Source organism: Peromyscus leucopus, chromosome 7, assembly GCF_004664715.2.
Source record: "Peromyscus leucopus breed LL Stock chromosome 7, UCI_PerLeu_2.1, whole genome shotgun sequence".
Classification (NCBI taxonomy): domain Eukaryota; kingdom Metazoa; phylum Chordata; class Mammalia; order Rodentia; family Cricetidae; genus Peromyscus; species Peromyscus leucopus.
The window spans coordinates 40,891,437-40,963,525 of record NC_051069.1 but is presented as its reverse complement, the minus strand read 5'-3'; the positions used below and the strand labels follow the sequence as shown (position 1 = coordinate 40,963,525).

Here is a 72,089-nt window from a genome sequence, read left to right as displayed (position 1 = left end):
GGGCATGCCATACTCAAGTTGAGCTTCTGCTTTTTCCTTCCCCGGGTTTCTTCAGCAGTACAAGTGCTAGGAAGCATCAACAGCATTTTCCAGTTAGTGGTTTCCAATATAATCCCAGCAATGAACTATATCACTACAAACACAGCTCCCCAAGTTCTTGGAGATCCTGGTGGCTTTGAGGTGACACCCAGGATTTGGGCAATTCAAATGCTTACCCAGACTGGGAAGTAACAGGCCTGCCTGTGAGGAGGGGCTGGGGAACTTTTGAAGGACAGTACTCTACAAGGATGGTGCTCTAGGAAGGGTGGGAACAAGAGAAGATGCTAGTGTTGCTTCATCCCTCCATCTGGCATCATTTGTAGGTGGACTTTCTGAGTCCCATGAGCCATTCCCAAAATAACCACACAGAGACTTATTATTAACTATAAGAGCTCAGGCAATAGCTTATGCTTGCTACTAACTAGCTCTTACAGCTTAAATGAACTCATATTTCTTTTCTACCCCTTGCAATGTGGTGGTACCTTCGTTCAGCACGGCATGTTCATCTCCTGCTTTATCTGTGTCCCACTAGTGACTTCTCAGACTCCACCCTTTTTCTTCCCAGCATCCTCCTAGTTTGGCTCTTCTGCCCAATCTCTTCCTGCCCAGCTATAGGTCAGTCAGCTCTTTATTAACCAATGAGAGTAATGCATATTTTCAGTGTACAGAGATTGTGCCACAGCAATCATCTATGAGGAACAAGGAAGAATTGTCATGACCATCATTTAGTCTCTTTTCAGATCAAGTTTTCTGGTGCTTATATTTCCATATCTGGACTTCCTAAAGAAGCTTATCTCTCTTGGAGAGCCACAGTTCCCTTAGAAAACAGTGCTGGGTATTGAATCCACAAATTTACAGTGATGTCTTCAACAGCAGCCAACACTGCCAGGCTCATTCTAACATTTTCCCCTTTTCTATTTGAATAAGATATTAAAATTTTACAACAGAATGTGTACCCACTTATTATTAAATAGAGTGAGTCATGCTAATAATGTTTGATATGGAGTATGGGAGAACTAATGGATGGGACAGAGAACCAACATTAAAGTCATCATCATTACTATAAGGGTGAAGGGTATCCCTTCCAGGCTTAGAATAGACAAAAGGGCAAAACCTCTTTGTTAGATTTTATGTAATAGTTCCCATCTTTAAAGACCCATTTTAGCTTACAGTGATCATATTTTTAAAGGTTTTATTTTTAACATACACATAAAACATAAAATGTATACCTACTAATAAGGTATCATATGGTTTTCCAGTACATATAAATCCACCCTTTGGCCTTTTAGGGCATATTGCTTATCAAAGTCTAACTACTGTGTAGTGTTTCTCACTCCTACTTCTGATGAACCTCCCTGTCTCTTCTCCTTCCTACTCTCCTGGACCTCAGATAATGACCACACAGCCAAACCACAGTACATCCTGACCCCCTCCAGCGAGAATGGCTACTGTCTCGAAGACAAATTGTAACATGTGTTGGTGGGAAGGAGGAGAAAAAAAGAATCCTTCATATTGTTTGCAGCAGTGTTTAATATAGCCACTATGGAAAACTGGGACATTCCTAAGAGAATTAAAAGTGGGCCACCAGAAAGCCTACTACTGGGTATACATACAAAGCAAACAAAGAGATGTCTGTAACCACCACCAAGATATGCTATCAGCCAAGATGTCCATCAAGCAATGAATGGACAAAGACAGAATGGTATATACATGCAGTGGAATACTATTGAGCCATTGTGGTAGTTTGAATGTAATTGACCCTCATAAGCTCAGAGGGCATTATTAGGAGGCATGATCATGATGGAGGAAGCTTGTCACAGTGGGGATAGACTTTAAAGTCTCCTATGCTCAAGCTATGCCCAGTGTCTCAGGTCACTTCCTGTTGCCTGTGGGTCAAGATGAAGGATGGTCAGCTCCTTCTCCAGCACCATATCTACCTGCACGCCACTAGGCATCATGTTGCACCATGATGATAAGGGACTAAACCTCTGAAAATGTAAGCCAGTCAAATTAAATGCTTTTCCTTTATAAAAATTTGCTGTGTTCACAGTGTCTCTTCATAGCAATAGAAACCCTAACTAAGACGTCATAAAAGCATCATATCCTATCATTTGCAACATGGATGGAACTGGAGATTATTATTAAGGAAACTAAGTCAGAGGCAATACTGTTTGACCACAGTGTTGCAGACAGTTATGTTTCTGGTTAATCTTCTACATTGCTCCCAGCATTGCTGCCACCCTCTCCCACATGCAGGTGCCCTCCTCACTTTTGTGTCCAAACCCTCTTCCCACTGTTCCCAGCATTCTATGCTATTCCTGCCCCATGTGGATGCTGTCTTTGTATAGCTCAGGCTCTGGCATCCCATATTTGTGTGTGTGTGTGTGTTGAGGGGGGTCATGGAGGTTTCCACAGGGACATTCTCTAGACTATCTTAGGCTGTATAGAGGTGTCTTAAACTCCTGTGACTTCTCTTGCGTGGATGATTTCACCTTGCTTGAGTTCTGACACCTCATTCTGGGCATCATTCCACACCTTAGGCATAGACAGATGACTGTCCTGCTCAGGTCCACTAATGCATGTAGGACTTACTTGTTTTGGAAGACAAGATGAAGAGAAGTAAGAAGGATGAGAGAATGAGCAAGCTTTTGAAGACAGGGATTGGTCTCCTCCTTCAGTAACTCCATGACTGATGGACTAATTTTTCAAATCATTTCGTTCCCAGAGAGAGTCAGTCTTTGAGAGGATAGAGGATTGGGGCATCACAATCAGTTGGTGAAGAACAGACTCTAGGTTTACTTTAGTCTGGCATTGACACCTTTAACTCTGTGTTCCCTCAGTGCTTATCTTATCTTTGCTTGTCTGATGTGGATGGTAACTATGCTCATCCCCAAGGACTGGTGTGAGGTTTAAATGAATGAGCACAAGGAATGCTCTCAGAAATGCTACTGCCAAGGAATCCCATGTCAAGGTGGAGTTAGGAAGCTGGTGTCAACTGCACCTCACAACTGGAAAAGCCCTGTCATTTACATTGGATCAGTTTTTCCTGCCAGTAAAGGAAGATGGCTGCATGTGAAGGGGCCATCTTCACTCTGTCTTGTGGTATTCTATCATGAGGCTTCCTGAAGAAGCCAGAGAGAGGGATAGCAGTTAGGGAATTGGAATTCAGACTTCACCCAAGAGTGTCTATGGATAGTTTCAGAGCAAGAGGACCACACAGACCATGGAGCCAAGAGCACTAGTATTTACTCAGTGCCCTACAGTTTGCAATCACTGTCTACCACTCCTCTTCAAATGTGGCTCTTTCAGCAGCCTAGAGAGAGAGACATCTTCCCAGAGGTGACCCTGAGACCAGAAAAAACTAAGTGATACAACACTTAGAAGCAGGAAGAGTTGCAGGTGAGGGACCCAGACAGGAACCACTGTCACGCTTGACCTTTGGATCTGTAGGATAGCTGCCCAGATTTCCTGAAAGAGACAAGTGTGACTACTTTCACAGAACTTTGAGAAATCCATGGAGAAAGACTAGGCATTGATGGAACTTAGCTGCTGAGGATGAAGGGCCAGTTGGGAACTAGGTTTAGTCTAGAAGGCCTTCTATTAGGGTGTTGTATAATTGGTTTGTGATTTCAAATGAAGTCATAGTAGTTGGCCCGGAGGAATGACGACACTGGATGGGGTCTTCCCTCCTGTCCTGACCACCCCCCCTCATTTCCTAGGAATCTGATAGTCTTTTCCCCATAAAACAAGGCAAAAGTCAGAAAGACACTTTGGGACGTTTGCCCTTTCTAGTTGAAGACCTGGAGAGAGATGCTGCCCCCCCCCCTCCATCATTCATCTGGTCCTGTCTTATTTTTCCAGCATGAGAGTTTCAGGCCAGAAGGAGGTGTGTGAGAGCAAGTGCACGCAGACTACCCAGGTGACCTGAAGAAAGAGGCAATGTTTTTGTGAAGCTCTGCCGAGGAGGAGCCTTCCTCACAGATGTATAGTCCTATTCATGCCCCGAACCTGGAGGCTGTGCTTGATTGCCAAGTGCCACTGACATACACCAGAGAGCACCAGGAGGGGCGTGTTACAGCAGGGGCGTGGATGGAGGCCAAATGCCTCGGGGTTCCAATGCAATAGATGATGGAAGACCAATTAATTTTTTTACAGTGGGAGAAATAGCTAAAAGATTAACAAGCATTAATTATTTATTGAATTGCTGCCTGTGCAAAAAAAAAAAAGGAGGAAAAATTGCTTTGTACAGAGGGATTAATCTCTTCGGTAATGTCAGTTCTGGGCTGCTATCTGCCTTTGCTTGGAGGTCATGTCCATCATCTCCAGGTAAAGGAGTGATGTCACTTAGCAAGCCCCTAATGACTTTCCAGCCTCTTCCAGGGTAATCAACAAGCTGATGAGAAATTTCACTGTTCTGTCTTTCAAGTTCTTCAGCTCCACCTCGGTCCCAAGCTTATAGTCATCCCAGGGGAGCTCAGGCAGCTAGCAAAGCCTGGGCATGCATGTGGGCTCAAAGCAGCGGAGAAAGCATGTGAGGGGCACCTCTCTGGACCTGTCAGTCAGAATTTATCCTGGGATAAGCTGTAAAGAAGTTGTTCCTGCTCTCATTCCCTCCCTCCCCAATTCACTGGTTCAGTACTTAAGGCCCTACCCCTCCAACGCTATTTCACGCGAGCTCACCCGGTCCACACTGGGCTCTATGAACATCTCTGTCTTTTGGAAGGAGCCACTGAGATGTGTGTAGCCTGACTGGTGTGCTGGGGTAGGACTTTGTCCTCTGGGGGTGTGAGGGTTACAGAAGAGGCGGTGGCAGAAAGATCCCCTCACAGGTGTCCCCATCTCCCCAGTAGGTATCAAATCCTTTCTCCATGGTGCCTCTTGAATGTACTCTCTCTACTCTAGATCCAACACAGGGTCCTCCTGAGCCCCCCCCCCCCCCCCCCGTCCCTCACTTGAGTTTTGCATACAGGCCCTTCTCAGCATCCTGCCTCCAGACCCCTCCTCTTAAATCCTTTCCCTATCACACTGCCAAAGAAATTCTTTTAGAAATACAGCCACAGGAGTCATGCGCTGCACTTAAAGGCCATCCGTCCACAGTCCTCATTCCGAGCCTCATCCTTGGGTGATATTCTAAACCAGGCAAGTCAGTCAGCCTGTCCTTCCACTCTCTCCTTCCCCCTGGCCAGCTCTTACACTGGCTCGAGCTATGAGAACACTGCCAGCCCCGGCCCGCCAGGGCATCCACTTTGCTCTTTCCCAGTGTGGACATTTTGTGCCTTTTCATATGCCGGACACTCTTTCTGGAGACCCCGCAAACCATCTCCTGGAGGAGTCTTCCCTGACCAGCGAAGACATAATTGTGGCTATTTTATCCCATGTTCTGATGAAGTGTCTCTACAAGTGGATTGCACTATTTAACCATAATTACTATATCTCACTAACTTGACTTTGAACCCCACATGGAAAGAGATGCCATTTTATTCAGTTTTATACCCCCAGCCCTCAAATGGAGCCTGAGATTCATTCATTTGCTCATCCACTACTTCCTTCTTGTTGGCTAGTCATTCTGAGTCTGGCCTCTTTTAACCACCAAGGGATACCACAGTGTCCCATGAGCCTCACACTCTGCTTTTTACTCGTGGAGGAGTAAACCAGGATTCAAGAGGGTGTGATGGGATCCTGGATGGCAGACAGCAGGCGAGGTGTGGGAGGGTGCAGGCAGAGGCAGGAGCTGGCACTGCTCTGCACACCTGCAGAGCTCTGAGCCAGGCCCATCGACAGCCTCGTGCACCCAGTCAGCAGAGGAAAGCACCCGCAGGCTCGTCAGGCTAGGGGCCCCTGTTGTTGGCCACGCCCGAGTCTCCTGAGGCAGAGAGGTATCGGTGCAGAGAGGCTGGGAGACCCGGGCTCTAGGTACGGCATTCTGAGAGTTCACAGGATCACAGACCCCATGACACTAGAAGAGTAATGTGTCTTTGGAGTTCTTCAAGGAGATAGTCTTGGAAAGTGAACTTGCCGTAACTATGGTGACAGTTGGGACAGTTGCTGGGATGTCTAGCAAATAGAACTCAACATAGTCCAGAAGCTGGAAGCTGGAGCAGGCTTCTAAGTCCAAGTTCAATTTTCCCACAGGGAATACATTCCAGTTCCAAACCCAACTGTCCCGCAGCAATATCTCTAACCACAAGGGGACCTGATTGACAGCGGCTTGGCCCTGCACTTCCAAGCACATGCATTGTCTTGGGGTTTTGAGCAGTCAAGACTGTCATGTAGGCTAAGGCTGGCCTTGAGGGTGAAGTGCTGGGTGCTGGGCAGACAGAAGTGAGTAGGGAGCACTCCAAGAGGGCTGGTGTCCTGTCAATGGAGCATCCACTACGTCCTATGGCCAGAACTTACTGAGCTGACATGGTTCGACCCTGGGTGACTCTGCTCTGAGGCCCCATCTCTCCCCAAGGGTTGTCTTGGGGGATGATTTTTTCCTTTTCTCTAAAGTTTGTACTACTATTTGTTATTAGTATCTCTTCACTGTTCAGGCCAGGCTGTGCGCTTTCTCTAAGACTCCTTTGAGAATTACCCATAGCAGCTCGCCCTTCTTGGCTACTGGGCGGCTATGAAGCCCATCTCTATGTCTGCTCTGTGTGTCAAGTTACAGGAGGGGAGCCCCCCACTAGTTAATTTTCACTTGACTCACGAGGGGCTGCAAGTCTTGGGTGAAGCCAACAGTACTCAACGCCATGTCTTCTGCCTCCTTGTTCAGTGTCCTTTATATGGTCTACGGTTGTCACCACTCAGGCATCCTGATGGAAGGAGTCACCAGATCATGGGGCTTTGTGACAGCAACACTGAGCAGGCAGCAGAAGATGCAATAGGCTTTTGCTGGGGGTAGGGGGAGGGCTGAGGAGGGCTGAGGGTCTGAAGATAGAAAGGTCCCTGGGGGGAAGGAAACCCAAGCTTCCCTCCATGCCAGGCAGCCTGTATCCTTGGGATGAGTGTGTGTTCCTTCTTTGGACGTGGTAATGGGTGGACAGGTTTCAAAAGGTTTCTCAGGCTATGGTTTGTGAGCCGTGAGAGTGTTGCTCATTTTTGTTGTGGGACGGCCTGGTTGACCCTGCAGGGTGGACAGCCCAGCTCCCTCTTCCTTAGCTAAGAGCGATGCCAGGAAACACAATGGTTCCTTTCTCTGCTGTCATATACCTGCTCCTGGCAGGAACTGGCTCCTGCTGAGCCCCAAGATGTTTCTAGAACTCCCTAAGCAGGGCGAGGGAAAACAAGCTACTCTCGACTCTTGCTATAGAGATCTGAGATACCAGGTTCTACGCTACTGCCCTGCAGAGACCTTCAGCACAGCTGCACCAGGTGTGGTCAGCCAGGCTCGGGTTGGGGAGGCCCAAAACCCTCCTACATGTCTAGGACATTATTCTCCTGATAATAGTGAAGAGTCTTAGTTCCAGTCCAGCCCCACCATGCCTCTGCCCTCTGAATGCTGCTGCTATTTATTATGGCAGCAAGGCAGTGGTTCTCTTTATTTACCAGCAAGTGAGAATCCTGGGCTTGTGGGGAAGTCCTTAAAGATTTCATGGGGCCCCAGAGTTCCCATTACATTAGGTATGTGGTCTTGGCAAGGTATTTGGCCTTGGAGAACCGTAATTCTCTCATCTGTGAAATGGGAAAGCTAACATTCCTCAAGGGATGTTGTGAACCCATAAGGAGAAAACACACTGAAGCCACTCAGAGCCACAGTGCTCACGGGAGCTGAAAGGCCACAGTGCCCAGCAAACGGAACAACAGGGACCAGGGCAGGGCCACCCAAGCCTTCGCTCTTTCCCTCTCCACCTGCTCATTCTTAGCATCTTCCTCCAGTCTCCTCAGCACATGCGCATTGTGTGTCCTAAATAGATGCCCCCTCTACACTGTGATCTTTATTTTACCCTTCACACTCTTAAAAACGTGTATGTTCCCGGCACAGGCCTTCATCTTGTCTGTTGTACCTCGGACGTTCATTTCTTAGAATAAACGTTAGTCGACTGCTCTGCAGAAGGAAACCTGGCATCATAGGAAGAATGTGAATTTCAGTCTTTTGTTTTTGTTCCAGATGAGTCATGCGACCTTAGGCCAGTCCCTTGCTGTCTCTGGGCTTCAATTTCCTAAAATAGCCAATGGAGACAACACCTGTGTGATACAGTGTTGTCAGGAGGGTGAAGAGCATGAGCAGTCATGGGCTCAAAACCCAAAGCACGGCCGTCAATAAGTTCAATTCTGCCCTGCCTGCTGGCTGCCGACCAGACAACCTCACGAAATATCGAGTGGCAGCGAGCTGACAGGGACTTGTGTGCTGCCCAGCAAAACAACCCACACGGTTTTCATCCCGGGGACCACCACGAATCCTGGCCTAGTGGTAGTTTCTTGATCGTTATGACTGAGTCGCCAAGTTCAGCCACAAAGGGAATGAGAGAGGAGGCATTCCAAGTCGTACAGCTAGGTCACCTGGATTTAGCCTGTGGGACAGAGAGGTTAATCTCGGATATGTGGTAAAATACTACATCCCTTCATGTAACGGAGGTCCTGGAGAGGGGTTTAGGTTTTAATTGTGTGACCGATCAATTTTAAAAGGAGACGTATCATTTGGTGTGCTTCTTGTTAAGTCTCCAGAGGGGAACTAGACAGGCAAGCAAAGCAAAGCATGCCCATTTTAAAGAAGTTCCTCCAGCTGGCCATGGCAATGTACACCTGTAATCCCAGCGCTCTAGAGGCTGAGGCAGGAGGATCAGAGTGCTTGAGGCCACACTGAGCTATATAGTGACTCACAGAAAACACAAAGAACCAAACAAAACTCAAACAAAGCCGCCCCCCCAAAAGAGGTGACTTTAATTATGAATTCAGCAAACACTGAGTCTCTCAATGCTGCAGATACAGCCATGAATGAACAGAATCCTTCTTTGCAGAGACAAGAAAGAAGAAAAGGTGGGTAAGCAGGAAACACCATAAGTAAGGGAATTAGAGATTGTTAACCAGCAGGAAATACTGACACAAGAAAGGGGGCATGGTGTGGGGCATCACTTGCTAAAGGGGAGGGCTGATGTCTTAGAAGCGTCATTTAGTCAAGATTTGAAGGAGGGGAGGGCCCGAGGATGCGGAGGTCTAGACCAATAGATGGATATATTAGTCAGGTTTCTGTTACAACCAAATTTAGAAGCTGAACATTTTAAAAGGTAAAGAGGTTTAGTTAGCTTACGTTCTGGAGGTTCAAAGGCAGGGTGACAGCCCCTCAGCTCTGGTGAAGGCCTCGGGGCTGATAGAGCTGCACAAGAGCGAGCCACTGCAGCCTAGAATCCTAAAACGTTGCTCTCTTAGGAACAATGTTCTGATGAGAATTAACTCAGGGACCTTTACGAACTATGTCAATCCCTGGTGAGTGAGGCCCCTCGCTACTTCTTGTCCACTCACTTCTTACAGGTGCTAACAGCTTCTAATATCATCACAGTAGGGACTAAGCTTTCAACACACAAAAGCCTGAAGGAAAAGCTTCATCCATGGCAATGGAGTCGCCTAACCCACTCAGTGAGCCATGCTCAGGGACTCCTTGCTGTCCCAGGGGTGAGGTGGAGGAGGCAGGAGGAGAAGGAAGGGAGGTCACCATGTTCTGGGGTAGAAGGCAGATCGTGTGGGTCTTTGGAAGCCACCCTAAGTACTTCATCTTTCCCTCTGGAAGGAAAGCGGACCCACTAATGGAGGAGGGATGTGATGTTCTAGGAGAATACATTCCAGTGTTGGCTCTGCCAGGCACTAGCTATGACACTTTGGGCAAATCAGTCCACCTCCTTGAGCTGACCTTGCCTCAGGGGCCAGATACGATGGCTGGCTCGGTTACTTCTAGACCCTGTGCAGGTAGATGGATTACTCTGTCTGCCATAAGAAGCACCACGTTCTCTGGTGACCATTTCATCTCCTCCCCTGCCCTTTCCTAGTGTGCTCCAGAGGCAAAGCGAGGTCCCCATGTATATCTGGAAGTGGGAGCCACGGTCACTGGGAGAGACAACAACTCCCCCAGGGAGCTGGGAGCAGCTCCTTCCAAGGAAATGAATTCTCCTGGCTGGGACCAGGGGCAGTGCAATTTCCCATGGCAGCGAGAGCCCAAGGCCTGCCCCCAGCACCCCTTCTGGGCGGGCAGGATTAGAATTGGGAGAGGGAACAAGCGACAGGCCTGGACTGGTCCCTTGTGGGAGGGAAGCAGGATGTGGCAGGCAATGCTTTTTGCACGGTGGAAAGGTAGGATGTGGGTGCAGCATCAGGGTGGCCACAAAAGGAAGGCTTGCAGTTCCAGAATTGAACCCATTTATCTGAAGGTGTCAGGACAGGCAATTCCGCTATGAAAGCAATTCCAGTGAGTGCCATACATAGTCTGTTCATTCTGGCATGTCTTGAAGGAGGGAGGAGCGGTTGGCACTTTCCCTGGAGACTCAGGACAGTGTAGATAAGAGAATGGGGCACTCGGAGTCTGTGCTCTATCTTGCCCAGCATGGGCAGGCCATTGCTTCCTTCAGTTTGGTGCACTGCCCAAACCATGATCTCCTCTCCTCCTTCAGCCAGCAAATGGGTCCTCATTAGTCAGGATTCTGGAGCTAGAAATGTTCCCACGCAATGCTGCTCTCCACTGCTGGAGCCAGAGTTCCTGAAACATAGATTGAGATTTCTGCAAGGGCTATTTTTATTTTATTAATAGTTACATGGAATAAAAGAGTGTGAATTAGTGAATTTTGACAAATATGAAGAGTGGGTGTCACACGACCAAGTCTGAGGGGCACGTCTAGGTGGGGGAGCTCCTGTCGAGGGAGGCAGTTACCACCAGAGCAAGACTTGGCGAATTCTACCTCCAGGAGTGGTTGCCTGTTGGTCTCTTGAATTCAATTCTCTCTCACCCTGGTGTCTTCCAGAAGCATCTTTCCTCATTAACAGTCTCACCTCTCTGCATGCCCTCTTGTCTGTCTTTCAGTTGGCATCATGTTTGGGGGATTTACCCAAGCTGTTACCTATACACAAGTTCTGTTTTTGTCATTGTGGTGGTGGAGGATCACTTCCTTTTAAAAATATGTTACTGTGGTTTTGTATATATCAATGTTAACTCTGTGTTCAGGATGTTAAGTGTACAGTTCTGGACTTAGAGATAATCATCACGTTACATGACCATTGTTACTCTCAATCCCCAAAGCTTTCATCACTCCAAAGGGAATCTCTCTACCCAGTAGGCAGTAATTCTCCTCTACCCAGCCTCTGGTTCCTCTAATCTATTTTCTGTCTCAATCTCCCATCATACACATTCATATGAGTAAAGTCGTAGAGTACTTGTTCTTCTGTGTCTGGCTTATTCCACTTATTTCCAGTTATTCCTGTCTTAGCACATGTCAGAGCTTCATTCCTCTCATGGCTGAATAATATTTCTCACTTTGTATATTACATATTTTATTTACCCAGTCACTTGGTAGACACTCAGATTGTTTCCAGCTTTTGGGTATTGTAAATAATGTTGCTATGGGCATTGGCATAAAACTATGTGTTTGGCAGGGAGCCTGTATGGGTCTGACCTAAGTGCTCTACATAGGTTATGGTTGTGTAGCTTGGTGTTCCTGTGGGACTCCTAACAGTGAAAGCAGGGGCTGTTTCTGACTCTTTTGCCTGCTTTTGGGACCCTTTTTTCCCTACTGGGTTGCCTCGTCCAGCCCTAATATGAGATGATGTACCTGGTTTTATTGTAACTTGATATGCCATGTTTGGTTGATATCCCTGGGAAGCCTGCCCTTTCTGAAGGGGAGGAGGAGGAGATCTTAGGTGTGTGTGTGTGTGTGTGTGGGGGGACTGGAAGGAGAAGAGGGAGGGGAAACTGTAGCTGGGATGTAACATATGACAGAAGAATAAATTAAAAACCAAAACAAAAAACCCTGTCTGTTTGAATCCCTGTTTTTGTTGTTATTGTTTGTTTGTTTTTAGTTATTTTGAACCCAGGAGTGGAATTGCCAATTCATATAGCAATCTTATGCTTAACTTTGAAGGAACTGACGTTCTGATTTCCAGAGTCTGTACCACTATCCCAGCAGCCATGCCCACGTTCTACTTTCTATCCTTGACAGCAGATCTTTTTTTCTGTTTTTTAAAAAGTAGAGTCATTCTAGCAGGTGTGACAGAAACTCATTGTGGTTTCCATTACATCATAATGACTAATGATGTTAAACATCTTTTCTTCATGTATCTTATTTGGGGCCTTTGTTTGTTCAAGTCATTTTCACATTTGTGAGATTTTGTTATTGAGTTGTGAGAGTTCTTTATATATTATGGACATTAATTCCTTATCACATAAGATTTACAACACAGATTTTTGGAGTGAAATGGTCATCCTTTCATTTATTAATGTCATTTGATGCACAAAAGGTTTTAACTTTGAGGGAGTCTATTTTTTCTTTTGTTGTCTCTGCTTTTAGTATCATACCTAAGATATTTTGCAAAATCCAGTGTTACAGAGTTTTCCTTTCAAGAGTTTTCTATATTTTAGCTTTTATAGTGAGATGCATCCATTTTGAGTTCATTTGTATGAGATGGCAGGCAAACCTCCAATTTTTTTTATTTTTGTTATGTCCAGTTTTCTTAGCATCATTTGTTGAAAAGAATTCCTTTTCTGCACTGAATGATCTTGACATTCTGTTGAAAAATCATTGTTTCTGGTTTTCTGTTGTTCTATATGTATAGCTTTATGCAAGCATCATATTCTTTTGTAGTTTTGTTGTTGTTGTTGTTAAAATCAGGAAAAACTAAACCCAAAACAGTTTTTTCAGATGTCTTTGGCGATTAGGGCTCTGTTGAGATCACCTATCAATTTATGTTTTTGTTTTTTGAGACAGGGACTTGCTAGGTAGCTCAGGCTAGCCTTGAACTGACTACATAATCCAGGAGAGCCTCAAACTTGTGATTTTTCCCCTGTCACCTTCCTAGTGCTGGGGTTTCAGATACAAATCATCACACCTGTGATTTTCTATTTTTGCAAACATGACATTAGGATAGTAATCACATTAACTCTGCATCATTCTGGGCAGAACGAACATTCTATTCTGTGAATACCGGATACATTAGTCAGACATTTTACTGCTTTACCAAAGTGCTCATCAGACGACTTAAGAGAGGAATTATTTATGCTCAGCTCATGGCATCAGAGAGCTCAGTCCATCATGGTGGGGAGGGCACAGCACTGCATAATATCTTACACCACAGCATCCAGGAAGCAGAGGGGGAGAAGGAGGGAGGGAGGGAGAGGGAGAGAGAGATGAGGGGGGAGGGAGGGGAGGGAAGGGGAGGGAGATGGGGAGATAGATAGATAGATGACAGACAGATAGATAGATAGATAGATGATAGGTAGATGGATAGTTTTTCCTTTCCTCTATCATTCCGCAGGCCTCCAGCCTATGGGGTAGTGATACCCACGTTCAGGCTGTGCCGTCCAGTCCTTCCTTCATTAATTCCCCCTGTAAACTCCTTCACTGACACAGAGATGTGCTTTCCTGACCTCTCAGGCACCTCTCAGTCCAGGCAGCCTGGCAAGGCAAACCTCTGCTCAGGATGGCTTCTGTTTGGTTGCCTCTCTAATTTTTCAGCAATGCTTCATAGATTCGTGGATAGACAGCAAGTCTTTCTCTTTTCTGGCTAGGGTTCTTCCCAAGAATTTTACTCTTGCAAATAGAATTTCCCCTTCTAATTTTGATTCAGATTGCACATAATGTTTAGAAATCAAATTTTGTTTTAAATTATTTTAGTTTTGACAATTTCATAGTGTATATAATGTTTCGGTCACCCCTTCATTATTCTCTCTCCTTTCCCTTCCACTGAACCCCTCCAAGCCTCCCCCCACAACTTTCATGCCTTCTTTAATTTGCTTTCCTGTGACCCACAGAGTCTAATTGTAGTTGCATACCATGGGTGAGAGGTTATTTACTGGATCCCTGGCAACTTCTCAGTGCCAATGCCACTGAAGCAAACGACATTCTCCTGCCCCCAGCAACTGTGGGGAGGGGTAGGGCCTCAGGAGGCCCTCCTCTGTCCATCATGGACTGGTGACGGCCCATCGTGTTCAGGTTACCACAGCTGCTGTGGGATCATAAGTGCAGCCATCATGTCACACCCATTTCACAGCATCCACCTCTTCCCAGGGCTCTCACATTCTGTCTGACTCCTCTTCCACAACATTCCCTAGAGACAGTGATAGAATGACCTCAGGGAGGACACTGCACAGTCACTTGTTCTGAGCACTGTCATCAGTTAGACGTCCCTTCATTAACCACTGTCCACCACACACAGAAGGTTCTTTGACCAAATCCGAGAGCAGAGCAGCGCCACTCTAAACGTATAAAATGTAAACATTTAGACGACAGTTTGGCTGGGCGGTGGTGGCGCACGCCTTTAATCCCAGCACTCGGGAGGCAGAGGCAGGTGGATCTCTGAGTTCGAGGCCAGCCTGGTCTACAGAGCAAGATCCAGGAAAGGCACAAAGCTACACAGAGAAACCTTGTCTCAAAAAACAAAACAAAACAAAACAAAACAAAAAAGAAGACAGTTTGACACCACGTCCATTTAGCAAAACAATAGCCCCATGCTCTCCTTAAACTTATTTTTGTGTTTTGATTTTTGTAGCCTGCAATTATGCTAAATTTATTAGCTTAGCTTTATCAGTTTTATTCTTTTTTTGGTTTGGATAGCTACAATTTTCTAAATACATGATCCTGTCAGCTGTGAAGAGGAAAACTGAAAATTGTCTTTTCCAGTTTACTTGCCTTTTTATTTATTTGTCTTGTCTAATTCTTCTGTCTAGAACTTTGAGAACTGTATAGAATAGAAAAGGCAAAATCTAACACCTTAGTTTTAATCCAGATCTTAGAAGAAAAATCTTGTTTCACCAGTGAGTACCGTGTTAACTGTAGGGTTTTCACATGTGTTCTGTATCATCTCGAAGTATGTTTCTAGTCCTAGTTTGTTGAATTTTTTGTTGTTGTTTTTCTGATAAGGGGACCTTGAGTTTTGTCAAATGCCTTTTCTGCATCACTCAAGATGATCACGTTTCCATCTCTCATTTAAAGTTTTATACCAATTGATTCTTACACATTGAGCATGTCTTATTCTGGGAAGGAACTCCCAGTTATGGTGTGTAATCCTAACATGAGAATGAATCTGCCACGAGAGTGTATTTGTTGAGAAATTTTACACCCATGTTATAAAGGACATTGGTAAAGATTTTTTTACATGAATTTTGGTAAGAGATATCAGTCTACAGTTTTCATTTATAGTATCTTTGGCCTTAGTATTAGGGCAACACTGGTTTCAGTTATGACCAGTCCCCTTCAGTTTTTGGAAGAGTTGAGAATTACTGTGAATTCTTTGATGCATGGCAGAAATTGTCAGGGACGCCTGTAGCTTTTGGTGTGCTATGTTTCTGTCTCTGTTTGTCTCAAGTTATTTTCTAATTTCCCTGTGATTTCTTCTTTTTCTTGTTGACCCTTCTGCTATTGCTTTTGAATTTTACTCCATTGTGACCAGAAAGATGGTTTGTATGATTTCAGTCTCTCTCCCTCTCCTTCTCCATCTCCCTTCTTCCCCTCCAGGGTCTCACCATGCAGCCCTGGATGGCATGGAACTTGCTATGCAGACCAGGCTTACGCCTCCCGAGTGCTGGGATTAAAGGTGTGCATCACCACACCCAGCTTCAGCCTTTGTAATATTTGTTACTACTTGTTGTGTGGCCTACATATAATCTACCTTAGAAAATATTCTTTGTGTACTTGAGGAAATGATATACTTAGCTGTTGGGTGGTGTTCTGTCTGTGTCTGTTGGACTAAGGGGTGTGTGGTGTTGAGTCTTCTGTTTCTACAGCACACTGATGCTTCTGTTCTTTATTGGAAGTGGGAACATAAGCCTTCCAATTGTGTTTACAGCTTTATGCTTCTCTCTTCAATTCTGTTATTTATTTTTTTGGTACATATGTGTTTGTAATTATATCTTCTTCACCAATTAGCTTCTTCATCAACATATTTTGTCTTTACCTCATTACAACTTTTGACTTAAAGTGTATTTTGTTTAGTGTTAATGTATCCACCCCAGTTCCCTTTGGGCTACTGTTTACATGGCAGTATTATTCTTCTCTTTCTTTTGAAACCTATTTACATCTTTAAACTGTCCTACAGATACTGTATAATTGACTCACTTAAGAAGTCCATTCTGTCAACTACGCTTTTTAATATACTTACTTTTAGATACTGATTTAAAAAAAAAAACTCATGTTTGATAGCCAGTTATATTTTCTCTATGTCTTAAGTGGCCCTCAATTCCTCCACTAATGCCAAGGTTTTAGTATTTAGAGGTGATGCTCTCGAAGAGCAAATCAATTCTTCTTTCTGAATGTTCTGGTGACTATCTTGAGCATTGCAGTTAACATCTTCAACTTATTGCAATCCAGTGAAAAACACTGATGCAATCCCAACAGTATATACATGATCTCCTGTCATCAGAGGCATCTGCCTGCTTGATTTAGATTGCCATTTTTATATATTCTATCTTTGCATGACCTGTGCCAGTTAACATAGACTGATAGTGGTTGCGTTATGTGTTCAACTTTTCAAGCTGCCGTACTAAGAATGACAAAGGTCAGCCCTGACTTCCAGGTCATCTATGCGGTCACCTTTGGAAGCATTCTGGTTTTCTGCACGTGGCTTTGTCACTGCCTGACAGACTTTCACTGCAGCCCAAGGACACTTCAGGTCCAAGTGTGCTTGAGGAAACTTACTAGCTTTGTTTATCTGAGGAGGTCTGAATTTTCCCTCCATTCTATATGGCTTGGGAAGGTCTGGAATTCCCGGTTGAATGCTGTGTGTGTGTGTGTGTGTGTGTGTGTGTGTGTGTGTGTGTGTGTGTGTTTCCCAGTCTTTAAGTATTTTCTCAGTGCCTGCTGGCTTCTGCAGTTTTAGATGAGAAAACAGCAGTTAAGGTATTGAAGATCCCTTGGATCCCCTTCCTCATACTGCGCTCTAGCCCCGCTTTGTCTTTGAACAAGCTGCCTGCACTGGTCCTGGAGAAGGTCTCTTTACATCTGTTCAACTTGCGGTTTGGTGAGCTCCTTAGTTGTTCACGTCTTTTATAGACTTCAAGAGTTATCTAGCATTATTTCTTCTAATACACTTTGACTTTCTCTCTTCTCCTTCTAGAACTCTCACAGACATATTAGTATGGTTATGGTCTTCCACAGATCCCTTGGGGTTTTGATTGCCTTAATTTCCAGTTGCTGCTTCTTTTACCGGCTTGCTCAAATCTGCTGCTGAATTTCTTGAATGAGATTTATTTCACTTATTGTAATTCTAGCTTCAGAACTCTAGATGTTGTTTGATAATTTATAACGTTTTGTTACTTATCTGTTTATACATTGTTTGCCTGCTATCTCTTAGCTCTCTGCTTACGGTCCCCCTTACTTCCTTGAACACACTTAGAACACTTGGTTTAACACCTTTGATTAATAAGTCTGCTGTTTGGGTTTCCTTAGAGACAATTTCTTTCAAATTATTGTTTTCTGTAAATGGTCCATATCTTTCTCCTTTGTATATTTAGTACTTGACTAGGCAATTGCTTTAGTAAGAAAATAAATGCACATGTATTCTTTTTTTTTTTTTACAATACTATTCAGTTCTACATAACAGCCACAGATTTCCTTGTTCTCCCCCCTCCTGCCCCCTCCCTTCCCCCAGCCCACCCCCTTTCCCACCACCTCCAGATCAAGGCCACCCCCGAGGACTGAGATCGACCTGACTGGACATGTATTCTTGAGAACACAATTTGCACATGACAGCGCGGTAACTCTGAATCCCCCTCTAGGACTGCTTTTATAGGTGCTGCTGCACATTTGGATAATGGATTTTCCTAAGAGTGGCAAAGTCCGCATTTCTTGTGTGCGGTCATTGTTTGGTGATCTCTGCTATCAGCCTGTGCCTGATGGGGATTTCCTTAAATGCCAACATTCAGCAGCCTCTCCCTTCATCAGTCATTGTTCTGATTGTGTTGACTTGCTACGATTATTTATATAAGCCATATCCATACAGAGGAGTAAGTTAAGGATGTAGTCAGAACTCAACTGCATTAGCTATTGGCAAATTTCTTTCTAAACTATTTTCACCAGCTTAGGAAACATCAATAGCTGATGAAGACCTGTTCTCCCAGCTGCTTGCCAACATCAAATATTTCAACCCCTCAATCTTTGCTAATTTGAAAATTAAAATGGTTTTTTGCTTCAATTTTGTTTCTGGTTTATTAGTGAGTTTGCCCGTGTTCTTTTGTGTTTGGAGCTCCTTTGGTGGTATTGTTACTTGTGTCTTTGGCCAATTTGGGGATATCTTTTTCTTCTTTTAGCCATTTATGAGTAGATAACAGTTTTACTAAAAGAAACATAGTTTCTTTAGAAGGATTGATTTAAATTCTTATTTTAGTTCATTCAAGAAAGTAAAGAATTTATGTGAGATAAACATGTAAATATGGAAATAAAAATGCAAAGCCAATATGAAGACATTTGAAAGAATGTATTTTTGACACTGGGGTATATTAAGAACTCCATGAACAATACATAGAGGGAAAAGTTGGTTTATCTGAATACATTAAAATGAAATATCTCTGTTTAATAATTCATGCAAGGAAACATTGACAGAAAGCAGAGAAAATAGAATACATTTACAATGGGAATGAAAAACAGAGGCTTAGTCTAACAACATCTAGCATATAAGCAAGAAATGCATGAATATCCATTGGAAATTGGGAAAAGTATATGAGCAGGCAATACACAAAAAGGAAATATAAGTAGTCAATAGGTATGTGGGAAAGTGCTTACACAACAATTATCAGAAAAGTCAAACAAAAAGAAAAACCTGTCTGATTGACAAAGATAAGGAAAAGTCATACTACTAAACTGACTATGGACAAAGACAGGGGAAAATGAGAACCAACCTCGTGCCTCCTCTGACTAGAAGTCTGTATTGGTGCAGCCAGTTTTGGAAGCTAGCTTTATTGTGCTTTCTGTAGAAATGCCTCATAATCAGGCAATTCCATAGCAGAAATGTTTACACAGCAAACAAGATGGCATCATGAATAGTTATCACATCGATTGTAATCTCAAAGAGATGGAAGTATCTTAGGAGTTTGTCCTAGGAAATGTAGTGGCAAGTAGTAAAATACATTGTATTTGTATACAATGCAATATTGACTAGCATTTTGAAGCAATAAAACATAATAATGTAGCTAGGTATTAAAAATGTTGAATGAAAAAAATGGAGTAAGACAAACAGGAAAGGGAAAAGACTACATTTTCAACTAGACACTTGGGGTAAAATGGGCATACATGCATGCATGTGCAAGTATATAAATATGCATGCACGAACAGGAAAAAGTTGCATTGTACATTAGACAGGGTTCTCTAGAGCAGTGGTTCTCCACCTTCCTAATGCTGTGGCCCTTTAATACAGCTCCTCATGTTGTGGTGACCCCCCCAAACAATAAAATTATTTCATTGCTACTTTATAACTGTAATTCTGATGTTGTTATAAATTGTAATGTAAATATCTGATATGCAGGATATTTGGTAGGTGACCCCCCCACCCCCTGCAAGGGGGTCATGACCCACAATTTGAGAACCACTACTCTAGAGGAACAGAACCAGTATAATGTATACATATATATATACATATATATATATATGTGTGTGTGTGTGTGTGTGTGTATGTATAGAATGCGTATCCATACACACACATGAGAGGAGCTGGGTCATCTGCTAGCAGTTACTAGTGTTGAGTCCACATCAAACGGCTGAAGAAGTTGGAGTCTGATGTTAGCGCCAGGACAGACACACTCAGAAAGAAGAAAAGGCTCGCAGGGATGCACCCTGACTTTCCCCTTGGGCTTCTTGTTCAGGCGACCCACCATGGTACACAGGTGCCTTTAACCAGCCCTAAATATCTCTTACTATTACTAAGTTAACAACCACACTAACTACTACAAGCAAGGAATAGTCTGTATAGGTGTGTTTATACTACAGCCACATCAACCATCCCAAGTCAGGAACAATCTATACAGGTGTATTTTTGCAATAACCTGACACAAAATTTAGGGGGAGATCCAAGATTTTTCTACTGCAGAAATCCAAATCATTTCAAAAGGCATTCTCGACATCCATGCATTTAATCATTTCACTGATTTTCCATTGGTGACTTCATCCTAATAAGTTGCTGTGCTAATTGCTCGCCTGCCCTCTTGTCTTGTAGTGGGTTAAGCACGGCCCCTTGAAAGATGTGAACAGATTCCAGAACCTGTAGAAATTACGAATGTTACCTTACTGGGAGGAAGGGTCTTTGCAGTATAATTGAGGCAGGATTCTTCAGGTGAGTCCTGTGGTGTAAGAGTGACACTCAGTCCAGGAAGAAATGTGTGACAGCAGAGAAGAGAGACATGGGAAGAAGCAGAAGGCTGCACACAAGCCAAGGCACACCTGCAGCCGGGCGGAATCGTGGAAGCACCATCCCACAGACCTTGGAGATGGGGAGGGCACAGCACGACAACACTTGGACTTTGAACTTCTGACCTCTGGATCTGAGAGAGAACCTGTTTCTGCTGTTCAGAGGCACGGAGTTTGTGGGAACTTCTTATAGAAGGCCCAGGGACTGATCCACACATCTCCCCCCTCCACTGTGGCTCCCCATCTTCCCTTAGGAAGAACAGAATCGTTCCCTCTATTGCTCCATTAAGGTGGCTTCCCATTTGTTGTGTGTACAGTCTCACCTTCCACCTGCTCCCCCTCACCTCGTGTTTGAGCAGCAATAACAACTGTGATGTACTGGGTGGCTAACAAGCAGAGGAATTTGTCCTTCACAAGACTGGAGGCTGGACGTCTTAGAGCAGAGTTCTGACAGGTTCTGTGGGGCCCAATTCCTGGTTCATAAAGGGAGGGCTGTCTTCTCACTCAGCATCACATGGGAAGGTCAGGGGAAATTTGTATACCCCTAGAGACCCTTATGGGGGCAGGAGCCCATTTGTGAGGGCTTTACCCTCATAAACAAATCACCTCCCAGCACTGTCGCCTTGGGTGTGAAGGTTTCAACTTTTGAATATGGAAGGGACGCAATTTTTCCATCTGTATCACTCAAGTGAGAGATCAAAGGCACTGAGAGGACTGACTGAGCTTTTAAAATTATTTTAAAAATCAAATCACATGGTACACTATTTATTACGAGAGCCAATCAGTGAAAGGGTTGGGGCAGTAGGCATGTGACCTAACATTTTCTCATGTTGCTTATGAAAGAGAAAGCAGGCTGCAGCCTTGCCCATTGGAAAGCTGGCAAAAGTATCTGGCTACTTATTCATTTCATATTTTGCTTGGCTACTCACTTTTTCAGTGATGCCACTTATTCTTTTAGGCTTACAGAAGGCCCAGAGAACTGATCCACACATTCTTCTTTTTTTTTCCTTCCACTGTGGCTTCCCATCTCCCCTTAGGAAAATAGAACTGTTCCATCCCTTTTTAAGTAAATGAATATAAGTTAGAAGATAAGTTGTCTTAAAAGAGAAATAATAAGTAAATAGCCACAGAAATAATGTAAGTACATGAAAGTCTGCAAAGGGAAGAAATAGAATTTCTACTCCTAAAAGTTGCTAAAGGTGTTTTTTTTTCCCTAAGGGAAGGTCCACATATAGCACTAAGCATGTTTGAAAAGGCTACAGAAAACATTATTCGCACACACACACACACACACACACACACACACACACACACACACACAAAATTTAGATGTAGTTATTCCTCATGGGATAGTAATGTTCCCTCCAAGAGCCATAAACTATCTAACAAAACCCTCAGTGCCAGACAGGTAAAGCATCCCTTGAGTTGTTGGTTATGGAGGACCAGTGAACTCCCTAGACAGCATGGCTATAGCCGTTATCCTTGGTTGCCTCCTAGAACTTGAGGTTAAAACCCTATTGTTGAAAGACACCACACACTTGGGACACAGAGCTTAGAGGAATTGATCTGGGACTGACCAGAAGCCTCCTCCCTGAGACCCAGCTCTCACAGGATCTGAAGGTGCTGTGCAAGCTGCCGAGGGAGAAAAACAACCAATAGTCCAATCCAGCTGTAAGGTCTACAATCCAATGTGAGTCCTGACGAGGTATCACGGATGGAGCATTAGTGGTACTTTTCTCTTGGCGGTAACCAACAGCTGTCTAATTGGCCTTTAGGCCTTCTCAGCATGTGGGAATTCCTGCCTGGCACTGTAAACCACCTGATTACCCTGGCTAGAGAGATCACAGACCCCAGAGGACAACCTACTGAGAGACCAGGAGGTAGATAGACTGTCTGACGGCAGACCAATAGGGAGAGAGGCCATGGGTAGGTAATGAAAGTGGCAAATTTCCAAGATGGCTGGCTCCTTCCTCAACCTCCTGACTTGAGACAAAAAACCAGGCAGTTTCTGTCTCCCATGAGCAGGCCCTCTGCTGATGTACTGGCTCAAAGAGTTCAGGTCTGGATCAGAACACGTTACACAAGAGTTGTGGACTGACAACACTCTGTCTTCAAACTGATGAACCCTAAAGAAGGTGGAGAAGACTCTTCAGAGGCTTTCACACCCCCGGTCCTCCATAAGAGACTGGATTTCAGCATTCCGAGTCCCTCTCTGCTCTGCAGAGTCTTTGTCTCTGTGTCCTGCTGCAGGGTGTGTTTCTTCACCCCCAAACCTCACCTTTCTTCAACTGTTGATTGTCTGCAGTGTTTGAGATTTCTCAGCTGCTACCTGTTGAGCTTCAGATTTTTCCTGCCTTTTAATTCTTTAACTGGCAGAAAAAACAAACCCGATCAAGACCCTAGACTGTACCATTTCAATACCCATAGACTACAACACTACTACTAACATTTTTCTAAACTAGCATAATTTTGATTGCATTATAAATAACTATCTTTATATCCACAGATAAATGTAGGTCTTAGTCCTGATTAAAAAAAGTTGTTTTAATTATTGTTGTTTTGCAACAGATGGAGAATTTACAAAGATCTAAAACTTTCCAAAATGCAGAAAATAGACGACTGTGGACTTCCTTAATCCAACTGCTACATCTGTACTATAACTCAAACATGTAAGTTTTGAGAAAGATCATAGAAGAGAGAGTGGAAATATTGTAAGATAATGTCTTCTAGGCATGGCAGGGAAACTGCGCCCATGACATTTCAATGGAATAATCGCTTAAGAACTGCATAATTGACAATTCCAGTTAACATTGCCAATGTGGATGAGGGGAATTTTGCAGGGCTGCATCCCTAGATGGAGAACTGTAGCCAATCAATGGATGCTGAGTGGCGGAGACTCAGAGTTCTCTAGGGACAAGTCCATGAGTGATGGAGAGTCAGACTTCTCTAGGGACAAGTCCCTGTTATGCTATCTAATCCCAGGTGGTTACTTCTAACCACACGTGCATGTGAGCAACACTAAATGGGGACACAGTGGGGTTTCTGTTCTTATATGTATATATGGATAACAATAATAATTAAGGAAGAAAGAATTATGGATTGGAGAGGGAATGGGAGGGTACAAGGAGAAATTGGAAGGATGTATAGAAATGGTGTAAATACAATACCGGTGTATGGAATCCTCCAAATTTAAATTGAAATGAAAAGAATTCTGGGGCTGGAACCCAGACAAGCAGATCAAAAAAATCTGGGGCTTGACATATAACTCAGGGGATACCTGCTGTGCAAACACGAAGACCTGGGTTTGGATTTTAGCAACCACATAAGGAGCTGAGTGTGGCTGTTGCAGGCTGTAACCCAGAACTGGGGGACTTTGCTTTATTCTTAAAAAACTGTTACCATAAGTGGCCCAACCATTGGATCCCGTTTGCTTAAATGTGATGAGAATCAACTTTACTTAATCTTCTTCTCAGGATTTTTGAGCATTTTAAATTTTCATTATTTTTATTTATGTGTATGTGTCTGGGAAAGCACATGCTACATAAGTGTGGGAGCCTGTGGAGGTCAGAAGAGGGTGCCAGGTCCCTTGGAGTTACAAGTTGTTGTGGACCACTTGATGTAGATGCTGGGAACCGAACTCAAGTCCTCTGGAAGAGTGGCTTAGCCACGCATCTCTCTGGCCCCTAGCAGCTTTGATTCTCTTGTCTTCCTGTTGATATTATTTATTTTTGCTCTAACATTTTTTTTTTATACTTAGCAAATTCCTTAAACTTGTAATCCATATTGCAGGTTCAGCCCTGAGTGAGCCATGGTGTTTAGAGAGCTTGTAACAGTCCTGACAATTAGGAAGGGCCATTCTTTTCTGAAGGAAGGAAGTTCTTATTTCTCCAACTTCTAAGTGTCGGCTGCTCAGGGCCCCAGACTTTTTTCTATGTTCTCACTTCCTTGGTGAGCTCATTCTTTGTTGTTGTGTTATTATATCACCTCTGGACTCCTACTGAACTTGTGCATCTAATTGTCTACTCAACATTTCCATCCCCAATGTCTCATGCACACCTGTTTTCCCTAGCCTGCACACACAACATGACCTCTGGGCTTAAGAATGAGTGTGTGTTTTCCGCCACACCATGGAGTTCCCCAGCAGCGCCAGGTGTCCTGTGGCTGTAATCGGCTCCAACACTAATCAGTGTTAATGTGGATCACAGAGATTAAGGGCACAATGCCATAAGAATGTCCCCTACCCCAACTTCAGGTAGCAATGTTGCCTATATTTCTGAGTAACTAGCTGTAAGTGGGGTTCCCCTAAGCCCACTTCTCAGGTTCCATATTTTGCTGAGATGGCTCACAGAACTCAGGTTGCAAATTCCTCTTTGTTACTTAGTAAAAGACATGATAAAGATGTGTGACTGGGTAGCTAGAGAGAAAGTCTAGAAGAACCTTAAGCACAGAAGACGGCAGCAGCACCCCAGCTTGTGAGTGTGTTTGCCAGCTTAGAAACTATGAATGTGGTTCTCTGAGGACTGGGGCAGGCTTTAATTATGCAGGAATGACCAGTTATTAACTCACTCACAGAAAACGGGGTACAGCTGACAACCCCAAGCTTCTAGTCAAGGGTTGGTCTTTTGGATGACCTGCCCCCATCAAGGATCCCATTAAAAGTCACCTCATTAGACTAAATCATACTCCTGTAACTCAAGACATCCCAAAGGATTTGGGCCTCCGTGTCAGGAACCAGAGTCACAGACTACATATTAGAAAAAACCTGACTCTTTAGTAGTGCCCGCAAAGTTACAAAGGTTATAAGAGTTCTGTTTCATTGGAAACTGTTCTTTTATCTATTAGAGGCTACGGCTTGCTGTTGTTTAGTTTAGTTTACTTAGTGTGTATTTTGCCTGCATATGTGTCTGTGTACCACTTATGTGCAGTGCCTTGGAAGCCAGAAGAAGACTCAGTTGGATAGGAGCTCTGACATCCTTTTCTGAATATTCCTGTTGGTGCATTTATTGCTACATAGTGTTGTGCCTCAAAGAGACAATTCCTTTCAAGTATGTAACATACTTTGACCATTCATCCCTTCCTTTCCTTTTCACCGTAACTCCTCTCCCTCCTCATGAGTGTCCTTTCCTTTCCTAGTTTCTCCTTTACTTTCAACACACACACACACACACACACACACACACACTTTGTTTAAACAAATTATTTGTGTATGTGTAGTGCCCAAGAAGGCCAGAAGAGGATGACAGATCCCCTGGAGTTGTCATATGAGTGCTGGCAAGCAAACCCTGGTCCTCTACAAGAGCAGTCTGTGCTCCTAAACTCTGAGTCATCTCTCCAGTCCCAGGTTCATTTATTTTTATAGAGTTCAATAAAGAATTTTAGGATCCATAAATGAGAAAACAAACTCTATTTGTTATTCTGTGTTTGACTCATTTCACTTAATGCAATTTCCTGGTACATTCATTTTTCCAGCAAATGATGTGGTATCTTTCTCCTTTACTGCTGACTAAAACACCGTTGTGTACATATTTCATGTTTTCTTTGTCCATTCATATACTGACAGACACTGAGCTTCATCCTCTAAGTTGGCTGTTGTGAACAGTGCTGCACTAAGCATGCATGTGCATCTGTCCTCTGCATGTTGACTTACAGTCCTTCAGGTATATGGTCAGAGGTATAGCTGGATCATGTGGAAGTTCTACTTTTAATTTCTAGAGTAACCTCCATATTGATTAGCATAGTGGCTGGATCAATTTGCATTCCCACAAGCAGTTATAAGGATCCTTACAGCCTCCCCATCATTTGATACTATTTACTTAATAATAGCCATTCTGACTATGGTGTGGTAGAACCCTAATACAGTCTCAATTTGCATTTCCCTGATTTCTAGGGATGTTGAACATATTAAATACAATTATTGGCCATCTTTATGTCATCTTTGAGAGCTGTCTATTCATTCCACTAGCTCACTTATTGCCTGGATTGTTTGATGTTTTGCTATCTAGTTTTGAGTTCTTTAGAAATTGTATTCATTTTTTGAGACAGGGACTCACTATGTAGACCAGACTGGCCACAAACTCCCAGGGATCTGCCTGCCTCTGTCTCTTGCATGCTAGAATTGAAGGTGCACTCTATCAGGCCCAGCTCTGTTTGAGTTCTTTATTTGTTTTAGACATTAATAGTTTGTCAGATGTATAGATGGCAAAGACTTTCTTCCATGCTGTAGCTTGTCCCTTCGCTCTGCTGACTTGGTCCTGTGACACAGCCTCTCCATTGCCATTGATGAAGAGGCTTCCTTTCTCCCACGTGTGTTTTTGACACCTTTGTCAAATTGGTGGTTGTACCGAGGACACACATCTTTTCCATTTTATTGTGTTTTTATGTGTGTCTCCATCATTTCCGTCTGTGCAACACATATGTGCCGTGTCCATGGAGGCCAGAAGAAGATCTCCTGGGACTGGAGTGGCAGACAATTGTGAGCACCATGTGGGTGCTGGGAACCAAACCTGAGTCTTCTGGGAGAGCAGCCAGTGCTCTTAACCACTGAGCCATCTCTCCAGCCCCCAATACTTTTGAGATAGCACCTCTCAGTGAACCTCAAGTAACAGGTTTGCCAATTGTGCACCTCTGATCTTTGCCTCCTGCACACATGCATTGGGATGCCACATGGTACCCTGTACAATTACTGTGCACTAGTGAAAAATATCTATACTTTATTTGCTTTCTGTAGATGAATTTCTAAACAGTCTTATTAAATAAGAAACACAGAGCCAAATGCAGAGGTAATAGCCAAAGAAATCAGAACAATAGCCACAACTAGCCTTAGCTTACCACCAGCAGTAGCTTCCACAAAGAGAGCTTCTTCCTGTCTAACCCGTGTTTTTATTGCCTTCCTGTTCTGCCTTCTCATTGGCTCTAAGCCCAGCCACATGACTTCTTCATCACTGCCTGTCTGTACAGACCCCCAGGTCTCAATGGTTGGTACTGGGATTAAAGGTGTGTGTCACCATGCTTGGCTGTGTCCTTGACCACACAGAGACTCTGCCTGCCATGTGATCTGATTAAGGGCATGTGCCACTACCGCCTGACTTCTGTTTTATGACTATTTGACCTCTAATATCCAGGCAACTTTATTTATTAACTTACAAATAAAATATCACATTTCAGCACAAATAAAATATCACCACAGCTTTCTTCAGTAGACATGTTTCTAATTTCTGTTTCACTGTTCTGTGATTCCACAGCTCTGTAGTATGACTTAAGATCAGGCATTGTGACAACTCTAGCATTGTTCTTCTAGGAATGACAACTTCCTTTTTCATTTGTTTTTGGGGTGTATGTGTGTGTGGTATGCAAATGGTATGTGTATGGGTGCATGCACCCATGTGTACGCACATGTATAGAGACTACTAGAAGTCAGCATCAGGTATGTTCCTCTATTGTTCTCCATCTTGATTTTGAATTAAAATCCCTCACTGAACTTGAAGTTCACCATTTAAGCTAGACTGGCTGGCCATTGAGCCCCAAGAGCCTGCTATCTCCACACCTGGTGCTGCTGTTACAGGCACAGCTGTGCTGTAAATCTGAACTCAGGGCCTCATGCTTGTCCAGTAAGTACTTTATCCATGGAGCCATCATTCATTCCATACTCTGTGCTCTATAATGTATATATCTATGCATTAGGTTGGACAATTGTGCTTGATAATAATGAAATGAATATTTCAAAAAGCTACTAGAAAGGATTTGAATGTTTCTGATATAAGAACTGAAGTATGTAGCCAGAAGCTTCTCTGGTTCTTCCCAACCCCACACTGAGGATGAATCTTTCCCACCCACGTCTGTGGCCACTGGGTCCCAAGTAAAGATACAGAGGCTTATATGACTTCTAAACTGTATGGCCTATGGTTCAGGCTTCTTGCTAGCTAGCTCTTATAACTCATCCCATTTCTATTGATCTGTGTGTTGCCACATGGCTGTGGCATTACCAATCTGCTGGCATCTTGTTGCTCCTTTGGCAGCAGCTTGTGTCTCTCCAGACTCCGTCTTTCTCTTTCCTGTCTCTCTCCTTGGATTTCCTGCCTTCCTCTAAGCTGCCTTGCCATAGGCCAAAGCAGCTTATTTATTAACCAATAGGAACAACATATATTCACAGTGTACAGAAAGATATCCTCCAGCAGAAGTATGTCTGGAATAGCAGATTCACTAATCAGCCTTATCTAATTATCATACCTTTGTATATGCATTGGAATGCCACACTCCAGCCATAAAAATGTATAATTGCTACTTGTAAATTAAAATATATTTTTAAAAATCCAGTTCCTTTCACCTGTAGTAGTGGCACACACCTTTAATCCCAGCACTTGGGAGGCAGAGACAGGTGGATCTCTGAGTTCAAGGCCAGCCTAATCTACAGAACGAGTTTCAGGACAGCCAGGGCTACACAGAGAAACACTATCTTGAAAACAAAAAACAAAAACAAAAACAAAACCCAAAAAGAAAAATAAATAAATAAATAAGTCCAGTTCCTTCAATAGGTGTATGTCTTCTATCCATGTTATTATTTTTTCTTGAATGCATATAGTTAATTTTTTTGTTTTAAGAAATTTGAGAAATTTGTTAAAATTGCAAATTGATTAGTGAGCAGTTGTTTTTACCATCATCTCCTTATATTTTTGAATCTAAAGAACACACAGTACAGTCATTTCTCGTATTGTTGATATTGGTGATTTGTGATTTTTTTCCTGATCAGTTAAGTTTGAAGTGTATTGATCTCATCCATCTTCCCCAGAGCCCTATTCTTGTTTCACTGTACCCTTCATTTGTGTTTCACTTTGTTAACTTCTGCCCTGATGCTGTTTCTTTCTTCTGCTTATTTCAGGTTTGGTTTCTTCTTCGTTTTTGGGTGTGTTAAGGTCGTAGCTGAAGTCATTGATCATATTTTTCTTTATGATTCATTTAAAGACCAGCTTTTCCTGGTCTTTAAATATGTTGGTGTTTTATCTCCATTCTATTCAAAATAATCTATACTCCCCTGGGATCTGTCTTAGTCCACGACTTTAGAAGTTCATTGTTTAATTTTCAGATATTTGGGGGGAATTTCATGGAATTTTTCTGTTACTAATTTCTGATTTGTTCCATTCTTGCCAGAGAACCTACTTTTTTTTCTATATCTTTGTTTTATTGAAAATGGCTTTTTTTCCCATACAATATATTCTGATTGTATGTATTATAATTTTCCTTCTCCCAACTTCTCTCAGATGCTCTCCACCTCTCCACTTCCCCAAATCCATACCCTTTCTTTTTCTCTCTCATTAGAAAAGAAAAGGGGCATCTAAATAAAACAAGATAAAGTAAAAACAAACCCAGGACAAAAAAAACACAGAAAAAAAATCTACATAAGAAGCACATATAGACTCAAGACACATATTTGCATATACAAAAATCTCATAAAAACACAAAATTGGAAACCATAATGTATAAGCAAAAGACCTTAAGTTTAAAAATAATGCCCGGACAAAGACTTTTGAGACAAAACACTTCCCAAAATGCCATTGAGTTCATTTTGTGTTGGCCATCAACTGCTGGGCACAGGGCATGCCCTTAAGTATGGTTTGTGTACATGGTGAGATGTCACTGGGGAAAACTAATTTTTCCTTTGTGAGGAGTTATCAATTGGAAACAGCTTCTGAGTTAGGGGTAGGGGCATATGTCCACTTCCCCTCTCAGTGCAGGGACCCCAGATGGCTTAGACCTGTGCATGCCCTGTGCATGCAGCTACAGTCTCTGAGGTCATATGTGCACCGGTCCCATGGTGTCTGGCAGGCGCTGTGTCCTTAGTGTCTGTCATCTCCACTGTCTCTTACACTCTTTCCACTTCCTCTTCGCAGGGTTCCCTGAGCCCTGACAGGAGAGTTTTGATGAAGGCATCCTGTTTAAGACTGAGAACCTACTTTTACAACTTAAAAAGTTTAAATGTATTAATGGCCAAGAAGGTCATGGCAAGTGCTGTTTAAAGAAATGTGTGTTTATTGTGGAGGGATGTGTATTTAGAAATGCTGTGTAGCTCAAGTTAGTAGACAGCGTTATTCAAATCTTCTATATGTTCCATGTTGATAGTCTGTGTGCTTGTGCTTAAAATTGTTGAGAGGCGCTGAAATCTTCAAGTTCAGTGACAGATTTGTTTATTTGTCTGGCACTTTTTCTGAATCTCTGTAATCAGGGCAAAAGATTTTGTGTCACTCTTATGAACAAAGCCCTTTACCACTGTGATGTAACCCTTATTATCCCTATAATATTCCTTGTTTTAATTGTCTGATAGTAATATAGGTTCAAGTTCATTTGGAGTTACGTTAGCATGGTTTATGTATTGATCAACTGTTTAGGAGAGGCTTTCACTTGCCGCACAGGCTGCCTCCAAACCCATGGTGACCCTCTGTCCTAACCTCCCGAGTCCTGGGGTTACAGGCTCCAGGCCCAGCTTTACATTGATTTACTTATTCCTTTATGTTTAAAGTGGATTCTCTTGAGCAGCATTGCGTCTTTATCCCCCCCCCCCCCGTCAGATGGTATCTGTCTCTTAGTTGGGTCGTCTAGCCTACTAGCTGGTCTGCTTGGGGCTGAGCCTGTGATGTTACTATTTATTTTTTTGTTAACCCACCTCCATGTTTCTTTTCTCTGATCTTCCATTTTGTTCTAACTTCTACAGATGATTTAAACACTTTAAAAATTATATTTATTTATTTATTTATTTGTGTGTATGCCTGTGTGTGTGTGACCTATGGCCATACATGCAAAACTGTTTGAGTAACTCCCCTGCCCAGGAATTTTAGGATAGGATTAAAAAACCCTTGGCATGTCCTGCACAGCCTTCCACACCTGATCCTTCTCTGTTCTTCTAACATCGTCTTAACACTAACACCCTAACACTTGCAGCTCCCATCAGACACTTGGGTCTTTTACTTTGGCCTTTACTGATGTCCCCAATACGTTCACTTCAGTCCCACAGACGCTTATGTTGTGTGACATGTTGTTCTGCAGCTGCTAAGATGAAGAGAAAAGCCCCGAGCTCAAGAACTCTTAACTCTTGGAATGTTTCTTTCTGCCCCTTGTGCCTGGTGAACAGCTAGTCATCTTTGAAGCCTCAGCCGAGATGTCCCCGCAGCCGGGAAGGCTTCTCTGGGCTTGTCAAGACAAACTATTCCCTTGTCTCTACACCGTTTACCCGGGATGAGTACACGATGGAAGACGGAACTGGACCCCAATTCAAGCAACACTGACTCTTCAAAACAGGCCTTAGGTTTTTGTTTTTTAAAGATGCCATTTGGGCTAGCCAGTATACTTGATGATGCTAGCCCAAAACAGTTTGCAGATTGGTACTGGGCCTCAGGTCCAAGGAAGGAATAAAGAGAGGGAAGGAGATGAAGAACTTCGAATGTACAGTGTTGAGAATGGGGCATTTTTAAAACTTAGCAAGAAGTTACAGGTAGGAAACCAATAAAGAAAATACCTCTTTAGAAATCACCCAAACGGGGCTGACAAGATGGTTTAGTGAGCAAAGGTGCTTGCTGCCAAGTCTGACGACTTAAGTTCAATTCCTGCAACCCACATGGTGGAAGGGGAAAACCAGTTTCCACACATTATCCTCTGAACTCCACACTTGTGTGTGTGTGTGTGTGTGTGTGTGTGTGTGTGTGTGTGTGTGTGTCTGTGTGCACGCACGCGTGTGTGTGTGTGTGTGTGTGTGTGTGTGTGTACACATCAAGCTGTTCCTCAGCATAGGGGGCAGGAACAAACATTCCAGGAGTTGAGTTCACGGTGTTTACCCAAGTGTCTGATGGGAGCTGCAAGTGTAAGGGTGAAAAGACGATGTTAGAGCAGAAAAGAATCAGGTGGGGAAGGTTTTGCAGGACATGCCAAGGGTTTTTAGATTATGGGGCCGGGGCGGGGGTTACTTGAACAGTTTCAAACATATGGTCATATTGGCATTTTGGAAGTTCATTCTGTGTGTACTGTAAAAGGTAGTCAACCCAGAGGCAGGAAGAGCAACAGGAGTCTCTGGACATGGTTCCCACGAAATCTGTGTTAAAACTGGATTCTTACCAATGAGCAGCTGTGTCTCCCACCCCCGGCATAGTTCCTGTGGAAACCCCGTAAGGGTTCTCAGTGGTACTAGGTAGAAACCTGTTCTCCTCCTCCCAGACTTGGGAGCCCACTCTTGCTACATGCTGAATGTGATGAAGAAGTGGGTGGGATCTTACAAGGCTGAGGAAAGAACAGGGTAGTGCTGTGGATATCACTCTATGTAAATAAAACACTGATGGCCAATGACCAGGCAGGAGGTAGGTGGGACAAGGAGAGAGGAGAATTCTGGGAAGCGGAAGGCTGAGAGAGAGAGACTGCAGCCACCGCGAGGAGAAGAGCATGTAGAGACGCCGGTAAGCCACCAGCCACGTGGCAAGCTATAGATTTATAAAAATGGGTTAATTTAAGATAAAAGAACAGTTAGCGAGAAGCCTGCCATGGCCATACAGTTTATAAGTGATATAAGCGTCTGAGTGATTATTTTATAAGTGGATTGTGGGGCTGCGGGGCTTGGGGAACCTGGAGAGAAGCCCTCCAGCTACAAATGGCGCCCAACGGCTCGAGTTTCCACCTTAAACCTGAGAATATTTAATAACCAATTCTAAACAGAGCCAAAACCAGGTTCCTGCTTCTTGTCTCATATGAGCAGCTAGACGCCGCAAAACGCAGGTTTGAACACTGGCGGGTTCCTGGCGGGTGCGTTTGACCGGCAGTATGGCGGAAATGAGGCATCTGCCAGCGGCAAATTAAGCTGTGTGGTAGATTTAGTCTTTACTAGTATTTAAAAAAAAAAAAAAAAAAAAAAAGAGGTTTCTGGGCTACATGCTGCTTTGATAAAAGCTTAGACCCACTATTTCTGAGACTTGATGACTCCCAGAGCTGGCGGAAAACGTACCACTGCCATGTTGGGAAGCTGAAGTGGGCGGAGCCAGCAGCCACAGCGCCGTTTCAGGCTTACAATGGTACAGTTTAAAGCAATAGGCTCAAGGCTCAAGGTAATATAAAACATAAGCCACATAAAGATGGCTACCACACAGAGAATCTGGATTATGTTCTCTTTGATATTCATAACTAAAGAAAAACATTTGATTACAAAACCTGTTGAGTTATGCCAAAATGTATATTTTAAAGGTACCTTGACTTCAAAATTTGGATATAAGGATATGTTACTTTGGAAAAGAGGTTCTGCTTTTGTTTCCACAGAAAGCCAGAGGCTGTGGACTTGTTCCAGATTAAGATACATCAGGTTTCACCAGCCAAGACCCCCTGAAAGGTCTCCGATGACACCATGGCCCAGATGATCCAACATCCAGACCGGTTTCAAGGCAACTGGTTCACACAATACAGCCTCACGGACTACCCCATAGGTCTAAAATTTTCTTTGTATCCCCATAAGATACAGCGCCCCCCTCCAGCAGGAAGTAGTAAGAGATGCTACGCCCAAATTCCCAAATATACCAAGCTGGCTTTAGAGGTGGAATTGGCTCACTCCCCCTCTAAACCCAGACATATTGCTTTAAAAAAAAATGGTTAAAAGATTCTTGTGTCCCAAATCAGAAGAGCCCTCTGGTGTGGGACAGAGAAAAACCAATATTTTTATTTAAAACAGGTTGATTATAAATGTGATCTCTTTCTAAAAAAAAGAAAAGGGGATATAATATAGATATATAGGAGGATATGGAGATGATAAGATAAAAGGGTAGATTAATGAACCTACTTTTAAAGAACAACATGTTTAAAATGTTTTACATTGGTATAGATTTTAGTTTATGTTTAAAATGTTTTACATTGGTAAAAATTTTAGTTTATTAATACAAACTTGAAGTTAATTTTGTTATACTGTATATATATATTTCTATTCTTGTTTGAGGTATTATGTTTAACTCATTTAAAATTGTAATGGATGATTAAAAATAGATTAATAATCAGTCATCTATGATAATCATATTTGTAGCCATGTTAGTTAAGTCTTCTAGGTATACATAGATATATTTCAGATAGATAGGTAATCTTCAAACACTTCATAGACCTAGAGAATATGGCATTTAAATAACTTAGAATTCTGTTGACGTGAGACACAATTGCTCCTGGCTGCACCAATTGATCCCGAGAGAATGTTGGGCTTCTAAGACATTTCCATTTGGAAGTTTGTCTTTTTGGCACAAAATGGCCTACTGGGCAAAGAACTGCCCTTGCCTTGACGGCTGACAGTACAAATGCAATGCTGTCCTTTCTGGACAAGCGGGACACAAGGAAAGCGACCACTGTACTCTGCCAAGACAGGGTAAGATGGTCTCTCAGAATTCCTGCTTCTGAAAATGGTCTGTCAGATACTCTAGGCCTGTAGCCAATTTGAATGCACCAACAATGCTGAGAAACATCAGGTGACTGTCCAGGCTGCCAGCTGTCTTGGTCTACTCTTGCAAGATTCCCGAAGTTGCTTGCATCCGTCTACCATTTCTCAGGTACCATTATGTTCCTTCTCAGGTCTTTGATGTGGTTGAAGGCTAGATAGTCGTAATTTCCTCAGTTATGATAAAAGATAAGTTAGCTATAAAACCTTAAACTCACAAATATAAGATAGATAGGACATCTTCTTTAATATTGTAACTATAATTCTTGCTCGGTAATTGTTTTGTTATATGTATTTTTACCATGTTAAAGTTAAAACCTTCCTTTTTAAAAAAAGAAGAAAGGGGAAGTGCTGTGGATATCACTCTATGTAAATAAAACACTGATGGCCAATGACCAGGCAGGAGGTAGGTGGGACAAGGAGAGAGGAGAATTCTGGGAAGCGGAAGGCTGAGAGAGAGAGACTGCAGCCACCGCGAGGAGAAGAGCATGTAGAGACGCCGGTAAGCCACCAGCCACGTGGCAAGCTATAGATTTATAAAAATGGGTTAATTTAAGATAAAAGAACAGTTAGCGAGAAGCCTGCCATGGCCATACAGTTTATAAGTGATATAAGCGTCTGAGTGATTATTTTATAAGTGGATTGTGGGGCTGCGGGGCTTGGGGGACCTGGAGAGAAGCCCTCCAGCTACAGGGTAGGCTAACCATGCGTTATTGCCGTTCCTGGCTATGGGGATAACACAAAAACCCAAAGCCATGCCTGGACAAAATGAGAAACAGATGACATTTCTGATTGCAAAAGTTGGTTTTTCCTTCTGGACAGACAACATCCCTTCCCTCCAGAGAATTAGAAGCTATTCTTCCTACTCAAATGGCTTCAGAGGTCTCCCTCACCCGATCACCTGCACACTTAACATTTGTAACACTTTCTGAGGCCAATCTAGCTTACAAATACTTTTTCTACTGTGTGAGGGAAACAAATTATGTTTCTTAAAGTTTGCAAGAAGCAGAAAGTGAAGGGGACAATAACTGATGATAATAACAATACAGAAATCTAACTGGAAGGAAGATGGCCCAACATTGATACATAACAGACAATTAGATCTCTCTCTCTCTCTCTCTCTCTCTCTCTCTCTCTCTCTCTCTCTCTCTCTCTCTCTGAGAGAAAGCGCGAGAGCGAGCATGTGAGCGCATGTGTGTGTTTAATTTCAACAAAGGTGTGCACAGGTGTTTTGAAATTCATTGTCTAGATAAACAACTGACTCATGGCCCTGTTTCTCTTTCATGGAAAACAAACAACCAAGCCAGTACCTAAAGACGTACTCTCTAACCTCCTGCATCCTGTTATCACTTTCCCTAAAGATTTCCCAGTGATCTGAAAAGAGAAAGGAGAAAGAAAGAAGGAGAAAGAAAAAAATAAAACCCACAAAAATACAAGTTTTGTCTTAGGTGGTTTAAAATCTCTACGGGAAGAAGGCCCAATAGGCTGCCTAAAGTTACATAATGGGTGGTGAATATGTAACCGCAGTGTGTTCCTCCTTGATGAGTGGCTTTGCCACCATCACCAAAGGGTATGAAATGAGATGACTCCAGAGAATAGAAACACAGAGTGGGCCATATCCAGAACTTTATGCTGTCTAAGAGCCTAACTGAAGAATTAAAAAAGAGTCAAAAGTGATTTCAATTCTGTACTTTTAACTCAGTGCATTAAAATGATCATCTCAATATGTCTAAACATAAAAATTATTCATTATTAATGCATTAATTATTTATTTTTCACATTATAGCTTATAGCACATCTCAGTTAAGACTAGCCACAATTTAGGGACTCGTGTAACAAGTGGCTGCCATACTGGAGAATACAGCTCTAGAGTTTCTTGGGCAATGGGCTGTCTTCACGATGTCCTTAGCCATATCCTCAAGAACCAATTTGCTTTTCTATGGCTGTTTTCAGCAAAGGCGCACACTGCTCTCATGAGGCAAGGGCAAAACAAAATGAAAGAAAAGATGAAGAGGTTCTGAGCCCAGTCAGTCCAGTCCCCAGGGATGTGCGAGCATCTACTCAGATCACCCTGTTGAGGACCTGTTGTCACTAATGCCACTGAGCCAGCATTGTGGGAGAGGGGGAGGGGAGGCCACAACAGAGCAGATGGGCCCCTCTGGTGGATCTCTAGTACCTTTCATATCTGGTTCTCAGAACCTGTACAGTTCATGTTCCCTAGTGTTTCCAATAATGGTAGGAAGAAGAATGAACATCACAGGCAACATTAGTGCTGGAAGAGGTCTCAGAGGGTCTTTGCACAGCCTTCTGATGTTCATAGCTGAGGACCATGAGATCTAGAATGTCAAAAACTTTTAGAGTGTCCAGAGGGGAATAGAAACCAAATCTTTCTAGCCTTGAGAATTCTAGGCTGACATTCATTCACTTGTACAACAGCTGATGTTCTCTAGAATTACCAAGGCGCAGGGTACTCCAGAAAAGAAGATTCAGTTGTCAGTGCAGGTCAGGTTAACACACCTGGAAATGTGAAGAGAAGTCCTCAGGATAAAAGCAGATGTGTTTCTGGGATCCTCTGAGATTCATCTCACTGATCTTAGTGAACCTGGAGACAACTGGGTGCTTTGTGAGACCCAGAGACATGGGTGCTCTGTGTGAGCATTTGGACACTGGAAAGCCTGAGTGAAATGCCCCTTCTCCAAGTGTGACGCTGGCCTGAGCTCTCTGGTTGAATGCAGGACCATACTCTCTGAAACATGATATAAGTGATCCTTTTAAAGTAGCCATGTCAGACTGGAGAGATGGCTCAGTTGTTAAAGGCTAGGCTCACAACCAAAAATTTAAAGTAGCCATGCAGAAAAAGTTTCAATTACCTGAAACCTGGAGATATTGTCTTCTGGGAGAGAAAAACGAAGGATGACTTGCCTTCAGTGGAAGTCAGTAGGACCTTGCCAGAATCACTTCTAGGAAGTGGAAGCTTCAGATTCCTTCTCCAAGATGAACCTCAGTGCTGAGGACCACCAAATACCTCTAAGTGATGGAAACAGCATTCCAGCCATTGGGCTTGGCACCTACTTGGATCTTAAGCCTATTCCTGTGGAGACCTTGTATCGGTAAAAGTAGTCGCTGACACACTGGTGGAGATGACCTTTACCGCAATGAGCACAAAGTTGGTGAGGACATCAGAGAAGATAGCAGAAGGAAAGGAGAAGAGGAAATAGATTTTCTACTGTAGAAAGATACAAGCTACAAATCATATCACAGAGATGGTCTGCCCATCCCTGCAGAAGATGCAGGGGACCCTCAAACTAGGTTATATAGATCTTTACATCGCTGAACTACCCATGGCCTTTAAGCCAGGAAGGAATTTTATCTTAGAGATGAAAACGACAAATGGTTATATCACAAGTAATGTCTGTGCACTAGAAGATTGCAAAGACACTGGCTTGGTGAAATTCCCCACAGTGTCCCATTTGAACTGCGGGCACCTGGAGCTCCTCTTGAATAAATCAGGATTCCAGGGCAAAGCAGTTACCAAGCAAGCTGAGCATCACCCGTATATCACCCAACCGAAGCACTAGGAATCTTGCCAACAGCATGACACTGTTGTTGTTGCAGACAGCCCTCTGGGGACCTGTAGGAACCAAACGTGTACCTTCTACATCTTTGTTAAAGGGCATACTTCTAAACCCACTTGGGAGAAAGTACAGTAAGAAGGAAGCTCAAGTTGGGTTGCATGTCAATATCCAACAAGGGATGGTTGTAACTCCCAAAAGCTTCAGTCCTGGAGGGATTAAAGAAAATGTTCAGATCTTTGATTTTTTTTCTTTCAGTGAAGATGAGAAGCCTTTAATAAGAATGTCCTCTTTGTGGAATTGCTCATATGGGCTATCATTCTAAACACTCAATTAAAGATAAATACTGACTGTGGAAAGACCTTCCATAAACTCTTCCCTCTCATTCACAACCATGGGCTGGGTAATTCCCCCAGATGTGGATGTGAACATGGTTTTGCTATCTTCCAGTGAAGTTGCCATGGGACACATTAGTCTTAATGTTCATATAGTATGACTTTGACTAAGTTTTAATTAAGAAAAAAATTGTGTAAATAGAACTTTTCAAATGCCTTGCTGTTGTTTTTAGATCAATGTTTCCTGGGTCGCTGATGGACAAAAATTGAACTTTACTCCAAAGGTGGCATATGAAGACAAATAACTCACAAAGCTGGCTATCATTGGAAGTCTGAGTTGTTCAGCATTTGATAGGTTAGCAAAAACATTGGAAGCTGGAATGTTGTAAGCTCTGGCCGTGGCCTTGACCTTCAATGGCTCTGTCCTTTAGTTACAAGATGGGTACAATGAAGACAGAAATCCCAATGTGACTATCAAGAGGGAAGTGATTACTATACCTTGAGTAGAGAAAAAATTGGAAGTCTAGAAATGTCTTAAAGACTAACTGTAGCTTGAGTTTTTCCGTCTTGCCCACAGTCAGGACAAATCTCTGTCTCCCACCAGTCCCACAGCCGCTCAGACCCAACCAAGTAAACACAGAGACTTATATTGCTTACAAACTGTATGGCCGTGGCAGGCTTCTTGTTAACTATTCTTATATCTTAAAGTAACACATTTCTACAAATCTATACCTCGCCACGTGGCTGGTGGCTTATCGGCGTCTTCAAATGCTGCTGGTCATGGCGGCGGCTGCAGTGTCTCTGGTCATGGCGGCGGCTGCAGCTGCTCCTTCTGCCTTCCTGTCCTTTTATTTCTCCTCTCTGTTAGTCCCGCCTATCCTTCCTGCCTAGCCACAGCCGATCAGGTTTTATTTATTGACCAATCAGAACAACTTGACATACAGACCATCCCCCAGCACAGCCAAGTGCAGACCATCTCAAACACCTGCACTCAGGCCCATGGTCCTAATCATCCTCTATACGGACCTGCTGGGTAACGCCACAAAGAACCTAAGAAGGGCTCCCACAGGACATACAGATCATCCACAGCAACTAACACATGGTAGATTGGGCCGGGGCTGAAAGTCCATGCTGAGTGCTTTATTAGCATGAGTCAAAGCCACAATAATGTTGTTTTTATTATTTGTTTCATGCAGTTCATGTGTGTCTAGGATGGAAGATTACGGACTCTTTCTTATATCCTTTTTATCCGGGAGAGATGGGGCTTGAGACAGGGTCTCAGGTAGTTCAGGCTATCCAGACTCTACTGGTCTTCAATCCTGAACTCCTGGTCTCTCTTACCTTCTTAAGGGTCTGAACTTCCACAAAACTTGTAAGCCATACCTGTACTCCCCTAAAATCAGTTTTGTACATATTAATTAAGGAAACCATTCTGTGAGGTGGCTAGAAACAACCAACATATACAAATTAAACCTTGTATCATAAAATGGTATAAAGAGAGTTACTTTGAATAAATAAATTTTTTATTTTTTAAAATTGAAATACAATTAAATCATTTCCCCTTCCCTTTCTCCTCTCAAACCGTCCCATATCCCTCTCACTGTGCTATCTCTCAAATTCATAACCTTTGGCCTCTTTTCCTTTAATTGAATATATATCACATAAACATATACACACATATATACTGTTACTTGTATGTGCATGATTTCAAGGCTGGTCACTTGGTATTGGATAACCAATTGGAGGACTTCCTGGGGAAGAGCATTTCTCTTACTTTCAGTATTTCTTAGTTGCCTGTAATTCTTTGTCTAGAATTGATGCTCCACAAAATTTCTTTCTTCCATGTTTTCATGCCTGTGGTGTCATCCTTGTTTAGGTCCTGTGTAGGCAGCCATGTTGTTAGCACTTCATGGGGATAGCTTTCCTAACATTTCTAGGAGACACAACTTCACACCAGCTATCCTATTCCTCTGGTTCTTACAATCTTTCTGACCCCTCTTTCATGATGTTCCCTGAGCCTCAGGTGCAGGAGCTGTGCTATAGATAGGTGAGTTGAGGGTGGGAACACCATGGTCACTTGTTCTCTGCATTTTGATGTCATGGTCTCTGTCCTTTGCAACGAAAAGTTTCTTTTCTGAGGAGTAAAAACTACACTGACCTGTGGCTATAAGACTAAATACTTCAAATGCAGTTAGAAATTATGCTGATTTAGTGAAGTGATGATTACAGGTTTCTCTCCAAGATTCATGGCTTCATTAACCCCAGGTATCTGGCTAGGTTTCCTGTACCAGGCATTATTTCCCTTTTGTTGAGTGGACCTTAAGTCCAGTCAGAGAGCTGTTGGATACTGCCGGGCGTTTACCCACCAACCCCACAGTTCCCCAGAGTTTTCTTGAGTGTGAGCAGCAGGAAATATTAGATAGAAGGATTTAGATTGTGGAGATAAACAGAAAGAAAATAAAGGATAGCCTGGAGAGGGCCTGGAACCTATTCCAATGGGCCCTGACTGTCTCTGCCCCAGGGTATTTATAGAGACGCCAAGAGGTGGAGCAAAAGACCTCCCCACAGTACAGTCAAGTGCAGACCATCTCAGACACCTGCCTATGGTCCTAATCATCCTCTCTATGCTGGGTAAAGTCACGAGGAACCTGAAAAGGACTCCCACAGGATACCACCACGGTATACTGTGTGTCATAATTGTGCCTGTCGGGTTCATGCTGTGCTTGTCATTGTTGTAGTACATAGGCTTCGTAGCAAGATAGGACTGTTGGTTGCTTCCCTCCTGTGGAGCTATCATGGTACCTTCTGGTACCAAGAGAGCTAGTCCTCAGGGAGAAAGCTTTCTGGAAAGACTCCCATCATTCCAGTCCTGTGTCTGAAATGCATGGTATCTTCAGAAATAGAGACTTACTTTCAACCTCTGGGAGGCAACCAAGGTCAACAGTAGTAGCCTATAGTATTTGGAAATCTCTTGGACTCCCTGACCAGCAACTCATACGGAGATTTCTTATGCCTGATTTTGGGTTTTTGTTAGTCTATGGCTCTTGCAGGGAACTAGCCTAGTTGGAAAACTGTCATTTAAAGTTTCTGTATGTATTTACATAGACAAATGTATCTATGTAATTTTAGATAAATAATATGATTCATTATGACTTTTCTAGACAGTCTTATTATTGTTTTATTCTCCTCCTGCCTCTCTTGTGTTGACCTCCCTTCCCTCTTTTAATTCATCCCTCATTTTCCCAATCAAATTATTTTTACTTTGCTATTCTCTTCTCTATTGTCCCTTCCCCTTGGTTCCTTTTGACTTTCCTGGATTCTGCAGTTACTCGAGGTTATATACTCACATATGAAGGTTTGGAGTTAAGAGTCCAGATGAGAAAGAACATGTGGTATTTGTGTTTCTGAGTCTGGGTTACCTTACACAGTGTGATCTTTTCCAGTTCTCTCCATTTGCTTGCAAATTTCATGATTTCATTTTTCTTTCCAACTGAATAGTATTCCATTGCATATATGTACCATGTTTTTATTATCCACTTGTCAGTTGAAGGACATTTATGTTGTTCCTATTTTCTAACTATTGAGAATAGAGCAACGAACATGGCTGAGCAAGTATTCGTGGAGTAGGATATCAAGCCCATTGGGCATATGCCAAGGAGTAGTATAGCTGGGTCATATATTATTTATTTGTAGCTTTCTGAGGACTCTCAACCCTGATTTCCCAAGTGACTGGACTAGTTTGCAGTCTTACCAACAGTGAGTGAGAATTCCCTCTTTCTCACAACCTCTGCAGCCCCTGTTGTTGGTTGTTTTGTTGATGTTTGCCATTCTGACTGGAGTAAGATGAAATCACAAAGTTATTTTGATTTACATTTTCCTAATATCTAGGGATGATGAAATTTTCGAGACATTTCTCAGCCATTTTTTTCTTTCTTTTGAGAACTCTCTCTTCAGTTTAGATATATAGCTGGCAAATAATCCAGAGTTCAAACAGAAACATTTCAAGGAAATTAGGAAAGTACTGGAATGAAAATAAAATGAAAAGAAAAGTTTGTGAATACCTCTAAAGCAGTACATGAAGGGAGGTGACAGCTTCAAACGACATATTCAGATGAAAAAGGTGGACAATTATCTAAGCTACTTTTATAAAACTTAAAAAAGAAGAAAATTAAAGTATAAAACATATCAAAACAGAAGTTAATAAAAAATAAAAATCAATAAAATTGAAAGTGTTTTTTTTAAAGATCAATAAGATTGAAAACTTCTACTTAGACTAATCAAGAAAAGATGCCAGCAAAACACTACCATGGAAAGTATTTTATTATTAGAGATAATAAAAGGGTAATAGGACATTATGAATTGTTTATCAGAGTTAGTTTCATAACTTGAATGAAATAGACAAATTCTCCAAAAGAAACTGATCGCCAGAATGAATGTAAGAAGAAACAGAAAATCTGAATGGTCTCATAACTGTTTAAAAAAATTAAATTTATAGTTAAAATCTGTCTTATAAAGAACTGCAGTCGTTTTGTGTGTAGTCACTGCTGCTGTGTGTTCACGTGACAGCTTGGTCATGTGCCGCCAATGCTCTTGCAAACACTGTTTCTTCACGTACATCCACCATCTCTGGCTCTCTGGATCTTTCAACTCCTTCTCCCATGATCAGTGCATGCACAAGACTTGCACAAGATCAAGTCAGGCAAAGCTCCAGCTTGGGTGGGAGGGGCTCATGAAGTTTCACCCTAGCACACGAGCTATTGGCAATTGATGACTGCTGCAGGAGAGAGAATCAGGTTCTTCAGGGATATGGCCTCTGATAAATTGCCCATGACCCAGCAGATTCTCCTACACCCACGCACATACTGGCAGGACTAAATAGACTCCTAAGCTTTTTTTTTTTTTTTTATAAACACACATGAAGTTGGTAGGGAGTGTCCTTAGTGGGTCTTTGATGCAACTACTCTGTTTTCATAGCTGAGGACTGTGAGATCTAGAATGTCAAAACATATTAGATACAAATATGAAGTTCTCTGACCATAAGCAGGAGAGTGACCCCAAGCTCAAGTAATCTTTCATATAAGTTCTCACAATTATCAGGAAGAAAATAATATAAACCCAACACGGTTTTCCCCAGAAAGCAGAGGAAAAGAACAGGGACCAATCGGATCAAAAATGAGCTGGGAGGAGGCCTTTCACTGTCCTTGAGATGGGAGATGAGACATGTGATTGAAGATGATCTGTCTGAGGGTGGAGAGTCCATGGGGACAATCCTGATATGGTTACCTTTCCACATGTGGTATGGAATGGTGTACATCTGTCATGGGGGTCTTGGGTGATGTATAGCATCAAGAGTACCAGTGCCTCAGAGTGAAAGGAGGGATGGTGAGGGTCCCTGGCAGAAATTAAGTTACAGGCTGCCTGAGAGGAGAAGTTAGATGGTGAAGGTCTTGAACAGAAAGTGACAGTTACAGCAAGTGGAGTAAAGTAAGTTGCAGATTGACGGGGAACAGAGAAGTACCAGCCACAAAGAGAGAATAAACAAAAAGTACAGACTTCATCTGTACAGAACAGGCAAATGGCTCCATCAAAGGGATGGGAGAGGCCCCCCAGAGGTCCATGAGGTTGTGGTGGAGTCTCTGAGTCTGACTTTTTTATAGGCCTTCGGACTTCTCCTTCCTGGGGTATTCTCCCTTGGATAGGCTGTTTCTCAGAATGGGGTTAGCAGTTTGTAGCAGCTGCAATCTATGGGAGCTGGAGGAAATAACCCTGCCCTTCTTACAGGGTCTCATTCCTATGACTCAGGTCAGGCTGAGTTCTGCTGGCCTCCTTACACACCCTCACTGTATGGTGGCTACATACTTCTTGTGATAGATAATAGGACATATAAAAAAGGCTAAGCTGAGATAGGAGCATCCTTGGGAGTTGGGCACACTCAGGGTGGTCATTTCTCTCCATGTGCTATGGAGTGCCATGTCTCCTTGGTGAATAGGGTTTGCCTCTGGAGACATGGATGCCTCTTAAAATGGCGGGTGAGCTAGAGGATACATTGCAATCTGTAAAAATAGTGCAGGTAAGGGGATCATAAGCAGACTGAGGTGATTGTTGCATGGCTTGTGCAGTGAATGAAGCTCAGCTGTCTTTCCAGAAGGAGCGTAGCTTGTGTAAAAGGAATTACAGTGGGGAAAAAAGTCTCTGAAGCTGTAAGCCAAAATGAACTGTTCCTTTTTAGAAGTCATTTATTTTACATACTTTGTCATAATAACTAACAAAAGACTATTACATAGATACACTTTGGTCATTTGTTTGTGCACAGTCCTCTTGCACTTGTCCACTCACTGGTAACATATACAATAAAGGAGTGAGAAGACCCTCAGTAACTTCTATCAAGCAATGTCCTTCTTTGAAGATGGAATTCTAAACAGTCTTAGTAATTAAGAAACACAGAGCAAATTCAGAGTTAATAGCCAAAGAGATCAGAACAACAGCCATGACTAGCTTTAGCTTAACCACCAGCAGCCGCTTCCCCCAAGAGAGAGACCTTCTTCTTGTCGGACTTGTGTTTTTATTGCCTTTCTGTTCTGCCTTCTCATTGGCTCTAAACCCAACCATGTGACTTCCTCATCACTGCCTGTCTATACAGACCTCCAGGGCTCTATGGTTGGTACTGGGATTAAAGGCTCGTGTCACCATACTTGGCTGTGTCCTTGACCACACAGAGACTCTGCCTGCCATGTGATCGGATTAAGGACATGTGCAACTACCGCCTGACTCGGCTTATGGCTCGCTACGACCTCTGATCTCCAGGAACTTTATTTATTAACATACAAATAAAATCACATTTCAGCTCAAATAAATTATCACCACACTTATTCTCATCTGGGATGACAGTCTCAACTTGGTATTCTTTATCTCTTAGCTTTAGAGAATGCTGATGTTCCTAAAAATGTGTGGGTCCCTAAAAAGTCCTTTGTTTACTTCTAACGTTTGAACTTTGTAATACTTTGTTGCATTGTGGGAAAAAAAATGGTGAAATTAGCCTTTTGGATTTATTTTTGTTTTCTAGTCACAATGATGTAAAGATTCAGATTGCCAGATGGGGCTGTAACAGGTTTGTCCTGACCGCTCTACAAGGGTCCTTTGTGTCATCACGGGACTGTGTCACAGTGTATCTGATTTCTCCACTCTCCTGTCGGTGGGCACTTGGCTTGCTTCCAAGTGTTTGCTTTGTGACTGTAAACATTATCAATGCCACTTTGTTTCTCTTGGGTTTGTGCCAGGAAGTGCAAATGTCGAGACACAGACTGCATGAATGGCCAGCTTCTTCAGACATCACTGCTGTTTTTGTTCTGCCTAGTGAAGCTGCTACTGGAGTTTTCAATTTTGTGTTCATGTTTATTTTCTTTTAGTGTTCCCAAATGACTCCTGTTGCGATTGTATCTCTCAGCCCTTCGTTTATCTTTTTCATCTGTTTGAATATCCAGAGATCATAATTCTTATCATCAACTCCAGTATTCAAGGTCCCATGTCTGCTTCTTGCTTCTGTTCGACATTCAGATGTACCCCTTCACCCCATAGATATTTCTTCAGGTGGTTTATGAGTTTGTCTTCGGCCTTTTTTTTTTTTTTTTTTTTTTTTTAAATCTGGGGATTCTGCATATTTTGACATAAATTTATTTAACTGTTCACTTACTGAAGAACATCTTGGTTTCTTCCAAGTTTTGACAATTATAGCAAAAATACTACAAATACTTATGCCTAAGGTACTTGTGTGGACATAAGCTTTTCAGCTCCGCTGGGTAGTTACTAAAGAGCATAATTGCTGGATTGTGTAGTCTGAGTGTGTTTACTTTAGTGAGAAACAACAAAACTGTTGTCCAAAGGGTTTGGATACTTCCATCTCACCAGAAGTGGATGAGAGCCCCATTGTTTCACCCCTTTGTCGGCATTTGGTGTTGTTAGTTCTGGATTTGGGCTGTTCTAACAGGTGTGTAGTTTTACCTCATTGTTGCAGTTCTCAGTTCCCTGATGACATATGATGCAGGACAGTTTTTCACATGCTATTTACCACTGTATATTTTCTTTGGTGATGTGCCTGTCACTGCTGCCCCACTTTTCAACTGGGTTGCTTGTTTCCTTGTTGCTGAGTTTTAAGGTGACATTTTCAAGAGTAGTCTTTTATCAGATATATATTGTATTGTGACAATATTTTTCCAGATCTATGTTTTTTTCATATTTTAACAATTGTTTTATGGTGCATAAAAATTTAACTTTAATGAAGTTCCAGTGGGTGATTGTTTTGTTGGTTTGCAACTAACATATTATACCCAAACTGAAGGCCACCTAGGTTTTTGTCCTATCTTCTAGGAATCTTATAGTTTAATATTCCGTACCCGTATCTTTGATATATTTTGCATTGATTTTGTGGAGTATAAAATTTATGTCCAGATTCTTTGTTTGCACATGGATGTCCAATTATCCCAAGACCATTTATTGAAAAGTCTATCTTTTCTCCACTGCGTTGTATTCCTTCCCTTGTTAAAGATCATCTGATGGATTTTATGTTGATCGATTTCTGAACTCTGTATTTTGTTCCACAGGTTTATTTGTCTCTTCTTCTTGATTATAACAGCTTTATGATCTTTAAGCCAGATAGTGTCAGTCCTTCACCTTTGTGGTTTTTACTCAAAAAATTGCTGATTTTTATAGGTCTTTTGTTGATCAACACAAACTTTAGAGTTCATTTGTTGATATCAACCATAACTTGATGTGATTTTGATCTTGATTACATTGACTCTGTGGGTCAAGTTGGAAAGAAATAATGTCTTGACAATATCGAGTCCTATCATCAGTGGATATGACTGTGTGTCCATTTAGTTAACTCTTTTTATTTCTTTTATCCAGGTTTTATAATTTTCTTCATAGAGCACAAATTTGTCAGACATATACCAAAGTATTTCATTATCATGTATGGTAATGTGACTAGAGTGTTTTAATTTGTATATATTATACACATCCATATATTTGTTATATATGATACATATTACATATTATATGTAGATTATATATGTATATGTATATATATTGTTGTAGCAACTAACTTCTTTAATTAAATTATACTCAGCGTTTCTATAACTTACAAGAGCTTTTGTCAGTTCCTTAGGATTTCTATATAGTAAATCATTGGTTCTAAGAAAAAGTAATTTTGTTTCTTCTTTACTAAGAAGTTCAAACTTAATTCACTTTTCTCATCTTATTGCATTTGCTAGGACATTCAGTGCAATGTTGAAAAAGAACAGTGAAATGAGACGTCCTTGCTTTGTCGCTGATCCTCATGTGAAAACCTCTGGATTCTTAATGTCACATGTACTAGGTGTGGAATTTTGTATTTGTGTGTTTGTGTATATATGTATAGTCCTTAAGTTGAGGAGTTCTTTCTGTTCCTGGTTTACAGAGATCTGTTATTATGAATGAGTATAGAATTCTGTCCAATATTTTTCTGGATTCCATTGCTGTGGTCTTGTGATTTCTGTTGAACCAGACTTTTATAGGTAAGGTAAATCCCTCTTCCACATTAGATATACATCTTGTTATATATTGCTCAATTTAACTTGCTAATATTTTGTTGAGAATTTTTGTATCTTTGTTAACAAGAGGGATTAGACTGTGTTGTTTTTATCATAATCTTTATCTGATGTGGGCATGAGGATGATGCTGGCCTCATAGAATGAATTAAGGAGGATTCCTTTACTTCCATGTTCTGAAAGAGGTTGCAGACAACTGGTATACCTGTTCTGCATGTGTTTTGTAGAATTCAGCAGTGAGCTCACCTGGAGTGGTGCTTTGTGTTTTCAAGGCTATACATTACCTACTGTGCTCATTCTCTCAGCTGGGCCTGTTCTGACTGTTTCTTCCTGTGAGTTTAGACAGTTTGTGTCTTTTTATAAATTCATCCATTTCATTTAGGTGATCAAGGTTGAAGGCATGGTACTGTGTAACAATCCTTTGTTATCTCTTATTTACAAATAAATAATTTATGTCCTCTATTTTTCCTTAGATGCTCTAAGATTCCATTGATCTTCTCTCTCTCTCTCTCTCTCTCTCTCTCTCTCTCTCTCTCTCTCTCTCTTCTTTCTTTCCTTTTTTTCTTTCTTTTTTTTTTTTTTTTTTTCTGAGACAGAGTTTCTCTGTGTAACCCTGGCTGTCCTGGAACTCTGTGGCCCATGCTGGCCTAGAACTCAGTGATCCTCCTGCCTCTATCTCCCAAGTACTGGGATCAAATGTGTGCACCACCACTGCCTGGCTCTATTGAACTTTTCTAAGAATCAAATTTTCCTTATTGTTTTGTAATTTTCTACCTTTTTTAATTTAAAAATGCTCTACATTTTTCTGCATCTTGTCATCTACTTGTTTAGGATTTAATCCATTTCTGGTTTTTCTAGTTCCTAGGGTACAATTTGATATTAAAAACAAACAAACAAAAAACCTTAAGTCGTTCTTATTTTCTAATTGCTGCAGACTTCCCTCTAAGTATAGATTTCACGGCATCCCACAAGCTTTGGCAAACTGAATTTTCATTTTCACTTAGTTGAAAGGGTTTTCAGTTTTCCCTGAGTTGTTTCCTTTCACTCATGCATTAGTTCGTGGTTCTGTGCCTCTGCACTGGGATTTCATAATGTTTCTCCATCCCTCTCTGCTTAGGTAGTATAGAGGATGGCGGAGAACACACACAGATTGTGTGTTTTGCTTTCTCACTGGCCAGGTGGACTCTAGTAACATTTCTGCAAGTTTTAATAAGTTGTTTCTCTTTGAGTACTTTCCTTATGTTTCAGAATGGTTATTTCTCCGTCCTTCCTGATGGAAACATGAGGAGACTATTTTCTCCAAAATTCACTAAGAGAAATCAGTTGAGCTTCTGGAGACAAAATTCACTAAGGCCAGGGTCTACATGACTGAGGTTCATACTCTCAGACTTCCCTCTGCTGAGCCTCCAGCTACCCATAGTTACAGTTTGTGTAACTGGTAGACAGATGCTGGCTACCGTGGGGCTTTTTGCTATGGTGAGTTGTGATTCTCTGTACTGTGGGACAGTTTTTTGTTTGTTTGTATGGTGCAGTGACTCACTTCTCTTACATATTTTAAAAGAGTTGATCCTCTCTTTCTTCTTTCTTTCTTTTTCTTTTTACTTGTTGCTAGGACAGAGGGGCCACTTGCAAGTCCTCCAGGTGCAGAATCAAAATTTAAAATCCTAATATACTTTATTGGAATATTAGTATCAATCATTCATGAAATTTTGTTAATGGGGTAACTTGGGTCTTTTATATGTAAGGCGAATTCCTCAGATTGGATGTATTTTATCTTTGTCTTTTGCACATACATAATTTTTTGCATCAGCTTATTAACAATGGACACTGGGTTGACCAACTTTCTGCTGCTGTAGCAAACACCTGGCATAAATAAGTTGCTGGCTTCAGTGCCTTTGTTCCTGTGGTTAGATAGCACGTGATGATGGTGGTCTAAGTTGGAACACAGCTTTTTCCTCATGGCTGAGACACAAAGAGTAAGAAACCAGGCTCCCACAGCTCCATTTAAAGGGTTTTCAATCCACCTAAGACTCACCAGCAGGTCTCACCTCTTAAAGTTCCTATCACTTCCCAATAGTGTGGCAGGTCAGGGACCAAGTCTTTAACTCATGAGCCTTTTGGGGACATTCCAGATCCAAACCATAGATAGCAACACAGATAGATGTAATGATTAAATGCAGACACAATGAATGAATAAATTAGTGAATGAATGCCACCCAGATGAAGCATCCTAATGATACCCAAATTCACTTTCCAATCAATCAAATTTCTATATTTTATTCAATGAATTTCTGAGGTATACAAAGTCAGAGGCTTGTTCAAAATCGTAGGAGGCCAGTCAAGGTACAACACAGAGGACCTGGGAATCCTGAGATGTGGATAATTGGCATTTTCTCTGTTCTCCAGAAAGTGGCCCAGACCAGCTCTTCTGTGGAGGCCAGGTGCTGTGTCTTTCAAAGGCTTTTCAAAGGCTTTTTTGGTTTCACGTTGAATGAGTCAGGGCTTGCAAAATTTGAGGAGTGAAAACCCCTCTAGAAAGTGCCAGGGCATCTCAGTTAGCTGAGCTCTCCTATCTTCATTGCACATATGCTGTGCATGCACGGAGATGTCTAATGACACAGAGCCTGTATTCTGGGGTGAGCACGTGTGTGTGCTAAGTTGTCTGCATCCCAGGGAAGGAAAGATGGTGCCTTATGCATCACTTTGTGTTAGTATCTGCCCATTGTATCGAAGCTTTTTGTGTCTGCTCCCTTCTAAGTGGTGAGATTCTTGGAGGTGACTCCTATGTCTCCCATTTTGCATTCTCAGTGCCAACAGAGGAAATGGCTGCTGAATTAGATGAGCAAAAAGAAAGCATGAAATGAGGCGGCTGTACAAACGTTTTTCTGGGGTAAGATCTGTTCCTCACATTAACCCAAGTCTCCAAAGGTGCAGGGCCCCCCAAATTCCTCATCTCACCCAAAAGAACAGATACCAAGCCAGCCACTTCCCTCCTTGCTTGACTTAACTCTCTGTCAGCTTTGCATGTAGGCTTGTCCACATCTTCGAGTGCTAGAACCAGTTTGAGGCCTCTTCATGAAGTGTGTGGCAATGGTGTCCCCACATGGCTTGAGGTGATGAAAGAAATCAGCTTGGGAGAGACACCTCCCTGTTTGTCTTCTCAGCCTTGGGAGTGGACCCTCGTAAGGCTCTGCCCCAACCCTGGCCTCTTTCTCTGCCCAGGGCTATGAGGGACTCAGAGTAGCTGCATTCTGAGTGTGTGAAAAGAGCAAAGGGGAATATGAGTCAGAGAAATAACTCCTAAGGCCAACCTCACCCTAGAATTGTTTCGTCAAAATGGGAAGCTGGAGAGGGGGGGGACAAGTCCTGTGCCAAGGTCTCCACGCTGTTCCAACTTGCCTTTGACTTGAGGACTCAGCAAACACTGACACGGGTTGACAAACCAAGACAGGTTTGATTTACAGAGCACTCCTCTGTCCCAGGGAGAAATCAAACATTGTAAATCACCAGGGAATGGTCTAGGCTCCAGAGTGCTTATAAACGAGGTGAGCTGGCCTTGCCCACTCCCCTCCTGGAGTAACTTCCCAGCAGGCAGTGTGCCCTTCTCAGACGGAAGAGGGGGAAAAAGGGTTCTGTACACACCGTGCAAGGTGAGTCACAGGAAGCACACAGCAGCAGCTGCTTCTCTAGCCAGGCATCTTGTGATCATTGGAAGGGCTGCACAGTAGTTCCTGCCCTGTCACCCAGCTTCAGAGGGGCTTCCATGAGCACCGGGGGTCATCCTGCTTGATGGTGGAAGGAGGGAGAGATGGCCCAGCTCTTAAGTTGCTATGGATGTCCCCTGGATGGTCTGCCAAAGGGTATTTCCTGGAACCCTGGAGTAGGCCACATGCTTCTAACAGTGTGCCTCAAGCCTTCCTATGGAAGAGGTCTTGAGGGACACCAGTGTGAGAAACAGAAGCTGGGGAACTTGGCTTCAATCTGGGCATTGATGAAATGTGTCACCAGCTGACTAGAAAGAAAGTAAACACAAGCATACTAATGAAAAAGAAATATATTTGTTATCAATACCATACTTATCTGGGCTTTGAGGACAAAGACTTTAGAATTCAGGGTTTTATTCTTTCCTTTCATATAATTATTCTGCTTGCATTTTATAGCATTTTCTTTTGCTTAGTTTCCTTCTAGATTGTCCTATGAGCTAATCAACCATTGAATTTAAAATACACACCTCGTGGTATTATTGAGCAGAAATGTGCTTTTTGTTTATAACGTTTGTTGGGACTTCAGATGTGGGGTTGACACAGTCGAGTATGGAGCAGAGAACACTAGTGTTGCCAGTTGTCTCTTGGCTTTTAGAATTCTTGAATAAATGCCACTGTTGAGAATTAACCTCCATGCCATTGTTGAGAATTAGCCTATGTGTTTAGAAGAATCATAAGGAAGCAAATTGAACCCAAACAACGAACGAGGTTTCCTGTAGAATAAGGGAGTAAGTTACTGCTTTGCTGTAAATTTCTGTTTTCTGTAAACTGAGAGATTGGCTTACAGGGCTGTGGTCCTTTCCTGCTGGCTTGCTCTATCCATCCCCAGCAGGTTGAGACTCAGGGCCTAGGACTTCAAGTAATTTTCAGCTCTCCCAACTAGTTCTCAAAACCTAAGAGTGAGTTATTTAGCACATCCTGGCCTCATGTCTTCCAGGTGCAAGGGAGGGGCCCTCACATGGGCCCCTTTTCTATCTGCAAGCCAGTGGAGGAGGCTGATTCCATCCCCAGGGTGGGAAACGGGCATCAATCCTTCCCTCTTGAAGGGACTCTGAGTGTAGCAAAGTCCAGGAATGAAATCTTTCCTCCCAGGAGGATACTTCTTATCCTAGGAAGAGGAAAATGAAGAAGAGCAGGAGATCTGCTCAGGTGGGAACAAGCCAGGCCAGTGTTGAGCTCAGTCTGGGGCAATGAGATCCTTCAACACGCTTTCCCTGGTCACTCTTACATTTACAATGTTAAATGTAGGACATTTATAGAGATCGCCTTGACAACCATAATGCTAGAAATCATATGAAATGTGGTCAACTTTTAATATACCCAAGGCCATCTGGTTCCCTCAGCAGTTAATCCACTGTTAAATGCACCAGTTGAGAGCAAACTTGTATAAAACAAACATATAGGTTCTTGCTTTTAAATAGTGGTTCTCAACTTTCCTAATATCAAGACCCTTTAATACAGTTCCTCATGTTGTGGTGACCCCCAACCATAAAATTATTTCGTTGCTACTTCTTAACTGTAATTTTGCTACTGTTATGGATCATAATGTAAATATCTGATATGCGGGATACCTAAGATGTGATTCCAAAGGGATAGCAACCCACAGGTTGAGAACCACTGCTTTTAAATGTTTACAGTCAAAGTTGACTAGCACAAACTCAACACAGGGAAACAAATCCAGGACAGCTTTCAAAAGAGTTGAATTCAATACTGATTTTCCATCCTGGCTATAGGTACAGAGCCAGATAAGGCTCTTAGCAGGAAGAACCCTCATTCTTACCTGTTGGGGAAAGGTTCCATGCTGGAGAGACGTCCCGGAGGTCTACAGGGAGAAATGTGCAATGTAGGGAGGAGGTCCCAGGCAGGCTGGAAGAGCTCCTGTAACTGGAACCAGCATTTGTTTGGGCTTTAAAGTATTTAGTCAATTGTATCGAGCAACTGCCAAGTTGTGCCTCTCGCTCATATTGTTCAGAAACCTCTGGAGAGTCAGCCTTCTCCGTGAAAATTTCTTCATATCTAATCAGACCTAAGTGCCTCCCTCCCCTTTTCCTGGAGGTGTCAAAATTCAAGTAAGTGTGCACAGTTTGTCATTTCCACCTAAATTCCTAATGCCCTCCCCACCTGGTTCCATTTTTGCAGTTTAGTGAGTGACATCAACTGTGTTCCTTATGCAAGCAGATGACACCCATCTTACTGGGTAGAATGTGAGAGAATGGAGAAGGAAAGCTACCCCGGCATATCCAGTTCCCAGACAGTAACACTGAAGTTCCCGGGCACTCGGTAAGACCTGCATGTTGGTGACTCCTGGAACACAGAGGCCATGCTTCTCAGCATATTCTAAGTCCCTACAAGACCTGGAGTCTCTCGCCTCCTTGGCATGCTCCATCACCTCCCTGACAAGCTCTGTTTCTGCTCCCTTCTTCTCTGGCAGCCTCAGTTCACTATTGCACAGCCCCAGGGACTCACCTCGTACCTACAGAGACCTTCCCACTTGGTCCCCAAATGAAGACAGCTCAGGAGAAGACAACTCGTGTCAGCCACTAAGGCAGAAGGAGGAGAGAGACAGAGGAAGAATGGAAGAAAGCAGACATATGAAATTTTGGATCATAAAGCCAACAGCATCCACAGCCTGAATCACACCGACTCAAACAGCAATTTGTAAGGAGGAATTCTGGACTGTGTATTAGGTAGAGGCAGTAATGTATGAGACAGTAGTTCAGAGAGGAAAATCAAGAATTCAAATAGCCAGGTTTTTTTTTTATGCTTTCTACATAGGCTGGCTATATGCAGTCTTATGCTAACAAACGTGTGTTCCTGTGTTTATTTCTCAAAACAATATTACAGTTTCCTAAGTTTCTACCATCCTGTCAGAATGTACCAAAAGATTTCCTGGACAAGTACATCACTTACTACTCATTGTAGCAAACTGAACAAAAAGGCATGTGAACGATATTAGCACTTGGTGGTCGGAGAGATGGTCCATTAGTTAAGAGCACTTATTGTTCTTGCAGAGCTTCAGGCTTAGTTCCCAGCACCTACACAGCAGTTCACAACCATCTGTAACTCCAGTTCGAAGAAGCCCAAGCCTTTCTGGCCTTCATGGATACTAGACACACACATGGTACACATACATCCATGTAGGCAAAACATTTACACACATAAAGTAAAAATAAAGAAATCTTAAAAAAATATATATTAGCAGTTGAATTAACTATTAACTCCTAGATTTTTGGCTCTTGCATGTTTGGTGGTAGCTCTATGCTTTCTGAAGTTTGACATGAACTTGTAGAGAGAGATATCAATTTGCTTTCAGCTAATTGTGGTATGTTGGTCATTTTTAATGGAAAGTTGGTCTTTGGACTGTTTGAATGTGGCTCAGTTGCTATAGGAAAAATCCGATTCTGTTGACATCATCTTGATTTATATCATGTTTGGCAGGTGTGAAATCTCACAGTGTGAGACTGCCTCATTTTCCCCAGGTCTGTAGAGGTCTGTTGCTTTTAATGGGGATGTGCAGGACATATGTGACTCATGTATCCAGTAAAGAGTCACATTAAGTAATGAAAACTGCTCAGCTGTGACTGGAACGCTCATTCTGTAGACTGCCCTGAAGGTGCATCCCTGAGTCAGCTTCTGTGGTTTGGTATAAAAAGGGGGCAATGAGGAGTCTACTTTGTTCATCGCTGTTCTTCCTGCAGCCCCTTTTGAGTGGGTGCAGGACCAGTGTGCGGGTCTGTTTACTCGTAATGAACGTCACTCACACCACTTCACAGGCATCTCTGGAGAAGAGAAGCCAGCAGCTCTGTTTCACAGAATCCTCTTCTCTAGGAGTGCCCAGGGGAGACCATCTGAGAACAGATATTGATATGAGGGGAGCAGAGGCGGGACCAGGGTTCTCCAGAGGCAGCGGCAGGCAGAAGGCCTCAGAGATGTGAGTGACTTTCAGGAGAACTTTCTGAGATTTGTTTTCCCTATACTGTGTTCCAGACTGAGGGTGGCAGCAGCTTTGAGATTTGTGAACTTTTCTGTGGTGAGGTCCCTAGTCACATGCTTCCTTTCTCCAGGCTGACAGAGTCCATAACGGCTTCCTCTACCTTCTCATTTCTACAGAAGTTTTCTGCTTGGGAAGACAGTGATTGTAATTTTCCCATTAAAATCCTACCTGATACAGTAATTATTAAAGTATCAATGTTAAATTAGAAACAACATGTAAGTGACTCATTAAAATCAGCTGCCAATGCCCTTGACTCTTAAAAACAAGACATTCAAATGCAAGAATAAAGTGTATCGGTTCCCCCCGTAGATAAAATGTGATGCCCAGTCAACAGGGGGATCTATGGATGAAAATTCCTGGAGAGAAGATGCATCTGCTTGGCCATAGGCCGATTAGAACTTTGATTATGGGGGGGTTGGAATGTTGCAGGTCCAGGACCTAGCTGCAAATTATCTTGACCCTTTAATAACCATTTGTTACCCACATGTGTGTGTGTGACCCAATATCTTGGTGACTATTGGGTACATTTTGTGGAATGTATAAACAGATCATGAGCTTCCACCAACCAAAGGCTAAGAATGCCATCAGATAACATCTGTGGCCCAGAGCTGAGATTTCTCCATTCTGCTGTAACCCGCCTACCTGCCTGATGTTTTCACCAACGTATTTGAAAAGTGTAATGATTTATGATTTTCTTTGTTCTGTTGCTATAAAGGTTTTATGAAACTGACTATGTTGGAACATGGAATGTGGGGTAATGAATCTACATTCCCAGGCCATGACCAATAAATGTCTCTTATACCCTTTACAAAATATATCAATTATTTAATTAACTATAAAACAATTAAATGCTTAACTATTTATGTTTATGTAATTATATATTAAATATGCAGAGGTACCAAATACACATATGTTTTAGACAGGTATAAGATAATTATTAAATACATGAATTTATAGTAAATATTAATTATATTTACATAATACTATGATGCTTTCGCATAATTTGGCTTAAGATATTGCTTTGTCTAGGGGCCATGGGTAGAAAATACGCAGGCTCTATATTCTATCACTGTCTGCTATAAATCAGCATTCAGTTACATGTGAAGCACCTGGCATGAATCAGGCATGGTAAGTAGAGAGCAAAGCCTGCTTGAGACACCATACAGAGTTCGGAAGCACAGGCTAGCAGAAGTTTGATTCATGTACTTGTCCACGCAACACGTTTTGTGAGCACTTTCCTCTCTCCCAAGTGCTGCGTTAATGTGAAGGCTGCAACAGTGAACAGAATCGACATGGTGACTGCTCCTAAGGCACTTAGCATCCAGTTGTAGAAACAGACAAGGAAGCAGCCAGATTTGACCAAGACTGAGGTGTGTGGTGGTGATGGAACTGTACTGTGCCTACAAAGAGTACCTTACCCAGAATTCGGGAACAGAGGCCCAGGGAACGGGTCGCTTCTTGAGAAAGTGGCCTTTAAGCTGAGAGACAAAAGCTGAAAAGAGATGGTAAAAGTGCATGGAGTCAAGGAGACGGAAAATGTTTTCGCCTCGTACAAAGATCGGAAGCCAGAGGAGGCCCAGAGCCTCTTCCGTCAGTCACTCCTCTGTGGGATGGTAGTTGCCACAGTGAACTCGGATGGCTTTGCCGAAGATCCTGCAGTCATTGAGGTAGCAGAGTGCCCCAATTTGGTTCAAATTTGAAGCCATTCCTCTGGCTAAGGTCCCAGACAGAATTTCAAGAGATTGATGTGGGGAGGTGTGGTGATATTGTATTCCCCAAAATATTGTGCACCCTAATAAACTTATCTGGGGTCAGAGAACAGAACAGCCACAATATTAAACACAGAGGTTAGGCAGTGGTAGGTAGCACACGCCTTTAATCCTAGCACTCCAGAGGCAGCGATCCGCCTGGATCTCTATGAGTTCAAAGCCACACTGGAAACAGCATGGTGACACATGCCTTTAATCCCAGGGAGTGATGGCAGAAAGCAGAAAGGTATATAAGGCGTGAGGACCAGGAACTAGAAGCTTTTTGGCTGGTTCAGCTTTTAGACTTTTAGCAGCAATTCAGCTGAGATCCATTTGGATGAGGATTCAGAGGCTTCCAGTTTGAGGAAACAGGATCAGCTGAGGAAATGGCGAGCTGAGGTAGCTGTGGCTTGTTCTGCTTCTCTGATATTTCAGCATTCACCCCAATACCTGGCTCTGGGTTTGCTTTTATTAATAAGACCCTCTAAGATGCATGTTACAGGGACGCTGTCATAATGGTCCACATAAGAGCTCTCCATACCCTTGTCTACTGGCAGTGGGATGGAGAGGAGTTAAGAACTACGAGAGATGTTGTGTGTGGCTGGAGGAGGTTAGGGGATGGGAGAAGTCAAGGATGACTCATCCTTCACATGTGGAAATGGAAGCTTAGAAGGATTACACAGCTCACCTAAGGTCACAGAGCTGGGAAGCAGGAGAATCAAGATGCAGCCGTCCGTGTGTCAGACTCCGGAGCTTTTGCCCTCCACTCTGAAGTCTGTAATACACACATCAGAATAGGGCCTCTGATCTCCAACTCTTAAAAAAATAAATGAAACGAGGTACTTGTGTTACAGCGGTTCTCCACTTTGTATTGATGTGGGAAGCAGTTGATGGGCAGTTGTCTCATCCATGCTCCATTATTTCCCTAGTATTCAATTTATTCCTACCAATGCTCCCTCTGTGTGTATGTGAATGCTGTGGTTGAAGAAAACGGAGGGGAGAAAGAAGCTAGTGTCTGCTCCTCAGGAAAACTTCGCTTTAAATTTAAAGTAAAATCAAATGGTCAGGCTGGAGAGATGGCTCAGTGGTTAAGAATAATCACTGCTCTTGCAGAGAACCCGGTGTGGTCTCTGACACCCACAGGGCAGCTCACAACCATCTGTTACTCCAGTTCCAGGGAATCCAATGCCCTCTTCTGGCCTCTGCAGGCACCAGGCACACCTGTGGTGTACAGACATGTAGCCAAAACACCCATATTCATTAAAAAAAAAAATCCTTACAAATGGCATTTCTCCTTTACATTTTACAGAACATAAATCTGTCACTTTGGTACCTCTAGAGGCTAAAAGCCACAACCAGCTGTCACATTTTGTTTGCCAAAATGACTAAGGTAAGGCTGAGAAAGCTGTAAAATAATTATCCCATATTCTTTCCAACTTAGCTCTTATGTTATAGTTGAGATTAAACAAGTCCCAAATAGTTGAAAACAAATGCTGACATGTCCATGGTTGTAACTCTCATGTTTGCTGGTATATCTCAGCCCTCCTTCCCCAGAGCAAACCCCTCTGCCAGCTCCAGACACCGGAAGAACCCAGCTCCTGCTTTGTTTCCTAGCACTTTATGTGTTCTAACCAGCTCTGCTCAGCGAGTCCCCCTCTCCTGCCCCCCACCTCACACTCATCACAGTCTTTATTAATCAACCCCACAGATACAGATGCAAAAAGTATTCTAGATTCTTCTTTCTTTCTATCCAATCAGCTGCTTGATCCTGATAATACTGCCTTTTATAAGCCTCTCTGATCTTGTCTTTTTTCACTGTGTCTGGCATCACAGTTCACAGTAGTGGTTCCGAACTGCTGACAGATACTGACTTTGATGATGGAAAAGCAAGGTTCTAAACTGCCAAATCAATAGGTACTCAATATTTTTCATAAACTTTACTTATGCGCGTCTCTATCATAATTGTTGGTCGTAATAATAAATAGCAAGTAATTTTCCTTCACTAGGGCTCTGCTGAAACTCTGAGTTTTCCCATAGATTAAGAAAGAGATGTAATGAAAAACAACTCACCACTACTATTAAAGGTAGACCAAAATACTGTGATAAAATTACACATTTCAATTATGTATTTTCATTACTACATATTTCAATAACCATGTAATGGTCTTTACCTGAAATATGATTTGATAAAAAGAAAGCACGAGAATGGAACACTAACACCCAGAAAATGGCAAATAAAGACAATTTAAAATGGAGACGTAAACTGGATGTATGGCTCCTGTGTTGTCTGTAGTTCGAGACACCAGGAGGCTAAGGCAAGAGCATTGCTTGAAATCACGAGTTTGAGACCATTTTGGGAAACATTGTCAGACTTTATCTCAAGACTTTTCTCAAAAAGATAAATAATATTCCAAGTTTCCAATATTTAAAGAGCATTCAAAATAAAATTTACAAAGAATGTAAGTATGAATGCTATTGTTAAAGAATTTTGGTCTTTGGGAGGGAACTACCTTTTAGATATAGAAAAGTGTTTTTCATGTTGTTTTGATACTAGTTGAGTTGGTTGGTTGAAGATGTATTCAAAATCGCCTTTGAGTGCCTTTAGGGAAGATATTGCCTCAATTAAGTGCATTCCCTTTTTATCAACGAGACTATTTTGTTTGTTTGCCTTCGTGTTCATATGGCTATTGAAATAGATGTTACTTTGATTAATTCAGATTTTAGATAATTTTTTGCTTTTTTACTAGAATGTTGTAGTCTTCCATCAAAATATTTGTGAGTTAACCAGGTGCCTAGTACAGATTTACACATTAGAAAATGCCAACGAGCATTGGGCAATGCTCAAGTAGCATAATGCTTAGATCTTCTAACAAGGTCATTGGCACCCAGGGGGCATGTACGACAAGATTGCCCATTTGGAGATTCACTTTGCTTCCAAACTTGTTCCTTCTTGGCAAGCACTCTTAGACTTGTATAATGTATACTTCATACAGAATCCTTGATATTTATTTTATTTGCAGACAGGGGCACAGAATACATCTACAACACGAAAACAGCCGTAGGCAATGAATGATTAGCTTGGAGCTGCCTCTTTCTTATGCAGTTCAGCCTCAGATTCCAGTCTTAATATTTGCCTTTGCAGCTCAGAATTCCTGCTTTTACTTTTATCTTGATGTCTGTGAATTCTCTCGAGTCAGCAGTGTCTCTTGTGTTCATTATTAAGCTAATTCTTGTCTTATTAAAACAATTCAATTATATTTCAAGATAAGCTAAGACAAACATATACACTTCTCTATAAAAGCTAGGAATCCCCTCCTGGGAGTGCTAGTAAAAACCCCACTCTCCCTCTCACCCCTCCCACCCTCTGTCCCCCCTCCTACCCTTCTGCCCAACTCCCACCCCTCTACCCCCACCCCCTTGCCCATGTCTTAGTCAAGTTCAAAGGATTACTTTTCTGATCTCCGACAAATTGAGTTAAACTTTTAACCATGACCATCCCAACAACTTCACTGTGTGTTCTTACAAGCAGGAAATGATCAGTCGACACACTGAAGATTCTCGGTAGATGCTTGATAAACAGGGATGAATGAATTCAATGGGTTTACCTGAAACAGAAAGCCAAGGAGGCCTTGCTGCTTCTGGAAATGGGATAGGCTGAAACAGCATGGCACTTCTCCCAGTGAAAATTCCTAGAAATTCTGGATAGCATATTGGTACGAAATTCTAAAAACCGAGCTGAGCTCAGAAGATAAACAAGGAAGTCTTAAGACAACACAAAAGAACAAAATCCCCGAAAGCTCACTGCTGTGGCCCTGAAGCTGACCGTGCAGCAGCAGGATGAGGTTGCAGAGCAGAAGCTGGTCCAGTGAGGGACCACGAATTAAGCAGGGTTCTCAGTGACCAGGCAGACAGAAAGGTGTCAACAAAGGTGTGCCATGTGCTCAGCAGGTCAGTCTTAAGTCAGGCTCACTAAGAGCAAGATTTCCAGGCACAAATGGGTCATCTCTTCCCACGGGCTTTTACTTCTTTCTCTTTTTTGCCGATGCTGTGTGAAGGACAGGGTTGTGCTTAACACTGCAAGATGCCCCAGTCAGGGCTGCAGTTTTGAAGGTCTCAGGAGCTCAACGCATGACAGAAAGAAATGCTATCTTATGTTTAGGCTATCAAATTCTGAATGGTAAATTTAACACGATAAGTAAACCCATATCTTGAATACCCTGGGTAAACTCGTACTTAAGGTCACCATGAAGGATGTGCAATAACAACTATTGAGTCATTGGCAGCTAGTACTCATTGGCAGCGTGATGAATGAAGTAAAGCCATGAGCAGTGATGTAACTAGCATTAGACAATCAATGGTTTTGGGAAACTGCAGAGGTAAGGAAATCCATATTGTTTCCATGTAAACAGGTTGCAGAGTTACATTTATTAGGAATTATTTCAAATCATATGCAACTATGAATTTTGCAATGTACTTTAAGTTGAATTGTCTATGCAGATGAAGTCCTATCAAATTACTATAACTGAATATAAATTAAAAGAATAAAATCTATTGTGTATATTGCCACATTTTCATTATCCATTCATCAGTTGATGGACATCTAGGCTACTTCCACTTCCTGGTTATTGTGAACAGAGCAGCAGTGAACATGGATGAGCAAATATATCTGTAATAAGATATAGAGTTCTTTGGGTATATGCCCAGGAATGGTATAGCTGGATCATGTTTCCTTCTTTTTAAGGAACCAGTGATTTCCACAGTGCCTGCTCCAGTTTGCAGTGAATATACGTGCTTTCCTTTCTCCACATCCATGCAGGCATTTGTTGTTTGGGATCTTAGCTACCCTGACTGGAGTAGCCTCTTTTTATAGTTAATGAAAATTAACACAGAAACTCGTAACTGGTCAAAATACAGAGAAGAGACTGTGGAGCACTCAGCCCTAAACAGTATGTCTATTTTATACAATCTCCTCCCAAGACTCAGGGATCATTTTAGAAGAGGAGGTGGAAAGAATATAAGAAATAGAGTCAGTAGATGTCTGCAGTGAACAGTACTTTCTGGAGATAACAGGGCTGTTGTGTACACGAACTCCAGCTGCTGTGACTGCATGCACAGGACCTGCATGACACCAAGCCACCAAATCCAGGCACGGATGGGGGAGGGGCTCATGAAATCCCACCCCTAGCTATTGGCAACTGATGGCTGCCCATCCATGAGAGAGGGTGTGTTGGTTTTATCCAGGGATGTGGCTCCAGTAGATATCCTTACATCATGCACGTACTTGGAAACGTTAACTGGACTCTGTGAGTTGTTTGAAAGCAAGCAAACAACAACAACAAATGGAGCAATGAAGTGGGGTGGGAAAGGTTATCCAGAATATAAAACCAACTGAAGTGGAGGGTGGGTTTGCTCAAAACACATTATATGCATATTTGAAATACTCAAATAATTAGAAAGAAGTTGTGCAGATAAAAAGTCTCCCCAGGACGCTGTATAAATACCTTCTGGTGGCTGTGCCCTGGCTTCTGTCTGCCAGTTTTATTCTGCATGTTTCCTTCTAAGCAGAATATACAGGAATGGACTCTGAAGCTGTGATGGATAGGAAGATAGAAGATGAAATCGGGCTGAATTTATTGTCATTAGAGCAGGCATCTAGCATTCTAGGTTCAATATATATTGACTGGGGTATCAGAAATATATTTGACAGAAGGCTGGTCTCAACAATAGTCTATAATAAGATCTTCTCAAATTTTACAATGTAGAAGAACCACCTGTTGATCTTGTTATAAAGGCAGACTCTGAATTCATAGGTCTGGCGTGTGCCTGATGTTATGCATTTCAAATTCTAAATCATAGATCCTACTTGAATATCAGAAACCTGCACTTGATCACACAGAGAAAACATCCTAAGGTCTGGAGGCAAGATGTGGACCTGACCTAACAGGAGCAACTCAGTGGCCTCAAGGAAGTCCCAGAGAATAGGCCTTTGGCAAGGTACAAAAACAGCATTGCTCAGAAAAGTGCAAGAACTATTGAAAGCGTGTTGTGGCTGCAGCCGGGGCCCAGAGACTGTGGTGTCTGGGGTCGATGGAATGAGTTGCTCTGATTTTAGCAGAAATCATGTGTTACAGCATGGTAGAGGGCTGGGGGTGGCAGTGCTTAGCTGTCAAAGATGGGGTGGACAAAATGATAAGTTGCTAGGAGAGTGGTGCTGTGGTATAAACACCTGTGTCAGCCCCAAGTCCATATGTTGAATTCCCCAAAGTGGTGATACTAAGAGACAGGGACTTGTGGGGTGTGGTGGCACATGCCTTTAATCCCAGCACTTGGGAGGCAGAGGCAGGTGGATATCTGTGAGTTTGAGACCAGCCTGGTCTACACAGTGAGTTACACAACAGCCAGGGCTCTGTTACACAGAGAAGCCCTGTTCTCACAAACCAGAGAGAAAGAGAGAAAGAGAGAGAGAGAGACTTTGTCATGTGGTTAGATCATGATGGTGCAGGCCTCAGGGGTGTGATTATTCTTATGAGGCTCCAGAAGAAGTGTTGCTGTGATAGGCTGTCTTCTGGTCCAGGCATCGATGTTGTACTCATGAGCTTCTGTGCATAAGAGCTGTATAAAATCAAACCAGTAACCGTTCTGGCATGGATGGAGGGGGGCTCATGAGGTCCACCCCTAGCTGAGCAGCCATTGGCAGCTCATGGCTACTGGGGGAGGAGGAGCCATTTTTCTTAAAGGATGTGCCTGCTGGGAGGTTGCCTGGGATTGGGCTCATGTGAGGGCTCCACCCCCATTGCACATGCAGGCAGCACTAACTAGACTCTGTAGATTATAAGAGAAGAGGACTTGAAGGTGGGAGGGGTACGTACTGAAGGATTCCAGGGAGAAGTTGAGGATGGATAGGACCAAAGTATACTGTATATGTGTGTGAAATTATCAAAGAGTAAATAAACACTATGCCTTGAAAAGTAAATAAGAGGCAGGTTCCCCTTTCCTTCCACATGTGAAGACATAGTGAGAAGGTGTCCCTGGAGTCCGAACTTCATCAGACAGGCTGCTAGGACTTTGGTCTTAGGCTCCTCAGCCTGTATAAGTATGAGGGATAAATTTCTGGTCCTTGTCAATCACCTAGTCTATGGTATCCCATTCGACTATTTCAGACAGACCAAGGCAGACATGTAATCCATGTTTTCAGTCATATGAATCCATGCGATAACAAACTGATCAGAGTCCCAGAGGAATACAATGGCCAGTCAGCCTACAGAAGTACTGATGAACTGAGCAACTAGAAAGATTCTAGCTCTGGAGGGCAGAAATATGATCACAGTCACTACACTGGGGCTGTCACAGACTCATTCCAAATCTCAGACATGTCAGTCCAAAAGATGCGAAGCTTCTAGATTGAGGAGAGGGCCCTCTAATTCTCTCTCTCTCTCTCTCTCTCTCTCTCTCTCTCTCTCTCTCTCTCTCTCTCTCTCTCTCTCTCTCTCTCACACACACACACACACACACACACACACACACACACACACAGTAAATATTTTCCCAACCATCAAGAAGCCAGGCTTGTCTGGACTACTGAGAACTAATGGATGAATGTTCTTAGGCACTGTATCAAGCTGATTGCTTTTAAAGCTCTAAAATGCTTCAGAACCTGATGTTTTGAGCAGAAGAACCAGTGTTGGGTAATGGATGGACTCATGATGCAAACTCGCCTCATTTGGAGGCTGGTGGATTACAGAAGCTAACCTGTCATTACCACCCCACCCAAGACTGTATAGTGGAATTTAGGCATGCTTCATTACATGGATGTTGGCTCTCTAATCCAAAGGATGTGAGCTTATTAGGTGAGGGTGGGCCCCAAAGAAGTCCTTAGAGTTGACTTCTCACAAGGACATTTTTACATATATTTCTTCCATCAAGAACTTTCAAAGGCTGGAGGTGGTGATTCCTATGACATTTTACTTTAAATCACATGTTTTGTTGATGAAAAAAGGTGAATCTGAGAGGGACTGGATTATCTCAGAGAGTTAATTTTCTCTCTTTATGCTCTCATTTCTTTCTCCTCCCATCTTTTTTTCCACCTCTCCCCTCGGAGTTCCCCTTCTACTTTCATGCCTACATATAAAAATATCTACATCTAGATCCTTCGTCTGAGGGGAAAACATATAACAGTTGCCTTTCTGGGCATGGGCTATTTACTTAGCATAGTGGTTTCTAATTCCATCTATTTTCATTTACATGACATAAGTTAATTCTTCTTTATTCCCGACCATTATTCCATTTTGCACATGGAATTTTCTTTATCCATTCTTCTGTTGGTAGGCATCTAGACTGGTCCATAGCTGGGCTATTTTGATTTGTGCAGCAAGAACCATGGATGTACAAGAACCTCTGTGGTATGTTCAACTCGGATTCCTTCAGGTATAGTCCCAGAAGTGATATAGCTGGAAGGTATGGTATTTCAGTTTTTTGAGGAACCTCCATACTAATTTCCATAGTGTCTGAACTAATCTACATTCTTTCTAGAGGTATGTAAGGGTTCTCCCACCCCCAACAATCTCATTACCATTTTCTTCAATTTGTTTTCTTGATGGTAGCCATTCTGAATGTAATGAGCTGCAATAGTTTTAATTCACATTTTTCTAACATCTAAAGATGTTAAACATTTTTTCATGTACCTATTAGCTATTTGTATTTCTTCTTTCAAGAACTTCATTTCAAAAATGAAATGTCCAGTCATTTCATTTTTCCCACGTACCGATTGAATGGTTGTAGCTGATGTTTTCTGTTGTATTTCTATGAAAAAAGACAATCAGACATAGACAAGAAACAGTTTGCTTTCATAGAGCAGGGTCAGCAGTTCACCTTCACTGTCGTTCCTCAGAGGCATGTCAATCTCTCACTCTTGTCATAATTTATACTGAGGGATCTGGAGAAACTTGATATTCCACAACGCCTAATTCTGCAACATTACAATGATGACAGTATGCTAATTATATCTGGTGAGCAGGAAGTATCACATAGCATAAATATCTTAATAAGACACATACCTGCCAGGAGATAGGAGATAAACCCCATGAGACTTCAGAGAACAGAAAAATAAATTTAAAAGGCCATGAACATACATAAAGTGAGGAGACAATTGTACTACCCACCATGAAGAGAGAGGCATAGTACTTGATGAACCTCCTTAAATTCAAAAGTAATCATACACTTCATTTATATGTGCCACTGGGATCTGTCTACCAGGAATTTATAAATGTGTCAGTTTTTAATGAGTTCTGGAGCCAAGGACTCTAAAACTGATCTATATCACGACATAAGCTACCCTGCCACTAGGCTTTGTGACCTACCAGTCCCAATGGTAACTAAGGTCTCTCACAGAGAGGGGCCTTTAGTAAGAACCAATGAGAGAATCACAGCGGAGACCCCCAAAGATGAGAAATAATGCTGTCCATCTTCTGCTAAAAAGGATCAGAAGTAGTTCTGGTGGCTACTACACCCCTGTGGAAGCAGAATGTATGGTAAAAGTAACTGTGATTAGAAACATCCACCATAAAAAGGATTTTTCTTGGGTCCTCTACCTTGTAAAACTGGATACACACAGTATGTTACATAGACAGGACATGTCCAGAATGCACAAGGAAGTGCGAGCAGGTGACTCAGGCCCTATCCTACGGTATCTGCACTGACTCCTTTCACATCATGTACTCAGTGCACAGCTATGACCTCGTGGAACATTTTTATAACGTACTATGAAGAAGGAACACTCACAGGCCCATTGTTAAAGCGAGTCCGTGAAATACACGGGCAGCGGTAGGAATATAAGGCACCTACATGGCACTGCCATCACACTCAGGATGCCCTGAAAGATGACAGTGAGGAGGAGTCCCTCCAATCAACAGAATGTCTGGAAGTAGATACTGTTTTCTTGTATGTGAGGAAGACGAGGTACGGATTTAGAACTGGGTTGGCCAGCTGACCAGAGACTTGGTAAAGACAGGGTTAGTGGATTGATCACAAAGAGGTATGTTGGAGACGAGCTGTGGAGGGGGTATTCAATAATCAAGCAGAAAGTGACTGTCTCAGTTGCTGTTCTATTGCTGTGAAGAGACACCATGACCACAGCAACTCTCAGAAAAGAAAACATTTAATTGGGGCTGGCTTACAGTTTGGGCAGCTAAGTTCATTTTCATCGTGTTGGGGAACATGGTGGCATGCATGGCACTGGAGCAGTAGCTGAGAGCTACATGACATGGGCTTTTGAAACCTCAAAGCCCACTCCAGCAACACACTCTTTGCTACATGGACACCGTCATTCAAGCAAAGAGGCTGCCTACAGAATGGCAAAAAATACTTAACCATTATACATCTAAGCAGGGGTTAGTATCTAGAATATATAAAGAACTTAAAAACCCAAACATCAGGGAAACAAACAACTCCACTGAAAAATGGGGTATAGAACTAAACAGCAAGTTCTCAATAGATGAAACAGAAACAGCTGAGAAACACTTTAAATAAAAATGTACAACATCCTTAGCCATCAGGGAAATGCAAATCATAACTTTTATTCTTGTTAATCTCTCTCTCTCTCTCCCTACCTCCTTATTACTTGCATACATACATCTCCCTGCCTGCCTCTTTTTTTTTTTTTTTTTTGCAGTTTTTGTGGTTTTATTTAAACACAAATAAAACACAGAGGCAAGCCATCTACTCGTTTTCTTTGCTGCGTAGCCTGGCATTGGGATTGGTGACTCTAATGGCCGGCTGTGCTGCTCTTTCCACGATGGCTTTTCGGTTCTTGGAGGAAACGCTGTGAGCGATCTCAGCACAGTAAGTTTTGTTGTACATCAGCAGCACTTCCAGCTCCTTGACATTGTGGACCAGAAACTTCTGGAAGCTGCTAGGCAGCGTGTGCTTGGTTTTCTTGTTGCTCCCATAACCAATATTAGGCATTAGGATCTGACCCTTGAATCTTCTCTGCACCCTGTTGTCATACCTCTGGGTTTCTGCCAGTTTCGCTTAATTTTGACATATCGGTCTGACTGGTGCTGGATGAACTTCTTGGTCCTCCTTTTGATGATCTTGGGCTTCACCAGAGGCTGGAGGGCAGCCATGATGCCGCTAAACAGATGGCAGCCACCTCTCCCTGCCTCCTTTGAGACAGAGTCTCTTTTAGCAGCCCTATCTGTCCTAGAACTTGCTATATAGATCACTCTGGCCTCATAATCACAGAGATTTGCCTACGTCTGCCTCCCTAGTGCTGGTGTTAAAGATCTCTATCACCAGGCCCAGCTCACACTTCATTTTTATTTTGGTACATCTTCTGAAAATATTCAACACATATCATGATATGTGTTGTCCCTGAATATTTCAACACACATCTCCAAAGAACAAAAGCCATATCCCTATCACCATGCCTTGGAAAGGCAACATCGTTCACTGCCTTGTGACAGCCTGTGTGTCATCACATTTTTTTCAGTTGTCTCAGACGTATGCTTTCTGTGTTTTCCTCTTCCATTTAGGATCCATATACATTCTAAGCCTTCCAGATGAGACTGTGTCCTTCATTCCTTATATCAGAGATATTTTTTTTCCTTCTTCCTCTCCATTCCATGGAATCCTTTGCAGAGATGAGGCCTACTGTCCTGCAGCATAGTGCACATTCTGGATTTGTTTGATTCACCTGTTGGTGAGCATTTGAGTTGTTTCTGGTTTGAGGCTATTGGATGCTATGAGTGTTCTTGTATGAGCTTTTGTCTTTGTGCATGCTTTTTATTTCTCTTGGGGAAATGCCATGGGGTGGGACAACTGGTTAATATGCTTGGTATGTTTATTTTTAAGAATCACCACAATTTTCTAAGGTGAATATATCATTTTACATCTCCTAATTGTCTCACAGTGTGTGCCAATACTTTGTGTGGTTGGTTTTGTTAATTGTAGACATGCTAATGGATATAAGTGATATCTAATTGTGGTTTTACTTTATATTTCATGATGAGTAATAGGTTTGATTACTTTCATGTGATTAACCATAATGTATCTTTATTTCTGAAGTGTCTGCACACATCTTTCAGCTGCACTGTATTAACTTGCTTCTATTATTCATTCGCTTGTGAAATTTCTATCCATTGTATCATATTATGTATATAGGTAAATCCATCATCTCATATATGCATTGATACAGAGGCCTTTCAGTTTTATGTGGTCCCGTTTATTAATTGTTGAACTTAATATCTGTTCCATGGGTGTCCTTTCCTGTGCCAGTGAGTTCAAGGCTGCTCCCAATTTCTCTTCTATCAGGTTCAGGGTATCTGGTCTTATGTTGAGGTCCTTGATCTGTGGGAGGCCAGTTTCCACCTTTAAAGGGTTCCTATGAGGAAGAGAGAGGAATAGGAAACTTTTAGATAGAAAAAGAGCAGAGAGGAAACAGACAGAAACACAGGATAGCTTTGGAAGGACCTGGATCAAAATCTACCAGCCCCTTCTGTCTCTTCAAAGGGGCTTTTTATAACAATGCCAAGGAGTGGGGCAAAAGACCTCCCTGTTGCTAGATCAAAGAATATCACACAGCCAAGTGCAGACCCTTCCAAACACCTGGTAACCATGCCTATGGTCAAAACATTCCCCTATGCAGCCCTGCTGGGTAAAGCAAGCTCAGATCTCACTAGGAAACCTCTGTGGGTCTCTACACCTCCCCCTTCTTAATATATTAAAGGGACCCTCAGACCCCTCAGATAGACTGTGTTTGCCTTAGGTCATCTTCTTCAGCTAGACAAGCCTTATCTGTCTTCAAGATACACTTTCCACCAAGTATACTCTTTTTAGGTTGGAAGCCAGAAAGAAGAACATTGCCTATCCCTGACTACCAGCCTCTGGCAGCGAGAAGTACAAACTTAACTCAACTCTGACTCAGGTCCCTACCAAGAGCTTGCAAGTAGTTAGAACAACCACAGCAATCCATAGTGCTGCCCCCCCCACCCCCCTGTAAAGGAGTAGAGGATAAGGATGGAATGTCCTTTTTGAATGGGTCTAAGCTGACTATATCAACCTTAGCTGTGCCAAGCCCTTTTTTAAAATCAATAAATTCCTGATGCAAATGCATCAAATAAGTCAATAAACTCCTGATGCAACTGCATCAAACTTAAAGACTCCCTTAGCTTCATCAAACCATGGTTCATTAATATCAACAGATTACCATAATTCTAGTATGAATATTACTACATATTTACAACTAGCATGAATATATTACTATACATATTTACAATTCTTACATTCAAAAGCAAACTCTATAGGACTACTTTACAAACTTTAGCAAACATCTAAAAGAGATCTCTTAACAAAACTATTTACATTTTCTTCCAGTCAAGACAGAGGGTACATGAATCATGAGTCACTACAGTTAAAATTGTAAGTGAACTCAAAACTGTTTCATTTCTGAAGTTTGTGGTTCAAAGTCTTTTGATACCAATCCCAAAGTTCAACTGACAGTTTAAAACCAGAGCCTAATTTGTCAGTGGCCTTAGAGTCTTTGTATCCAGCTTGCTTGACTCCAGGATTCAGTGAGTGCCACTACCAATGGGCTGTAACACTCGGGACAATGCCAGTCCCCCACCACAGCCACCTTACCTGTTGGGCCCTCTCATCCATTCTGAAACCAGCAGAAGTGCGCCCAGTGGTGGCTGGTCGCTGACCAGGGGACATCCCTTTACCAAAATTCATTGCAGTTCCCTGGGCACCTTGCTGTTCAATTACTGGGAACATTTGAAAGCCTTGCATCTCTTCCCTTCTGCTCCACAGGGTGTTTCTGAGCTCACCTTAGGACACCTGTGTTACCATTTGACAGGCATACAGCCTCAATCAAACTCCCCACCTGGCACTGTCTGATGAGAATCCTTGAAACAAGAGCCTTTTCAGAGATCCCCTCCCAATAGATCTCCTTTGTCTCTGCTTGTCCCCTCGCCCAAAATGCAGAGTCCCTGAAGCCATCATTGTGGCTCAGGCTCTACACTAAGAGCTCTTTTCCTGCAGCCCAGCCTAGTCAAGCATCTCACAGCAGCCGCGCCTCTCCTCGCTGCCTCTGTGCAAGCTCTGCCCCTCTTCTAGATGCGT

General features: G+C 42.5%; 2 pseudogenes; one reads left to right on the top strand and one right to left on the bottom strand.

Moving 5' to 3' along the window:
- Nucleotides 1-37,974: 37,974 nt before the first annotated feature.
- On the top strand, nucleotides 37,975-38,877 carry LOC114699754 (annotated as a pseudogene).
- Nucleotides 38,878-68,630: 29,753 nt separating this feature from the next.
- LOC114699760 lies at nucleotides 68,631-69,094 on the bottom strand (annotated as a pseudogene).
- Nucleotides 69,095-72,089: the final 2,995 nt, after the last annotated feature.